Source organism: Salmo salar, chromosome 11, assembly GCF_965601325.2.
Source record: "Salmo salar chromosome 11, fSalSal1, whole genome shotgun sequence".
Classification (NCBI taxonomy): domain Eukaryota; kingdom Metazoa; phylum Chordata; class Actinopteri; order Salmoniformes; family Salmonidae; genus Salmo; species Salmo salar.
In genome coordinates, this window is record NC_138301.1 from 115,256,398 (window position 1) to 115,328,486 (window position 72,089).

Here is a 72,089-nt window from a genome sequence, read left to right on the forward strand (position 1 = left end):
CACCCCTGAGGAGCCCCCGTGTTGAGGATCAGCGTGTTGGATGTGTTGTTACCTATCTTTACCACCTGGGGCCAGCCCGTCAGGAAGTCCAGGATCCAGTTGCAGAGGGAGGTGTTTTATCCCAGGGTCCTTAGCTTATTGATGAGCTTGGAGGTCACTACGGTGTTGAACACTGAGCTGTAGTTAACCTCTTGACGGTCGCCTCGGATAGGGGGCGCTACAGCGATTTTTGAAAAAAATTGGTGCCCATTTTAAACGGCCTCCTACTCAAACTCAGAAGCTAGGATATGCATATAATTAATACTTGTGGATAGAAAACACCCTAAAGTTTCTAAAACTGTTTGAATGGTGTCTGTGAGTATAACAGAACTCATATGGCAGTCAAAACCCCGAGACCGATCGTAACAGGATGTGGAATTCTGAATTGCGTACTCAATTTCATCACTTTGCCTATAAATCACACCGTGAGCAATGGTTCATTGAGCACTTCCTATTGCTTCCACTAGATGTCCCCAGTCTTTACAAAGTGGTTTGAGTCTCCTACTGTGAAAACTGACTGAATGAGACGCTGTGGAAAGTGGTCACATGAGGAGGGCCATCACCATTATGACGCCGGCGCCCCTGGCTACCCTCCCCTTTCGAAACGTTTTGAAAGACAATGCAATCGTCCCCCTTGAATCTTATTGGAGCTCTGGTTGAAAAAGGCCCGAAAGATTTATGTTATACAACGTTTGACATGTTTGAACGAACCTAAATTTAAAAAAAATGCATTTTATTGAAAGAGGAGTCCCGCAGCCGACGGAAGTTTTGGAGCAGCCTTCAGAACACGCTGACAAGAACAAGCTATTGGGACGTAAAGGATTAACTTTTTCGAACGAAAATACATTTGTTGTGGACCTGGGATTCCTGGAAGTGCTTTCTGATGAAGATAATCAAAGGTAAGGGATTATTGACAATAGTATACAAGAGTAGATTTGATATGCGATTGTTCCAAGATGGCGCTGACCCGTAACGGTAGCCTATTTTTCTGAGTATCGCATCCCCTTTTATCGCAAAGTGTGATTACCCAGTAAAGTTATTTTTAAACATATGACTATTTTACAGCATTTTAAAGACAATACTCTCGTTAATCTAACCACACTGTCCGATTTCAAAAAGGCTTTACAGCGAAAGCAAAACATTAGATTATGTCAGCAGAGTACCCAGCCAGAAATAATCAGACACCCATTTTTCAAGCTAGCATATAATGTCACAAAAACCAAAACCACAGCTAAATGCAGCACTAACCTTTGATGATCTTCATCAGATGACAACCCTAGGACATTATGTTATACAATGCATGCATGTTTTGTTCAATCAAGTTCATATTTATATCAAAAACCAGCTTTTTTACATTAGCATGTGACGTTCAGAACTAGCATACCCCCCGCAAACATCCGGTGAATTTACTAAATTACTCACGATAAACGTTCACAAAAAATATAACAATTATTTTAAGAATTATAGATACAGAACTCCTCTATGCACTCGATATGTCCGATTTTAAAATAGCTTTTCGGTGAAAGCACATTTTGCAATATTCTCAGTAGATAACCCAGCCATCACGGCTAGCCATTTAGACACCGACCAAGTTTAGCCCTGACCAAACTCCGATTTACTATTACAAAAGTTTGATTACCTTTGTTGTCTTCGTCAGAATGCACTCCCAGGACTGCTACTTCAATAACAAATGTTGGTTTGGTCCAAAATAATCCATAGTTATATCCAAATAGCGGCGTTTTGTTCGTGCGTTCAAGACACTATCCGAAGTGTAAATAAGGGTCACGAGCATGGCGCAATTCGTGACAAAAGATTTCTAAATATTCCATTTCTGTACTTCGAAGCATGTCAACCGCTGTTTAAAATCAATTTTTATGCCATTTTTCTTGTAAAAAAGCGATAATATTCCGACCGGGAATCTGCGTTTAGGTAAACAGACGAAAGAAAACAAAGCATTCTGTCGACGCGGGCACGAGCCTGAGTCTCACAATACTGTAACCAGCCACTACCCAAACGCGCTACTTTGTTTCAGCCAGAGCCTGCAAAGCCACGATTCAGCTTTTTGCCGCCTTCTGAGAGCCCATGGGAGCCGTAGGAAGTGTCACGTAACAGCAGAGATCCTCTGTAATGGATAGAGATAATCAAGAAGGGCAAGAAATTGTCAGACAGGGCACTTCCTGCATGGAATCTTCTCAGGTTTTGGCCTGCCAAATGAGTTCTGTTATACTCACAGACACCATTCAAACAGTTTTAGAAACTTTGGAGTGTTTTCTATCCAAAGCTAATAATTATATGCATATTCTAGTTTCTGGGCAGGAGTAATAATCAGATTAAATCGGGTACGTTTTTATCCGGCTGTGAAAATACTGCCCCCTAGCCATAACAGGTTAAAGGTCTTACTCAGATAGGCTGCGGAGAGTGTGATCACATAGTCGTCCGGAACAGCTGATGCTCTCATGCATGTTTCAGTGTTACCTGCCTCGAAGAGAGCATAGAACTTATTTAGCTCGTCTGGTAGGCTCATGTCACTGGGAAGCTCTCGGCTGTGCTTCCCTTTTTTTGTCTGTAATAGTTTGCAAGCCTTGCAATATCCGACGAGTGTCAGAGCCGGTGTAGTACGATTCAATCTTAGTCCTGTATTCACGCTTTGCCTGTTAGATGGTTCATCGGAGGGCATAGTGGTATATCTTATAAGCTTCCGGGTTAGAGTCCCGCTCCTTGAAAGCAGCAGCTCTACCTTTTAGATTAGTGCAAATGTTGCCTATAATCCATGGCTTCTGGTTGGGGTATGTACGTACAGTCACTTTGGGGACGACGTCATTGATGCACATATTGATGAAGCCAGTGACTGATGTGGTGTACTCCTCAAAGCTGTCGGAAGAATCCCGGAACATATTCCAGTCTGTGCTAGCAAAACAGTCATGTAGTTTAGCATCTGCTTCATCTGACCACTTCATCTGAACATCAAAACACTTTGTTTAGATTATTTACATAATTTCAGCAATTGCGCTCTTCTCATATTAGTCTGTAGGCTACTGACCTATTCCTATCCTGGAAACTTTCAATTGGTCAGTAGCCTACAGAGTGGTATATGAAGAGTACCATCCTGCATCTCACATCTGCCTGTAGTTATTGAACTCTGCCTGTTGAACCCATGGGTTGTTGCAAACTCTGTCATATCCAGGACGGAGTGTCAAGATCTCCTCTCATCTTGTAACTTGACTGTATCTGTCCATAACCTTTAAGACATTACATAGATGGAAGGAACTTCATCCCCCACTGGAGACTTGAAGACAGAACCTCACCCAGAGAGCTTTGAATGTCAGTGTGTGGTTAGACAGACAAACAGGGATGGACTGGGAATGAAAAATGGCCCTGCACTTTTTGATCGGACCGGCCCACCAAAACCCCACCCCAGCGATACACCACCACCAACACAACCCACGCCACACTTTATGTAAACAAGATTACTGAACAATATAACGATAACTTTAGCAAAATAGATGTAAACAGAACAAGGGGAATGTTTTGCTCTTAGAAGGAGGCTGGCACAATGGTACTGGCAGCAAGGTGGCAAGATCTCTGGAACCATCTGACCAGTAATTAAATAATACAGGAAGAAATTTGATTGTGAAAAGACTGGTGACTAGGCAAGTCATAGAATAAAATTTAAATAAACATTTCCTACCTCCTTAAACTTGTTAGAGCTAGGGTCCTTTTTTCTCAATTTCCGCCTGACTGACGTGCCCAAAGTAAACTGCCTGTTGCTCAGGCCCTGAAGCCAGGATATGCATATAATTGGTACCATTGGAAAGAACATATTAACCTGTTGGGGCTAGGGGGCAGTATTGACACGGCTGGATAAAAAACGTACCCGATTTAATCTGGTTACTACTCCTGCCCAGTAACTAGAATATGCATATAATTATTGGCTTTGGATGGAAAACACCCTAAAGTTTCTAAAACTGTTTGAATGGTGTCTGTGAGTATAACAGAACTCATATGGCAGGTCAAAACCTGAGAAGATTTCATACAGGAAGTGGCCTGTCTGACAAGGTGTCGTTCTTCTTGTCTCTGTTAATTGAAGAGTGAGGATCTTAGCTGTCCCTTGACACTTCCTACGGCTGCCATAGGGTCTCAGAAGGCGGTAAAAAGCTGAATCGTGGCTTTGCAGGCTCTGGCTGAAACAAAGTAGCGCGTTTGGGTAGTGGCTGGTTACAGTACTGTGAGACTCAGGCTCGTGCCCGCGTCGACCGAAAGCTTTGTTTACTTTCCTCTGTTTAGCTAAATGGACATTCCCGGTCGGAATATTATCGCTTTTTTACGAGAAAAATGGCATAAAAATGGATTTTAAACAGTGGTTGACATGCTTCGAAGTACGGTAATGGAATATTTCGATTTTTTTTGTCACGAATTGCGCCATGCGCGCGACCCTTATTTACCATTTCAGATAGTGTCTGGGACGCACGAACAAAACGCCGCTATTCGGATATAACGATGGATTATTTTGGACCAAACCAACATTTGTTATTGAATTAGCAGTCCTGGGAGTGCATTCTGATGAAGACAACAAAAGGTAATCAAACTTTTATAATAGTAAATCTGATATTGGTGAGTGCTAAACTTGCCGGGTGTCTAAATAGCTAGCCCGTGATGGCTGGGCTATGTACTTAGAGTATTGCAAAATGTGCTTTCACCAAAAAGCTATTTTAAAATCGGACATATCGAGTGCATAGAGGAGTTCTGTATCTATAATTCTTAAAATAATTGTTATGCTTTTTGTGAACGTTTATCGTGAGTAATTTAGTAAATTGTTAGCGAATTCCCCGGAAGTTTGCGGGGGGTATGCTAGTTCTGAACGTCACATGCTAATGTAAAAATCTGGTTTTTGATATAAATATGAACTTGATTGAACAAAACATGCATGTATTGTATAACATAATGTCCTAGGGTTGTCATCTGATGAAGATCATCAAAGGTTAGTGCTGCATTTAGCTGTCTTCTGGGTTTTTGTGACATTATATGCTAGCTTGAAAAATGGGTGTCTGATTATTTCTGGCTTGGTACTCTGCTGACATAATCTAATGTTTTGCTTTCGTTGTAAAGCCTTTTTGAAATCGGACAGTGTGGTTAGATTAACGAGAGTCTTGTCTTTAAATAGCTGTAAAATAGTCATATGTTTGAGAAATTGAAGTAATAGGATTTTTAAGGTATTTGAAAATAGCGCCACTGGATTAGACTGGCTGTTGCGTAGGTGGGACGAATCCGTCCCGCCTAGCCCAGAGAGGTTAATGTAGGAGAATATAACACAATAGATATGGTAGGAGAAAATCCAAAAAACCAACTGGTATTTTTTTTATGAGAGCCTATGCTCTTCCAATGGAAAGTATAGGGAAATAATTCAATCTAGCTCCCAGTATGCAATTCCTATGGCTTCCACTGGGTTCCAGTAGTCTTTGTTCAAGGTTTCAGGCTTGTTTCTTCCAAAACGAGTAAGAAATATGAGGTTTACTACAGGGACACAGACTTGTAAATTTGTGCATGTGACGAAGAGGACACGCAACTGCTAATATCGTTTTCCTATTGAACATACTTCTTTCAGTATGAAATATTATAGTTTAATTACATTTTAGGGTATCTGAGGAGTAAATAGAAACATATTTTTACTTGAAAGTTTATGGGTAGATTTTCGGATTCTTATCTTGGCATGTTGAATGAGTGGATCATTCAAATAGTAGGCGCCATCGGCGCCAACCTATCAGACTTTTTGGGATATAAAGAAGGAGTTTATCTAACAAAACGACACTACATGATATAGCTGGGACCCTTTGGATGACAAATCAGAGGAAGATTTTCAAAAAGTAAGTGAATTCTTAATCGCTATTTGTGAATTTATGAAACCTGTGCCGGTGGAAAAATATTTTGATGTGGGGCGCCGTCCTCAAACCATCGCATGGCATGCTTTCACTGTAAAGCCTACTGTAAATCGGCAGTGCAGTTAGATTAACAAGACTTTAAGCGTTCAACTGATATAAGACATGAATGTTTAAATATCCATCATTTTTATGATTATTTATTTGAATTGCGCGCCCTCAAGTTTCACAGAATGTTGTCCCGCTAGCGGGACGCCTAGCCCAGAGAGGATTATTCATTTCTGTAGCATCTCACTTCTCTCAGCAATGCCATCTATAACCAGGTCACTATCCAGGGCTATTAAAACATCTCGCTCAGTAGCCATGAGCATAAAAGCCTCCAGGTGCTGTTGAGAGAGTGCTCCTGAGCCTACTCTTGATGATTTTCAGAGTAGCTACCTGGGTAACTGACAGGGTAAGTAGGAACTTGTAAGCAAGGCCCAGGATGTGGTATACGTTGGTCAATAGGTTGTACTGACTAAGAATATGGTAGCAACACACTGGACAGTCCTCGCAAGATGAACAGCTGTTGTTCACCATCTCCACCTCGTCTTCATTTCCTTGATCCTCCATAGTCCTGGTTGTGTATTCTTCAAATCCTGATTGTTTTAACCTAGTCCACTGTTCTGCCAGACTCATGAGCTCACTCTGTAAATTGGCCACTGTTTCTCTGTCAAATTTGATCAAACATTTGCTTAGTTCTTGAAGGGCTGTCTGGAAGGCCACTGGCACTGGATGTTAGCTGACTAAAGTTTTTAGGTTCCAGAAAATGCGTGTCGGCATACACAGTGCCATTACTCAGAAATCGCCATTGGATGCTATCTATACCTGTATCCAGAATTGAATTTCATTATGGACACCAATCCTGTATGCACTCTCTGCCCCAGTAAATGTCTCATTTTGTGCCATCTCTCCAGACATGGTTTTCTTCTTTCGAGCCCTTTTCGTTGGCAGAGTGGTCTCTAACTCAAGCTCTGTTTCCGCATCCCGTTCCTGCAACTTCCTGTTGACCCACTGAACAAATGTGTCTACAGCTGCCTTGACTTTTTCAACATCTCTTGCCATTCCTTTCAGCTGCTCCTCTGTAGACACAACCATACGATGCGCAGACAGAATGTCAATTCCACTTGTTTGAAGATATTTTGTGACTGCTGAGGTGACCTGAAATATTCTGAGGAATATCTGAGCTGTAAGTATTGTTCCATACTGCAGCAACCCCTCAATGTATCCTTGTGCCTTGACCCGTGCAGTAGTGTTGATGGTTTTCTGATCTTGTAAGGTTGAAAGAGTGAGAAGGACATAAACATACAGACCCTCGTCTGGATTTCTAAAAGCTCCAAAGACCTTCTTTAAGGCACTGTCTTTAGCCCACCAGCGTCTCTCCAATTGGAGCAAGACGTCTGTGTCTTGGGTCCTTGCTCTCCTTCTCCAGTACGATTCACGGAAGAACACAGCTACGTTGTTAGTGAGAGAAAAAAGTGACCCACTTGCCAAGACACTGTTGTGTCTGCCAAAACAAGGATCAAAATGTGTGCATAGTATCACACATGCACTTGACCGGTGGACTTTACAGAGAGCAGGGAAGAGAAGCCTTTACAGTGGCTTGCAAAAGTATTCACCCACCCTGGCATTTTTCCTATTTTGTTGCCTTACAATCTGTAATTAAAATAGATTTTTGGGGGGTTTGTATCGTTTGATTTAAACAACATGCCTACCACTTTGAAGATACAAACAAGAAATAAGGCAAAAAACTGAACAATTTCATAACTATCCCCCCCCCCAAAGTCAATACTTGGCAGAGCCACCTTTTGCAGCAATTACAGCTGCAAGTCTCCTGGGGTATGTCTCTATAAGCTTGGCACATCTAGCCACTGGGATTTTTGCTCATTCTTCAAGGCAAACCTGCTCCAGCTCGTTCAAGTTGGATGGGTTCTGCTGATGTACAGCAATCTTTAAGTCAGACCACAGATTCTCAATTGGATTGAGGTCTGGGCTTTGACTAGGCCATTCCAAGACATTTAAATGTTTCACCTTAAACCACTCGAGTGTTGAACAGGTGGACATCCTTTTCACCACCAGCATTAGCACCACCATGATCTCTGTCCTGCAGAGCGTAATGCTTTACTGATTATGGCCACGCTGTTACCTTCGCTGCTGATGTGAGCTGAATTGGAAATTATATTTAAAATCTTTAAACGTACATTAGTGCAGTTTCTGATTTGAAGTCCCAAAAATAATACTTTTCACTACCTCATTTCATCACTGCAATTCTTTTTCTAGACAGTATCTGAACAAATCTCTTCCTAATCTCCTTGGTCTTCAGACAGTAGACTACTGGGTTGATCAGAGAAGGTAACAGCGTGGCTATAATCAGTAAAGCATTACGCTCTGTCAGATTCAGCCTCACCCCTATCCTCGTCAACAACACAGAGACTAACTTGGGAGCGTAGTAACAGGACACCACAATGATGTGACAAATACAGGTTTTAAACACCTGCACTCTGCTCTCGTTGTTAGGCAGTCTCAGTACTGTGTAGATCAGATTCACGTATGACAGCAGAATGAATGTGAGCTGTGCACCAACCAACCACAGACCCAGGATGGTGGGAAGCATCAAATAGGGTTCAGGGTTGACACAGGCGGCTCTGACCATAGCAGGATAGTCACAGAACACATATCTAATGATGGGCTGGCAGTATGGAAGGCTGTCTGCCTGAGCTGTTACTACCCCCATGACCCCTAACCCTTTCAGCCAGGTAGCTGTGATCAACAGGAAGAGCCGCGGGTTAGTCAGGATGCTGTGGTACCTAAGAGGAGTGCTGATAGTGATGGTTCGGTCCAAAGCCATCAGGGACAGGGCCAGACACTCTTCGATGTCACCCAGTTGGTAGATGTACATGCTTGATATGCAGGAGTAGTAGGAGATGGTTTAGACCTCGGCCAGCAGGACAGAGATCATGGGGGTGCTGGTGCTGGTGGTGAACAGGATGTGGACAAAGATACAGTAGATGATATGCAATGTATATGCTATCTCTAGATATACTCAGGCAATTCACACAAGAAGGTACAACTTCGATGGCCCCACCTGCTTCATACTGCAAGAAAAAAACGACAGCTATCAGATTGTAATGTATCTCAAGGTAGTGGTAAAAGTGAAAACATACAGTTGAAGTCAGAAGTTTACGTACACCTTTGCTAAATACAATTAAACTCACTTTTTCACAATTCCTGACATTTAATCCTAGTAAAAATTCCCTTTCATAGGTCAGTTAGGATCACTTCTTCATTTTAACCTGTTATGGCTAGGGGGCAGTATTTTCACGGCTGGATAAAAAACATACCCGATTTAATCTGGGTACCACTCCTACCCAGTAACTAGAATATGCATATACGTATTACATATGGATAGAAAACACTCCAAAGTTTCTAAAACTGTTTGAATGGTGTCTGTGAGTATAACAGAACTCATTTGGCAGGCAAAAACCTGACAAGGTTTCAGGCAGGAAGTGGCCTGTCTGACAAGGTGTCGTTCTTCTTGTCTCTGTTTATTGAAGAGTGAGGATCTTAGCTGTCCCGTGACACTTCCTACGGCTGCCATAGGGTCTCAGAAGGCGGCAAAAAGCTGAATCGTGGCTTTGCAGGCTCTGGCTGAAACAAAGTAGCGCGTTTGGGTAGTGGCTGGATACAGTACTGTGAGACTCAGGCTCGTGCCCGCGTCGACCGAAAGCTTTGTTTACTTTCCTCTGTTTAGCTAAATGGACATTCCCGGTCGGAATATTATCGCTTTTTTACGAGAAAAATGGCATAAAAATGGATTTTAAACAGCGGTTGACATGCTTCGAAGTACGGTAATGGAATATTTAGATTTTTTTTGTCACGAATTGCGCCATGCGCGCGACCCTGATTTATCATTTCAGATAGTGTCTGGGACGCACGAACAAAACGCCGCTATTCGGATATAACGATGGATTATTTTGGACCAAACCAACATTTGTTATTGAAGTAGCAGTCCTGGGAGTGCATTCTGACGAAGACAACAAAAGGTAATGAAACTTTTATAATAGTAAAGCTGATATTGGTGAGTGCTAAACTTGCCGGGTGTCTAAAAAGCTAGCCAGTGATGCCTGGGCTATGTACTTAGAATATTGCAAAATGTGCTTTCACCAAAAAGCTATTTTAAAATCGGACATATCGAGTGCATAGAGGAGGTCTGTATCTATAATTCTTAAAATAATTGTTATGCTTTTTGTGAACGTTTATCGTGAGTAATTTAGTAAAATGTTAGCGAATTCCCCGGAAGTTTGGTTAGTGTTGCATTTAGCTGTCTTCTGGGTTTTTGTGACATTATATGCTAGCTTGAAAAATGGGTGTCTGATTATTTCTGGCTTGGTACTCTGCTGACATAATCTAATGTTTTGCTTTCGTTGTAAAGCCTTTTTGAAATCGGACAGTGTGGTTAGATAAAGGAGAGTCTTATCTTTAAAATGCTGTGAAATAGTCATATGTTTGAAAAATGGAAGTTTTTGTATTTTAGAGGAGTTTGTATTTCGCGCCACGCCCATCATTGGATATTGGAGCAGGTGTTCCGCTAGCGGAACGTCTAGATGTAAGAGGTTTAACGTACTTCGAAGCATGTCAACCGCTGTTTAAAATCAAGGCATTTTTATGCAATTTATCCCGTAAAAAAGCGATAATATTCCAACCGGGCGATGTTGTATTCATTGGCAAACGGCTGAAAGAACACAAAGATTGAGACGTCTCGTGGCACGCGCATCTCCAGTGTCACTGTTCCCAGCCTGACCACTCACAAAAACTCGCTGCTGTTTTTCGCCCAGAGACTGGCAGACGACCCCATTACAGCTTTCTCCCGGCGCCTTCTGAGAGCCCATTGGAAGCGTTACAAAATGTCATGTTACAACACAGATGCTGTATTTTCGATAGAGATGCCACAGAAAGAGCACCAAATGGTCAGACAGGCCACTTCCTGTAAAGGAATCTCTCAGGTTTTGACCTGCCATTTGAGTTCTGTTATACTCACAGACACCATTCAAACAGTTTTAGAAACTTTGGAGTGTTTTCTATCCAAAGCCAATAATTATATGCATATTCTAGTTACTGGGCAGGAGTAGTAACCAGATTAAATCGGGTACGTTTTTTATCCAGCCGTGAAAATACTGCCCCCTAGCCATAACAGGTTAACTTCTGACCAACTGGAATTGTGATACAGTGAATTATAAGTGAAATAATCTGTCTATAAACAATTGTTGGAAAAATGACTTGTGTCATGCACAAAGTAGATGTCCTAACCGACTTGCCAAAACTATAGTTTGTTAACATGAAATGTGTGGAGTGGTTGAAAAACGAGTTTTCATGACGCCAACCTAAGTATATGTAAACTTCCGACTTCAACTGTACATTTGGGCCTAACATCGTGGCCTAAAGACATAGGCCCCCACTTCATCTGAAGCATGATGTGGCTAACAACAGTTCCATCGTCACCTGCATGGCTACCTGTAAAGGTGATGACTCAGCCTCCCAGGTCTACCAACACTCTAATTAGGTCTCTGATGACCACCTGTTTGTTGAGCCTGAGTCTGAGGAGAGTGACAGGGACACTACACCTGGTGGGAATACTGCTCTGCCAACATACAGCTTGTTACTGTTCACTCATTAGGAGAGAGAGGGAGGGACAGAGAGAGAGAGACTCGTGTAAGCAACAAGCGAAAGCTATGGGTTTAGGCAAGCTAATTAAATACTACTGCTAAATGTACATTTGCTGAATCTTGCCAAAAGGCTGTTATCCATCTCTCTACATTGTCCCTAAAAAACCCAACAGTTAGTGGGGTTGTAATATGTTCAACACTGTGATATCAATCTTCTCATAGGATCTGATGTCTCTCAGTCAGAGTGAACAAATAGGCAGTCATCAGAGAGCCAATTACAATGTTGATACACCTGAGAAGAGTGTTTACATGTAGACAGCTTAGGCTGGGGAGAGTTATGACGTTTTAGGGTCAAAGGGCTAAAGAACAAGGTCAATACAAGTCGGCACTTTTGTTCCTACCTTGCATGCTGTCTACTGCAAAGCACTTGAAAATAAACTACTGGAAATGTAGGACTAGACAAGGCTGTCCCTTATCCCCCTTTTATTCACTATTGTGAAAAGCCACTGGTCATCTCAGTCCAGGTCAATGACAACATAAGGGAGGTGAAACGGAAGGACATCCAGGTCAATGAGAACATAAGGGAAGTGAAACAGAGGACATCCAGGCCAATGATAACATAAGGGAAGTGAAACAGAAGGACATCCAGGCCAATGACAACATAATGGAGGTGAAACGGAAGGACATCCAGGTCATTAAGAACATATCAGGAGCTGTTCCAGAAGGCTCAGGCAGTGGTCAGACAACAGTCCCACTTCAGAGTAATGAGTGAGTGATGCCAACCAGTCAGTGCCATGCTGGCATGTATCCAGTGGCTGATTTAGGCATAGGCGACATGGGCATCCACCCAGGGCGGCATCTTGCCGGGGGGCAGCATGGGATGCACAAGCAAAAAAATGTATTAATGATATATATATATATATATATATATATATATATATATATATATATATATATATACACTGCTCAAAAAAATAATGGGAACACTAATATAACACATCCTAGATCTGAATGAATGAAATAATCTTATTAAATACTTTTTTCTTTACATAGTTGAATGTGCTGACAACAAAATCACACAAAAATAATCAATGGAAATCCAATTTATCAACCCATGGAGGTCTGGATTTGGAGTCACACTCAAAATTAAAGTGGAAAACCACACTACAGGCTAATCCAACTTTGATGTAATGTCCTTATAACAAGTCAAAATGAGGCTCAGTAGTGTGTGTGGCCTCCACGTGCCTGTATGACCTCCCTACAACGCCTGGGCATGCTCTTGATGAGGTGGCGGATGGTCTCCTGAGGGATCTCCTCCCAGACCTGGACTAAAGCATCCGCCAACTCCTGGACAGTCTGTGGTGCAACGTGGCGTTGGTGGATGGAGCGAGACATGATGTCCCAGATGTGCTCAATTGGATTCAGGTCTGGGGAACGGGCGGGCCAGTCCATAGCATCAATGCCTTCCTCTTGCAGGAACTGCTGACACACTCCAGCCACATGAGGTCTAGCATTGTCTTGCATTAGGAGGAACCCAGGGCCAACCGCACCAGCATATGGTCTCACAAGGGGTCTGAGGATCTCATCTCGGTACCTAATGGCAGTCAGGCTACCTCTGGCGAGCACATGGAGGGCTGTGCGGTCCCCCAAAGAAATGCCACCCCACACCATGACTGACCCACCGCCAAACCGGTCATGCTGGAGGATGTTGCAGGCAGCAGAACGTTCTCCACGGCATCTCCAGACTGTCACGTCTGTCACGTGTGCTCAGTGTGAACCTGCTTTCATCTGTGAAGAGCACAGGGCGCCAGTGGCGAATTTGCCAATCTTGGTGTTCTCTGGCAAATGCCAAACGTCCTGCACGGTGTTGGGCTGTAAGCACAACCCCCACCTGTTGACGTCGGGCCCTCATACCACCCTCATGGAGTCTGTTTCTGACCGTTTGAGCAGACACATGCACATTTGTGGCCTGCTGGAGGTCATTTTGCAGGGCTCTGACAGTGCTCCTCCTGCTCCTCCTTGCACAAAGGCAGAGGTAGCGGTCCTGCTGCTGGGTTGTTGCCCTCCTACGGCCTCCTCCATGTCTCCTGATGTACTGGCCAGTCTCCTGGTAGCGCGTCCATGCTCTGGACACTACGCTGACAGACACAGCAAACCTTCTTTCCACAGCTCGCATTGATGTGCCATCCTGGATGAGCTGCACTACCTGAGCCACTTGTGTGGGTTGTAGACTCCGTCTCATGCTACCACTAGAGTGAAAGCACCGCCAGCATTCAAAAGTGACCAAAACATCAGCCAGGAAGCATAGGAACTGAGAAGTGGTCTGTGGTTACCACCTGCAGAACCACTCCTTTATTGAGGACGTCTTGCTAATTGCCTATAATTTCCACCTGTTGTCTATTCCATTTGCACAACAGCATGTGAAATGTATTGTCAATCAGTGTTGCTTCCTAAGTGGACAGTTTGATTTCACAGAAGTGTGATTGACTTGGAGTTACATTGTGCTGTTTAAGTGTTCCCTTTTAATGAAGCTCTCAACCTGATTCATTACAGCCTCGTCGATGAGAATGGGTGATTCTAGTTTGTGAGCTAAGCATGCTACTGCCTGGGAAGGTCCCCCACTCAGAAGTATGAGCTCCGGATTGGGCGTAGTAGGTTGACCTCAGGTCACTGGAAGCCCGAGGTAGGGGGAGCGGGGGAATCTGTCAATTAGAGCACCTCAAACTTTGTACAGTACTAATGCAATTAGGTGTGTAATTTAGTTTGTGTGTTTTCTGTTTGAAGTGCAATAGTGTAATAATCTTCTTTATAAGTGTGTAATCTATTTGTGTATTTATGTGATATAGGATTTGTGCAATTTAGTTTTATTTGTGTGTTTTTTGTTAGCAATAGGGTAATAGTGTAATAGTTTGATTCTCTTTATTATTTGTATTTATATACTACAATTTGTTTCTATTTGTCTTTGTTACTTCTTTTTGATATTTATGAGTCTTATTTTTGTATATATATTTATATTTATATAGTTTTAAATGTTATGATTATTTATTTGTGTTGTTCCAAATGTCAACAGATGGAGGACTGAAGAGATGCTTTTGTAATGGAGTCCTCTGATGTCTGAACTGGGAGGGACGTTTCCCTCAGTATTGAATTGATACAAGACACATCTGTTACTTTTTATCGTCTTTGATGTTATTGAATCCAATGGTTCATCAATAGAGGGAGGAGGCTGTGTATTCTTCAAACATCTCAGGGAACTCCTGTCTTATAAAGGGTACCATACAGGAAGGTAGAATATTTGTACATTGTTATATTAGCAGAACACTGCTTCTACAGTATTATGTGAAAGATGGTTTATTCTACATGAAACATTGCTTCTATAGTATTACATGAAGGATGGTTTATTCTACATGAAACTGTTAACCTGATAGTTATCAAATCAAATTGTACTTGTCACATGCGCCAAATACAACAGGTGTAGACCTTACAGTGAAATGCTTACTTACAAGCCTTTAACCAATAATGCAGCTTAAGAAAATAAAAACATAAAAAAGTAAGAGATAAGAAAAACAAATAATTAAAGAGCAGAAGTAAATAACAATAGCGGGGCTATATACAGGGGTTACAGGTACAGAATCATTGTGTGAGGGCACCGGTGTTGAGTTAATTGAGGTAATATGAACATGTAGATATAGTTAGAGTTATTAAAGTGGCTATGCATAGATATTAACAGAGAGTAGCAGCAGCGTTGAAGAGAGGTGGGTGGAGGGCAATACAAATAGTCTGGGTAGCCATTTGATTAGCTATTCAGGAGTTTTATGGCTTGGGGGTAGAAGCTGTTTAGAAGCTTCTTGGACCTAGACTTGGCGCTCCGCTACCGCTTACCGTGCAGTAGCAGAGAGAACAGTCTATCACTAGGATGGCTGGAGTCTTTGACAATTTTTAGGGCCTTCCTCGAACACCGCCTGGTATAGAGGTCCTGGATGGCAGGAAGATTGGCCCCGGTGATGTATTGGGCTGTACGCACTACCCTCTGTAGTGCCTTGCGGTCGGATGCCGAGCAGTTGCCATACCAGGCAGTGATGCAACCCATCAGGATGCTCTCAATGGTGCAGCTGTAAAACCTTTTGAGGATCTGAGGACCCATGCCAAATCTTTTCAGTCTCCTGAGGGGGAATAGGTTTTATCGTGCCCTCTTCACGACTGTCTTGGTGTGCTTGGACTATGTTAGTTTGTTGGTGATGTGGATGCCAAGGAGCTCGAAGCTCTCAACCTGCTTCATTACAGCCTCGTCGATGAGAATGGGTGCGTGCTTAGTCCTTTTCCTCTAGTCCACAATCATCTCCTTTGTCTTGATCACGTTGAGGGAGAGGTTGTTGTCCTTGCACCACACGGTCAGGTCTCTGACCTCCTTCCTATAGTCCGTCTCGTCAGTGATCAGGCCTACCACTGTTGTGTCAACAGCAAACTTAATATGGTGTTGGAGTCGTGCCAGGCCGTGCAGTCATGATTGAACAGGGAGTAAAGGAGGGGGCTGAGCACCACCCCCGAGGGGCCCCCATGTTGAGGATCAGCGTGGCGGATGTGTTGTTACCTACCCTTACCACCTGCGGGCAGCGAGGAGGTCATAGAGAGTATGATCACACAGTCGTCCGGAACAGCAGATGCTCTCATGCATGTTTCAGTGTTACTTGCCTTGAAGCGAGAAGTTATTTAGCTTGTCTGATAGGTTCATGTCACGGGGCAGCTCTCGGCGGTGCTTCCCTTTTTAGTCTGTAATAGTTTGCAAGCTCTGCCATATTGGACTAGCGTCAAAGCCGGTGTAGTACAATTCGATCTTGGTCTTGTATTGATGCTTTGCCTGTTTGATGGTTCGTCGGAGGGCATAGCAGGATTTCTTATAAGCTTCCGGGTTAGAGTCCCGCTCCTTGAAAGCGGCAGCTCTACCTTTTAGCTCAGTGCAAATGTTGCCTATAATCCATGGCTTCTGGTTTGATAAATTCCTTCTTTATATCCCCAAAATGTCAATTTATTTGGCGCGTTTGATTCAGAAATACACCGGTTCCAACTCGCCCAACATCACTACAAAGTATCTAATAAGTTACCTGTAAACTTGGTAAAAAATTTCAAACAACGTTCCTAATCCAACCTTAGGTATCCTAAAGCATATATAATCGATACAATTTAAGAAGGAATGTACTGTGTTCAATAGCGGATAAAAACAACGTGAAGCGCGCTCCAGGTTGTGCGCAACAAACAATAGAGTCCACTTGGCTTGACACTTAGAAAGAACAGACGTACTTCTTCATTTCTCAAAGGAAAAAGATCAACCATTTTCTAAAGACTGTTGACATCTAGTGGAAGCCATAGGAACTGCAACCAGGTTCCTCATAAATATAGTTTCCCATAGAAATCCAATTGAAAACACAGTGACCTCAATTAGTTTTTCCTGGATGGTTTGTCCTCGGGGTTTCGCCTGCCAAAGAAGTTCCGTTATACTCACACACATTATTTTAACAGTTTTAGAAACTAGAGTGTTTTCTATCCAAATCTACCAATTATATGCATATCCTAGCTAGTAACAGGCAGTTTATTTTGGGCACGCATTTCATCCGGACGTGAAAATAGTGCCTCCTAGCCCAAAGATATTTTAACAAACAGATTACCGACCATTTCGAATCCCACCGTACCTTCTCCGCTATGCAATCTGGTTTCCGAGCTGGTCATGGGTGCTCAAGGTCCTAAACGATATCATAACCGCCATCGATAAGAGACAATACTGTGCAGTTGTATTCATCGACCTGGCCTAGGCTTTCAACTCTGTCAATCACCACATTCTTATTGGCAGACTCAATAGCCTTGGTTTCTCAAATGACTGCCTCGAATAGTTCACCAACTACTTCTCTGATAGAGTTCAGTGTGTCAAAACGGAGGGCCTGTGTCCGGACCTCTGGAAGTCTCTATGGGGGTGCCACAGGGTTCAATTCTCGGGCCGACTCTCTTCTCGGTATACATCAATGATGTCGCTCTTGCTGCTGGTGTTTCTCATATCCACCTCTACGCAGACGACACCATTCTGTATACTTCTGGCCCTTCTTTGGACACTGTGTTAACTAACATCCAGACGAGCTTCAATGCCATACAACTCTCCTTCTGTGGCCTCCAACTGCTCTTAAATGCAAGTAAAACTAACTACATGCTCTTCAACCAATCGCTGCCCGCACCTGCCCGCGCGTCCAGCGTCACTACTCCGGACGGTTCTGACTTAGAATATGTGGACAACTACAAATACCTAGGTGTCTGGTTAGACTGTAAACTCTCCTTCCAGACTCACATTAAGCATCTCCAATCCAAAATTAAATCTAGAATCGGCTTCCTATTTCGCAACAAAGCATCCTTCACACATGCAGCCAAACATACCCTCGTAATACTGACAATCCTACAGATCCTCGATTTCGGTGATGTCATTTACAAAATAGCCTCCAACACTCTACTCAACAAACTGGATGCAGTCTATCACAGTGCCATCCGTTTTCTCGCCAAAGCCCCATATACTACCCACCGCTGTGACCTGTACGCTCTCATTGGCTGGCCCTCGCTTCATACTTGTCGCCAAACCCACTGGCTCCAGGTCATCTACAAGTCTTTGCTAGGTAAAGCCCCACCTTATCTCAGCTCACTGGTCACCATAGCACCACCCACCCTTAGCACGCGCTCCAGCAGGTATATTTCACTGGTCACCCCCAAAGCCAGTTCCTCCTTTGGCCGCCTTTCCTTCCAGTTCTCTGCTGCCAATGACTGGAACGAACTGCAAAAATCACTGAAGCTGGAGACTCACAGATAACTGCACCTGTACATAGCCCATCTGTAAATAGCCCATCTAACTGCCTCATCCCCATGCTGTATTTATTTATCTTGTTCCTTTGCACCCCGTATCTCTACTCGCACATTCATCTTTTGCACATCACTCCAGTGTTTAATTTCTTTATTGTAATTACTTCGCCACCATGGCCTATTTATTGCCTTACCTCCCTTATCTTACCTCATTTGCACACACTGTATATATTATTTTTCTACTGTATTATTGACTGTATGTTTGTTTATTCCACGTGTAACTCTGTGTTGTTGTATGTGTCAAACTGCTTTGCTTTATCTTGGCCAGTTCGCTGTTGTAAATGAGAACTTGTTCTCAACTTGCCTACCTGGTTAAATAAAGGTGAAATATTGTTTTTTAAATAAAATAAATATGAGCTTAGGGATGAGACACACAGGTCTGTCAGGTTGAAAACTACGACGTCCCTAAGTTGAAGATAACAGAGGTTATAACAACGTCGGTAAGAAAACAGTTGAAAGTGAACAGATTCATAGGACCAGCGTTATTGCTAAAATAGCATATCCAGTTAAGAAATGATACCGCATTTATGCGAAGAGTTATGTGACATTAGAATATTTGTGTTACTGGAGCTAACAACGTACTTGGCCGTGTGGAGGTTCCTGGCCAGGTAGATAACAGCCATGATGGAGTTAGCCATGATCATCACAGCATAGGCCAGACACCAAAACACATGATAGTATTTGATGGAAACCGTTGATGTAGAAATATCACTGGTGTATTGGATGTAGCACTGTAAGAGACTAGGACTGACTGCTTGTAAGCCATGGTCCAGGAATCTAGGGGGGTCCGTGGGCATGCGCCCCTGGGTAGTTTTCTTTTGTAAAAGCAGCTGTTAATTGGTCATTGTAATCCTGGGAGGCTTAGGTCTATGACCAAGATGGAATTAAAATAAAATACAAATCTCAAGTCAGGTGTAATGAGGATGCTTTGACTGTTGAATTAACTTGACTACTTGATTTGAAGTCCAAGATCATTGTCATATATCGCTTAATATAATCAGGTAAATGTTTTCACCTTCACAATCTTAAGCTAACGAGGTATGTTTTTTCCCTTTTCTTTAACGAGGGTAGGGCATAACCCCACAAACCCCCTGAATTCAAGCCCTGGTTATAGGATGTCTATGGTGAAGTCATCATGCAGGGTTTGGCTGACATACAGGTAGCTTCTCTAGCCAACAGGCATGGACACTCACCTGGGCCAAACACTCACCTGGGTGTCAACAGGTCACACAGGTCAACCCTAATACTGTAAGATATATTATAGTAGAATGGATCCCCCAAACAACTACCACGGGCTTCCCAGTCGAGCCTGGTTACTCTCTATGGTCTTTTTCCTTCTAGGGTGTTTTTCCTTCTAGGGTGTTTTTACTGGTTCTAATGTACTGCTTCTATTTCTGCTTGCTAAGCACTTTGTGAAATTGAGATGTAGAAGGGGCTTTATAAATAGATTTGATTTTTATTTGGGTTTTATCCAGACTTTTATTATGACTTTTTCTGTATGGCTTTAAAGGCATATCGCCAAAATAATATAAATATTTCATTTTGAAGAAAAACAATTTAAGTGAAGCAACAGTTTTCACTATGGCAGATACAGTATATCTTACACAGCATATCAGTCAAAAACAAGTCAAATAGAGATATAAGTAAATAGTAACACTTCATGTTGATTGGTTCGACACCACAGCTCTCTGGGCTCCTCTTTTACTAAGCAGCTTCTTGGCCGATTCCTTAAACTCCTCTGTCTTCAGAACATATATGATGGGGTTGAGCATGGGCGGCAGCACCGAGGTCAGAGAGAGGTTGATGATCCGGGCGTTGGTTGGTATGATTGAGTGAAGGAAGTATGTGAAATTAATAGGCAGGTAGAATATGGCCACGAGTATCAGGTGTGAGGTACACGTCTTCAAGGCTCTGACTCTGAGAGAGGGAGAAAGAGAGAGAGGGAGAGAGAAAATTAGAGAGGGAGAAAGAGGGAGAGAAGTAGAGAGAGGGAAAGCGAGGGAAGGAGAGAGAAGTAGAGAGAGGGAAAGTGAGAGAGAGACAGAGAGAGAGAGAGAGAGAGAGAGAGAGAGAGAGAGAGACAGAGACAAAGAGAGAGACAGAGAGAGAGAGAGAGAGAGAGACAGAGAGAAACAGAGAGAAACAGAGAGACAGAGAGACAGAGAGAGAGAGACAGACAGAGAGAGAAAATGACAAAAGTGTCAGTACAGTAAGTCATTATCTATCCAGTTCAATGGCGTTCTCAGTATTTCCAGCATTTATCACTATAACAACATACACTATATATACAAAGGTATGTGGACACCCCTTCAAATTAGTGGATTCGGCTATTTCAGCCACACCCAGGTGTATAAAATATTATAAAATCGAGCACACAGCCATGCAATCTCCATACACAAGCATTAGCGATAGAACGGCCTTAATGAAGAGATCAGTGACTTTCAATGTGGCACTGTCATAGGATGCTTCCTTCCAACAAGTCAGTTCGTAAAATGTCTGCCCTGCTAGAGCTGCCCCGGTCAACTGTAGGTGTTGTTATTGGAAATTGGAAATGTCTAGGAGCAACAACGGCTCAGCCACAAAGTGGTAGGCAACACATGCTCACAGAACGGGACCGCTGATTGCTGAAGTGTGTAGTGTGTAAAAATCTTCTGTCCTCACTACTTAGTTTCAATCTGCCTCTGGAAGCAATTAACTGTTCTTCGGGAGCTTCATGAAATGGGTTTCCATGGCTGATCAACCGCAAACAAGCCTAAAATCACTGTGCGCAATGCCAAGTGTCTCCTGGAGTGATGTAAAATTCGCAGACATTGGACTCTGGAGCAGTGGAAACACGTTTTCTGGAGTGATGAATCACGCGTCACCATCTGGCAGTCCGACGGACAAATCTTGGTTTGGCAGATGCCAGGAGTACGCCATCTACCCCAATGCCACGTGGCAACTGTAAACTTTGGAGGAGGACGAATAATGATCTGGGGCTGTTTTTCGTGGTTCGTGCTAGGCCTCTTAGTTCCAGTGAAGGGAAATGTTAACGCCACAGCATACAATGACATTCTGGATTCTGTGCTTCCAACTTTGTGACAACAGTTTGGAGAAGGCCCTTTCCTGTTTCAGCAACAATACCCCAGTGCACAAAGCGAGGTCCATACAGAAATGGTTTGTCAAAATCAGTGTGGAAGAACTTGACTAGCTTGCACAGAGCACCTTTGGGAGGAATTGAAACATCGACTGCAAGCCAGGCCTAATCGCCCAACATCAGAGTCCGACATCACTAACGCTCTTGTGGCTGAATGGAAGCAAGTCCCCGCAGCAATGTTCCAACATCTAGTGGAAAGCACTCCCAAATGAGTGGGGGCAGCAAAGAGGGGACCAACTCCATATTAATGCCCATGATTTTGGAATGAGATTTCTGACGAGCAGGTGTCCACATACTTTTGGTCCTGTAGTGAATATCTGAGACAGCACAACAATCAGTATCAGAGCTATATGTTTAGGTATATAAACAAAATATCTGTCTAAATCTCTGACTCTGATCAGTATGACTTCTCACCTGTCCTGGGGCAGTGTGATGGTGAACAGGGCGTGTGTGATACAGATGTATGATGATATGATGAAGACCATGGGGAAAAAGAGGACTAAACTGGGGTTGAGATAAGACATCACTATGTTAGGGACCACATCAGAACAGGGGGCCGCCAGACGGAACAGGGGACCGTGGTCACAGAAGTAGCTGTTGATCACCAGAGACCTACAATACAAAACATCTTCATTGTCCATATGTTACAGTGATCGACTGCTAATTTATTTTTCCAGCACCCGGTAACCGGTATACCTTTCGGCAACAGGTTCACCTCCTCAGCCACCTACCGACAGAAGGAGAGTCGGTTGATGAGGCACACAGCCAGCAACACCAGGAACACAGCAAACGCCCAGGCAGCACCCGTCAGCTGGAACATGGACCTGTAAGTCACCATCATATGGTACCTATATGGACAGTGGAAAGAAGTTGTTACCAAGGATTTTAGATGCAGTGTATTCATATATCAGGTTGAATTGTCAGTGAAAGCAGATACATTATTATCACACAAGGGGCAATTAAGAAAGCCTTTTGAATTGTATTTTATTGAATTATTTGATTTGATGTACTATCTCAAACCTGAGTGGGCAGCAGATGGCCACCAGTCTGTCGTAGGAGAGGATGGTGAGGTTGAAGGACTGCATGTTGAGGAAGAGGAAGATGAAGAAGAGGCTAGCGAGGCACTGGTTGTAGGAGATGAGCTGTCTACTGAACAGGAATGTTTCCAGGAGCTTGGGGACCAGGGCAGTGCTCCCACACACGTCTACGAAGGCCAGGTTGAACACAGCAATGTACTTGGGGCTGTAAGGTTAAGATCGTGACTTGATTATCTCCATGGGGAAATGTTTGTTTGTGCACTAGACACAGGACCTAGACAATTACAGAGAAAGTAAATATCATCAATCAGTAGACAAAAAGTGCAGATCCTCAATATCTGTCCACTGTCATCTGTAATGTGTAAGTTATCAACTATAGACCATCCAGCTGGACCTAATGGTGGTTTTCATTCAGAATCAACTATAGACCATCCAGCTGGACCTAATGGTGGTTTTCATTCAGAATCAACTATAGACCATCCAGCTGGACCTAATGGTGGTTTTCATTCAGAATCAACTATAGACCATCCAGCTGGACCTAATGGTGGTTTTCATTCAGAATCAACTATAGACCATCCAGCTGGACCTAATGGTGGTTTTCATTCAGAATCAACTATAGACCATCCAGCTGGACCTAATGGTGGTTTTCATTCAGAATCAACTATAAACCATCCAGCTGGACCTAATGGTGGTTTTCATTCAGAATCAACTATAGACCATCCAGCTGGACCTAATGGTGGTTTTCATTCAGAATCAACTATAGACCAGCCAGCTGGACCTAATGGTGGTTTTCATTCAGAATCAACTATAGACCATCCAGCTGGACCTAATGGTAGTTTTCATTCAGAATCAACTATAGACCATCCAGCTGGACCTAATGGTGGTTTTCATTCAGAATCAACTATAGACCAGCCAGCTGGACCTAATGGTGGTTTTCATTCAGAATCAACTATAGACCATCCAGCTGGACCTGATGGTGGTTTTCATTCAGAATCAACTATAGACCATCCAGCTGGACCTAATGGTGGTTTTCATTCAGAATCAACTATAGACCAGCCAGCTGGACCTAATGGTGGTTTTCATTCAGAATCAACTATAGACCATCCAGCTGGACCTAATGGTGGTTTTCATTCAGAATCAACTATAGACCAGCCAGCTGGACCTAATGGTGGTTTTCATTCAGAATCAACTATAGACCATCCAGCTGGACCTAATGGTGGTTTTCATTCAGAATCAACTATAGACCATCCAGCTGGACCTAATGGTGGTTTTCATTCAGAATCAACTATAGACCATCCAGCTGGACCTAATGGTGGTTTTCATTCAGAATCAACTATAGACCAGCCAGCTGGACCTGAATCCCGGCGTGGTTTTCATTCAGAATCAACTATAGACCATCCAGCTTGACCTAATGGTGGTTTTCATTCAGAATCAACTATAGACCATCCAGCTGGACCTAATGGTGGTTTTCATTCAGAATCCTTATTGAGAGGCAGGCCGGTAACCAGGAATACAGTTGAAATCCCGAGCTGATGGGGGGAATCTAAAAGGAGTGAACTAGCAGTCAGAGCCCCTGTGATGCTTCAGCTTGTGTTGTGTGTGGTGTGGTTCATCTGGTTGGGTTCTGGGACTGCAAAAATATAGTCCAATGAAGGTAGAATTATGCTGTATTATTACCACTGAGATAAAAGAGGACTGATTACCTGTGGAGACTGCTGTCCATGTAGATAACCATCATGACGAAGATGTTGCCCACCTAGACCCAATACACACACACACACACACACACACACACACACACACACACACACACACACACACACACACACACACACACACACACACACACACACACACACACACCACAGGAGAAACCATGACCCAAAAAGGAAATACAGTTAAGTTTATTTTTCACTCTTCATTTTTCACTCGTTGACTATGGGTGGCGCTATAGGCCCGCCAGCTGAAATGATACTTCACTATATCAGGTTTTCTTAATTTCAAAAAACATATGTGTGCTTTCGATAGGAAAGTGAAACCTTTTCTAGCTTATCAAGTGGATCAACTAGCTGACGATGGCGATACTTAATGACCTGGACCAGAGCTACTTAGTAAAAGCCTGGACTACAGCGAGTTTGTAGCAGCCTGGACCACAGCTAGTTAGTAACAGCCTGGACCACACCTAGTTTGTAACAGCCTGGACCAGAGCTAGCTTGTAACAGCCTGGACCACAGCTAGTTTGTAACAGCCTGGATCACAGCTAGTTTGTAACAGCATGGACCAGAGTTAGTTTGTAACAGCATGGACCAGAGGTCGTTTGTAACAGCCTGGATCACAGCTAGTTAGTAACAGCATGGACCAGAGTTAGTTTGTAACAGCATGGACCAGAGGTCGTTTGTAACAGCCTGGATCACAGCTAGTTAGTAACAGCCTGGACCAGAGCTAGTTTGTAACAGCATGGACCAGAGTTAGTTTGTAACAGCATGGACCAGAGTTAGTTTGTAACAGCATGGACCAGAGGTCGTTTGTAACAGACTGGATCACAGCTAGTTAGTAACAGCATGGACCAGAGTTAGTTTGTAACAGCGTAGACCAGACCTATGGACTGACCAGAGAGATGATGTATACGAAGCAGAGGAAGACGTAATAGTAGTTCATGTGGGGGATGTCGATGAAACCACTGATGAAGAAGTAAGGGGGTCGGATAAAGGTGTCAATGTTCCCTGTCTGGTTAGAGTCAGAGGTCAGGTAACTCATCCTGACTGGTGGTGTTATCAGTGATTCCTCCTGGCTCGAAATAATCTGTGGAAATATAAGATAAATACATCACTGTTTTTTAATTCACCTGTTGAGACATTGTAATGCGTCAAACATCATCAGTTCAAAGGTAAATATCCAAGTTCAATTGTCTATTTTTTATGTAATTATATATTTTTTTTAAATAAGAATAAAATTATTTTAACTGATAAAGTATAAAATAGAATCCATTTGACTTTTACCTCGGATACAGTTAAACAATTCTAATGAATAATCCAAGGAATAGCACTGTAAAGCTGATATTGGTTTCACGTTCCCTCCATTAGAATAACACTTACCTGTTGGTCCCACATACTGTATGGTCTAACATGGTACAAATCAAATCAAATCAAATCAAATTTATTTTTATATAGCCCTTCGTACATCAGCTGATATTCTCAAAGTGCTGTACAGAAACCCAGCCTAAAACCCCAAACAGCAAGCAAAGCATGTGAAAAAAGCACGGTGGCTAGGAAAAACTCCCTAGGAAAAACTCCCTAGAAAGGCCAAAAACCTAGGAAGAAACCTAGAGAGGAACCAGGCTATGAGGGGTGGCCAGTCCTCTTCTGGCTGTGCAGGGTGGATATTATAACAGAACATGGTCAAAATGTTAAAATGTTCATAAATGACCAGCATGGTCAAATAATAATAATCATAGTAGTTGTCGAGGGTGCAACAAGCACGTCCGGTGAACAGGTCAGGGTTCCATAGCCGCAGGCAGAACAGTTGAAACTGGAGCAGCAGCACGGCCAGGTGGACTGGGGACAGCAAGGAGTCATCATACCAGGTAGTCCTGAGGCATGGTCCTAGGGCTCAGGTCCTCCGAGAGAAAGACAGAAAGAGAGAAAGAGAGAATTAGAGAGAGCATATTTAAATACACACAGGACACCGGATAAGACAAGAGAAATACTCCAGATGTAACAGACTGACCCTAGCCCCCCGACACATAAACTACTGCAGCATAAATACTGGAGGCTGAGACAGGAGGGATCAGAAGACACTGTGGCCCCATCCGATGATACCCCCGGACAGGGCCAAACAGGCAGGATATAACCCCACCCACTTTGCCAAAGCACAGCCCCCACACCACTAGAGGGATGTCTCCAACCACCAACTTACCGTCCTAAGACAAGGCCGAGTATAGCCCACAACGATCTCCGCCATGGCACAACCCAAGGGGGGGGGGGGGGGGGGGGGCGCCAACCCAGACAGGAAGACCACGTCAGTGACTCAACCCACTCAAGTGACGCACCCCTCCCATGGACGGCATGGAAGAACACCAGTAGGCCAGTGACTCAGCCTCTGTAAAAGGGTTAGAGGCAGAGAATCCCAGTGGAAAGAGGGGAACCGGCAAGGCAGAGACAGCAAGGGCGGTTCGTTGCTCCAGCCTTTCCGTTCACCTTCACACTCCTGGGCCAGACTATACTTAATCATAGGACCTACTGAAGAGATAAGTCTTCAGTAAAGACTTAAAGGTTGAGACTGAGTCTGCGTCTCTCACATTGGTAGGCAGACCATTCCATAAAAATTGAGCTCTATAGGAGAAAGCCCTACCTCCAGCCGTTTGCTTAGAAATTCTAGGGACAATTAGGAGGCCTGCGTCTTGTGACCGTAGCGTACGTGTAGGTATGTACGGCAGGACCAAATCGGAAAGATAGGTAGGAGCAAGCCCATGTAATGCTTTGTAGGTTAGCAGTAAAACCTTGAAATCAGCCCTTGCCTTAACAGGAAGCCAGTGTAGGGAGGCTAACACTGGAATAATATGATCAAATTTTTTGGTTCTAGTCAGGATTCTAGCAGCCGTATTTAGCACTAACTGAAGTTTATTTAGTGCTTTATCCGGGTAGCCGGAAAGTAGAGCATTGCAGTAGTCCATCCTAGAAGTAACAAAAGCATGGATTAATTTTTCTGCGTCATTTTTGGACAGAAAATTTCTGATTTTTGCAATGTTACGTAGATGGAAAAAAGCTGTCCTTGAAACAGTCTTGATATGTTCTTCAAAAGAGAGATCAGGGTCCAGAGTAACGCCGAGGTCCTTCACAGTTTTATTTGAGACGACTGTACAACCATCCAGATTAATTGTCAGATTCAACAGAAGATCTCTTTGTTTCTTGGGACCTAGAACAAGCATCTCTGTTTTGTCCGAGTTTAACCTGTTGGGTCTAGGGGGCAGCATTTGCACGTCTGGATAAAAAAAATGTACCCGATTTAATCTGGTTACTAATCCTACCCAGTAACTAGAATATGCATATACTTATTATATATGGATAGAAAACACTCTAAAGTTTCCAAAACTGTTTGAATGGTGTCTGTGAGTATAACAGAACTCATTTGGCAGGCAAAACCCTGAGACATTTTCTGACAGGAAGTGGATACCTGATGTGTTGTATTGACTTTAAACCTCTCCCATTGAAAAACACAGGGGTTTAGGAATATTTTGGCACTTCCTATTGCTTCCACTAGATGTCACCAGCCTTTACAAAGTGTTTTGAGTCTTCTGGAGGGAGATCTGACCGAACAAGAGCCATGGAACGGTGATGTCCCATTAGACACCTGGCGCGCTACTTCATGTTGGGTACCCTCGTTCCAATACGTTATAAAAGGCTATGCATTCGTCCACCTTGAATATTATTCATGTTCTGGTTAAAAAAGGCCCTAATGATTTATGCTATACAACGTTTGACATGTTTGAACGAACGGAAATATATTTTTTCCCCTCGTTCATGACGAGAAGTCCGGCTGGCTTACATCATGTGCTAACGAGACGGAGATTTTTGGACATAAATGATGAGCTTTTTTGAACAAAACTACATTCGTTATGGACCTGTGATACCTGGAAGTGACATCTGATGAAGAGAATCAAAGGTAATGGATTATTTACATAGTATTTTCGATTTTAGATCTCCCCAACATGACGTCTAGTCTGTATCGCAACGCGTATTTTTCTGGGCACAGTGCTCAGATTATTGCAAAGTGTGATTTCCCAGTAAGGTTATTTTTAAATCTGGCAAGTTGATTGCGTTCAAAAGATGTAAATCTATAATTCTTTAAATGACAATATAATATTTTACCAATGTTTTCTAATTTTAATTATTTAATTTGTGACGCTGACTTGACTGCCAGTTATTGGAGGGAAACGATTTCCTCAACATCAATGCCATAGTAAAACGCTGTTTTTGTATATAAATATGAACTTGATAGAACTAAAAATGCATGCATTGTCTAACATAATGTCCTAGGAGTGTCATCTGATGGAGATTGTAAAAGGTTAGTGTATCATTTTAGCTGGTTTTATGGTTTTGGTGACCCTGTCTTTGACTTGACAAAACATTACACACAACTCTTGTAAATGTACTGTCCTAACATACTCTAAATTTATGCTTTCGCCGTAAAACCTTTTTGAAATCGTAAAACGTGGTTAGATTAAGGAGATGTTTATCTTTCAAATGGTGTAACATAGTTGTATTTTTGAAAAATTTGAATTTTGACATTTATTTGGATTCAAATTTGCCGCTCTTGAAATGCACCTGCTGTTGATGGAGTGCACCACAGGTGGCACGCTAGCGTCCCACCTAGCCCCAAGAGGTTAAAAGTAGAAAGTTTGCAGCCATCCACTTCTTTATGTCTGAAACACAGGCTTCTAGCGAGGGCAATTTTGGGGCTTCACCATGTTTCATTGAAATGTACAGCTGTGTGTCGTCTGCATAGCAGTGAAATTTAACATTATGTTTTCGAATGACATCCCCAAGAGGTAAAATATATAGTGAAAACAATAGTGGTCCTAAAACGGAACCTTGAGGAACACCGAAATTTACAATTGATTTGTCAGAGGACAAACCATTCACAGAGACAAACTGATATCTTTCCGACAGATAAGATCTAAACCAGGCCAGAACTTGTCCATGTAGACCAATTTGGGTTTCCAATCTCTCCAAAAGAATGTGGTGATCGATGGTATCAAAAGCGGCACTAAGATCTAGGAGCACGAGGACAGATGCAGAGCCTCGGTCTGACGTCATTAAAAGGTCATTTACCACCTTCACAAGTGCAGTCTCAGTGCTATGATGGGGTCTAAAACCAGACTGAAGCGTTTCGTATACATTGTTTGTCTTCAGGAAGGCAGTCAGTTGCTGTGCAACAGCTTTTTCTAAAATTTTGGAGAGGAATGGAAGATTCGATATAGGCCGATAGTTTTTTATAATTTCTGGATCAAGATTCGGCTTTTTCAAGAGAGGCTTTATTACTGCCACTTTTAGTGAGCTTGGTACACATCCGGTGGATAGAGAGCCGTTTATTATGTTCAACATAGGAGGGCCAAGCACAGGAAGCAGCTCTTTCAGTAGTTTAGTTGGAATAGGGTCCAGTATGCAGCTTGAGGGTTTGGAGGCCATGATTATTTTCATCATTGCGTCAAGAGATATAGTACTAAAACACTTTAGTATCTCCCTTGATCCTAGGTCCTGGCAGAGTTGTGCAGACTCAGGACAATGGAGCTTTGGAGGAATACCCAGATTTAAAGAGGAGTCTGTAATTTGCTTTCTAATGATCATGATCTTTTCCTCAAAGAAGTTCATAAATTTATTACTGCTGAAGTGAAAGCCATCCTCCATTTGCGAAGGCTGCTTTTTAGTTAGCTTTGCGACAGTATCAAAAAGAAATTTCGGATTGTTCTTATTTTCCTCAATTAAGTTGGAAAAATAGGATGATCGAGCAGCAGTAAGGGCTCTTCGATACTGCACGGTACTGTCTTTCCAAGCTAGTCGGAAGACTTCCAGTTTGGTGTGGCGCCATTTCCGTTCCAATTTTCTGGAAGCTTGCTTCAGAGCTCGTGTATTTTCTGTATACCAGGGAGCTAGTTTCTTATGACAGATGTTTTTAGTTTTTAGGGGTGCAACTGCATCTAGGGTATTGCGCAAGGTTAAATTGAGTTCCTCGGTTAGGTGGTTAACTGATTTTTGTCCTCTGACGTCCTTGGGTAGGCAGAGGCAGTCTGGAAGGGCATCAAGGAATCTTTGGGTTGTCTGAGAATTTATAGCACGACTTTTAATGCTCCTTGGTTGGGGTCTGAGCAGATTATTTGTTGCAATTGCAAACGTAATAAAATGGTGGTCCGATAGTCCAGGATTATGAGGAAAAACATTTAGATCCACAACATTTATTCCATGGGACAAAACTAGGTCCAGAGTATGACTGTGGCAGTGAGTAGGTCCAGAGACATGTTGGACAAAACCCACTGAGTCGATGATGGCTCCGAAAGCCTTTTGGAGTGGGTCTGTGGACTTTTCCATGTGAATGTTAAAGTCACCAAAAATTAGAATATTATCTGCTATGACTACAAGATCCGATAGGAATTCAGGGAACTCAGTGAGGAACACTGCATATGGCCCAGGAGGCCTATAAACAGTAGCTATAAAAAGTGAGTGAGTAGGCTGCATAGATTTCATGACTAGAAGCTCAAAAGACGAAAACGTCATTGTTGTTTTTTTTTTTGTAAATTGAAATTTTCTATCGTAAATGTTAGCAACACCTCCGCCTTTGCCGGATGCACGGGGGGTATGGTCACTAATGTAACCTGGGGGTGAGGCCTCATTTAACACAGTAAATTCATCAGGCTTAAGCCATGTTTCAGTCAGGCCAATCACATCAAGATTATTATCAGTGATTAGTTCATTGACTATAACTGCCTTGGAAGTGAGGGATCTAACATTAAGTAACCCAATTTTGAGATGTGAGGTATCACAATCTCTTTCAATAATGGCAGGAATGGAGGAGGTCTTTATACTAGTGAGATTGCTAAAGCGAACACCGCCATTTTTAATTTTGCCCAACCTAGATCGAGGCACAGACACGGTCTCAATGGGGAAAGCTGAGCTGACTACACTGACTGTGCTAGTGGCAGACTCCACTAAGCTGGCAGGCTGGCTAACAGCCTGCTGCCTGGCCTGCACCCTATTTCATTGTGGAGCTAGAGGAGTTAGAGCCCTGTCTATGTTCGTAGATAAGATGAGAGCACCCCTCCAGCTAGGATGGAGTCCGTCACTCCTCAACAGGCCAGGCTTGGTCCTGTTTGTGGGTGAGTCCCAGAAAGAGGGCCAATTATCTACAAATTCTATCTTTTGGGAGGGGCAGAAAACAGTTTTCAACCAGCGATTGAGTTGTGAGACTCTGCTGTAGAGCTCATCACTCCCCCTAACTGGGAGGGGGCCAGAGACAATTCATCGATGCCGACACATCTTTCTAGCTGATTTACACGCTGAAGCTATGTTGCGCTTGGTGACCTCTGACTGTTTCATCCTAACATCGTTGGTGCCGACGTGGATAACAATATCTCTATACTCTCTACACTCGCCAGTTTTAGCTTTAGCCAGCACCGTCTTTAGATTAGCCTTAACGTCGGTAGCCCTGCCCCCTGGTAAACAGTGTATGATCGCTGGATGATTAGTTTTAAGTCTAATACTGCGGGTAATGGAGTCGCCAATGACTAGGGTTTTCAATTTGTCAGAGCTAATGGTGGGAGCCGTCGGCGTCTCAGACCCCACAACGGGAGGAGTAGAGACCAGAGAAGTCTCGGCCTCCGACTCCGACTCGCTTAATGGGGAGAACCGGTTGAAAGTTTCTGTCGGCTGAATAAGCGACACCGGTTGAGCATTCCTACAGCGTTTCCCTCCAGAAGCCATGAGAAAGATGTCCGGCTGCGGGGACCGTGCGAGGGGGTTTATACTAACGTTACTATCTGTACTTACTGGTGGCACAGACGCTGTTTCATCCTTTCCTACACTGAAATTACCCTTGCCTAACGATCGCGTCTGAAGCTGGGCTTGCAGCACAGCTATCCTTGCCGTAAGGCGATCGTTCTCCTGTATATTATAAGTACAACGACTGCAATTAGAAGGCATCATGTTAATGTTACTTAGCTTCGGCTGTTTGAAGTCCTGACGAACCATGTCCAGATAAAACCTCTGGGGTGAAAAAGTTGAATGAAAAAAGTTGAGTGAGGGAAAAAGTAAAAATATACGGTAATGAAAAAGTAAAAAACCGTCAGGTATCAAAGTAAGATCGGCAACAAAAACGCACAGCAGCGTAAACAAGTCTGCAAGTTGTGACCGGAAACTACAACTACATACTGCAGAAACTAAGTCTTACCTGGTCTTACCACAGACTGGATCCAACTGTCTCTCTTCAGTAGTCTGGTGATGTGTGTTGGACTGAAGACCAATTTGTGGTGCTGGCTCTGAGTCCACCTCCACTGTTATACCTGCAGTCTCATGGTGAATCTGTAGTAGGGTGTCCCCTGTGGGCCACCGTACTTGTGTATGACATGCCTAGATTGAGTGAAGTAGACGTGTCAGAGATGAATACCCTTGCTGTTGTTGTTGTTGTATGGTTGTCATAGGACACATCTCAATGCCCTTCTGGAACTACCAACCACACAGGCTGAGAAGAGAGAGGAGGGAGGCGATAGAAAGAGGAGGAAAGAGAGAGGAAGGAGGAGAGAGAAAGAGGAGAAAGCAGAGAGAAAGAGAGGAGAAAGCAGAGAGGAAAATAGGAGAAAGCGGAGAGAAAGAAAGGAGAAAGGATAGAGAAAGATAGGAGAGAGGAAGAGAAGAGAGTTGACCATTCAGATCCCATCAGAGTTATATGTTTTATGTTTTGGTAATTGTAGTAATTTGAATAATTTAGCAGACACTCTCATCCAGTTGAGCTAATGAATTGAGCTAATGACAGTGGTGTAAAGTACTTAAGTGAAACTACTTTAAGGTGCTGCTTAAGTCGTTTTTGAGGGTATCTGTACGTTACTATTAATACTTTTTGGCTGCTTTTACTTTTTCTTCACTACATTCCTTAAGAAAATGTTGTACTTTTTACTCCATACATTTTACTCCAGGATCTGTTGTATCATAGAGGATGATTACTAGACCTCTATCTGTAGTATCATAGAGGATGATAACTAGACCTCTATCTATCTGTAGTATCATAGAGGATGATAACTAGACCTCTATCTATCTGTAGTATCATAGAGGATGATAACTAGACCTCTATCTATCTGTAGTATCATAGAGGATGATAACTAGACCTCTATCGATCTGTCAACACATGAGTCTCCTACTGAGGACACAGTCAGTCTAATGAGATAACTTATGAGGACCGGCTTGTCCACATAGCTTAGAAACGCTCTCTGCAGATAGAAGGAGAGAGAGAGCAACTCATGTGTAAGCAACAGGCCAAACCTAGCTAACAACAAACGTTCCCACAACTTTAGAGAATGCTCACTTACGAGTTTCATTACGTAATTAAGTAACATTTTCATAGGAATGTTCCCGTGTTGTGCAAGGAATTTTTTCAAGATACCAATCCCTTAATGTCAAATAGAACTTACCCAGAACATGATATGAATATTCTAGAAAAGTATCATGAGAATGTTTCAAAATACTTTTATAAAAAAATGTAAAATGACATTACACATCATGTCTTGTTACTGATACTGAGCTAATTAAGGCCCTGATTGTCGAACCACTGATCCATTCACTGGTCTTTTTCTGTTGACAAAGTTAGGGATACCCACACAGTGCTTTTAAGATAGTGTTTTCAACTTACATATTTGACACACATGATTACATTGTGCATGTTCAATTAATCAGTCATTGTTATTCAACATATTCTCATGTGCGATTATGAACTCACAATCTCTTGGTTTACGTTACTCCGATCTTCCTGCTACGCCACCACGTCCATTTAAGGTATCAATTATTCAGACTATTCTCTCATTATTTACTTATTTCAGAAAGAATAAGAAACCCCCACACTGCTCTTGATAGTATCTCTGCTCTTTATTAAGCTTTATGTATCGGCAAGGCCTTCGTCAGAGCTTTTTGAGTGTTTTTAATTTGGGGTTCTTCTTTTTGCTCATCTTATTCAACTGTTACCATTGTCGTGTCTTTGGGTCACCATTAAACTGAAGACATGTTTATCAATTAACTCCCTGTAATTATTATACCGCGATTAAACTGATTAATCGTTTAATTGTAATTAACTAGGAGATCGGGGCACCAAGGAAAATATTCAGATTACAAAGTTATAATTTTCCTAATATAACTTTCCTATATTTTAACATATTATATTATAGTATAGGCCGATTATCATCTGGTTTAAATGGTGTATTTTACCTCCCGTCCAGTCTCATTCCAAACATCGTAAATTGTTGTATCTGCACGAATCCAGCCTTTACTAAAGTCATCCATACATCAATTGTCTTAAAATCATTTATTTACTAAACTAAGTAATTCACAGAAAGCATACAAACAGTAATTATCGTCACAAAGAATTGGTAGAGTAATGTGCCCTAGTGGGCTAAACAGGCATGGCGGCCTGTTAAACAAAGGGTCATAAAAGGTCAGCTGAGGAGGCACACAGAGTTCATTAATATTAACAATTGATATGCTAATCCTTTGCACATGAACGCTCACTCATTCGGGAACAATTGCAATCAATATATATATTTACGCTCAGTGTGTCGCCGGGATCCTTGTTGGAGCGTCGTTCTGTTGGAGAGTTCTCTCTCTCTATCTCTCTCTCTCTCTCTCTCTCTCTCGGTTAGAATGGATCTTTCAAAGCGACATTCATTAATGTCGTTATAGAATGGATGTTTCGTTGGTCTTCGCGTTCAATGATATAATTTACTTAGCTGCAGACTAATAATTAATATCAAAGACTTGTTCTTATTCTGTCGGTATCGATAGTCTAAAAGTTAACCACGTGGTATAGTTCACTTTCAGTAGAGGAATTGGATGGTCAAACCTATTAGCCAACTCGCAATGGAGTGGAGGCCTGGTCTGCTCAATGTAAATCAGGGTGGGGGTTTTATAGGTGAACCTAGAACAGGCTTGTCAAATGACGCCTGGTCCTGTCTGTGTCCCTGGGGGGCGTGCCGATGACTGATTTAATCTTTGAACATAAATACATTCTATCACATTAACATCAGTACACAGCATCTCAATGTATCACAAATAGCTTTATCCTTATTAATACATTCTATACAACCATTTGGATGCAAGTCCCATAGCTGAGGCTATTATATAAACAGTTTTATGGTAATATGGCTATATTGTCTCTTCTGAGTATCACAAAATTGTACCAAGCGGACCAGTTCGTAGCTGGATTCTTCACCAATCTTCCATACCTTCTCCAGAACATAAATGTAGTTCAGTTCCCCAATTCTGTGAGTTGGAAGAATTTCCTGTGTCTCTCTATGAAACCCCTCTGTGTCTCAACTGGGCCATGTGGCAAGAGATTCTCCTCTAGAATTTTACAACCCCTTCACACAGGGCCTGGGTGGGGGGAGGTAGGTTGGGGGATGGTGCAAGGGGGAGGGGGTCAACTGTCCTCCCTGTACTCAAAGAGGGCAACGTCATGACACCATGTACCTGCAACAAAGATAGCTCAGATGTGTCTTTTAAATGACTATTTCTGCAAATGTTGGTGGGGCATATGAACCTGTTTTAATGATACTCCTGAATCTCTATGATCAATAAAATATTTTCTTGAGTGTACTTTTAACAGAGCTGGGATTTATTCAATGTGCATTCACCCTATTGCTTCCACCTATCAAGTTGTTTCAGAGTGCCTAGTGAGGAGGGGTTAGGGATTCTTCTGGACAGGACCTAAATACACTGGCCTAATAACCACATGCCCTAGAGATATGCCTTATTGGGACAGTGGTTAGAGTGATCATTGGTGCTGGTGGCCTGGGTTCGAGACCCAGGCCAGCAATATATGTTAACGTCATTATTTGGCAGCAGTTACAACACACTTTTCTGAGATAATTAAATGCAGTTTCTCATTTTACATTTGAGAACTTTACAGTCCAATATCAAACAACCACGAAGAGGTAGGCTCTCTCTCCCTCAGTTGTCTATGTACATCAACAACTAGCTAATGTTAGCCAGAGTGAGGTGAGCTCAACTCTAACGAGAAAACAGTAGATAAACACTTTTTCTGCTTCTAGTTGGCCCGTCAACATACCACTGATGAATGATAAACGATGGGGAGTAGTAGCCTGCTCGCCCTCTGCAGCTTGCCTGCCAATGCATGCTTGTCCCAACCCACATTTTGACAACTGAATGTGAACTTGCCTGCCTGCTCATTTGATCAATGCCAAATTCATTTGATTGACAACTAGAGATATGCTAACTGTTGATAACATGACTAGAATAGCTAAAAGTGATTCACATTTCTTGCTAGTTAAGCAAATGACACCTGTAGCCACCGAAATACGATATGGGGGAAAAACTCACTCACCCACTCATCCAAGGACAGGACATCCTCCCTAGCTAACATTAGCCCTTGTGTATTTAGCTTGCTAAATAAATAGCTACATAAATAGATAAGCTAGCCTATTAGCCAAATTACTCTATGTCATGGAATTTTGAGTCAAATATAACCTACTGTTAAAACCTCATATGAATGTTCATTTTCTAGTTTAAACTGGGAATTTTCTATATTTTTTACTGATATGATTGTCTGTTGGATTCCAATCGGCAAAGTAGTTAAAATGCTGTACGTTCGACTTTAAATTGTTGAAATAAGTAAGTTCCCATGAAACATTACAGTTTTTCTCGATTGTTTACACACATTTTCTGAAAGCATGCCTCATATTCTCAGAACTCTACACACAAATCAAAAAACACACACAATGGGCAAAACCCCTCAATTCTCCAGCAAAATGAAACTTTACATTCAAAACAATGTTATTTCTTATCAAAATGGTATTTTGTTTTCAAATGACACACAAAGCCATCATATGAATAGACATTCATAAGAACCAGTTGAACACTGATGTGCTCAATGTAAAACACTATGATGAATGGAAAACACTTCTTCTCCATTCATCATAATGACTTAGGCCTTTTTTTGGTTCAGTGTTGCCATTACTACAGACAGTACATACATAAGTGTGTTGTAAAATATTTGAGAATATTGTTTTTATACTCAGAACACAAAAATACACGGTAACAAATATATTTTATTTTTCTCACAAAAACAATGTACACAGTGTACATCCCATTCCCAACCAACACAAAGTTGCACATACAGTGGTCTACATACAAAATAGAAGAATTTAATGTATACAGTTACAGTAAAAGAAATAACAATTAAAAAATGTAAATAAAACTATGCTGCATCCTCTCTTCTGTTGCGGTCTGGCCACAGCACCTCATCCACATCACAAGCAATGTTTTCCCTGGTCAAGCAGCGGGGGAAATATCGCCTAGCATGGCGATTCCAGCCATGAAAAGCATCAGCTGCTATATCTTCACATGCGTCTTCCATAGCTTGGAGAAGAGGTATACGCGTTTGTGGATTTCGGTCATACACTTTCCATCTCTAGGCAGAAAAAAATTCCTCAGTAGGATTGAGGAATGGAGAATATGGAGGGAGATAAATAACTAAAAAGCATGGGTGGGCAGTGAACCAGTTACGAATCAGAGCAGCCCTGTGGAAACTTACATTGTCCCAAATGACAACGTACCTGAGCTGCTCTGGGCCATCTACCTGATCTGGTGGAATGAGTGTGTTGTGTAGGGTGTCCAGGAATGTGATCAGATGGGTGGTGTTGTAGGGGCCAAGGGTTATCATGGCGATGGATGACGCCGTGTGGGTAATCGCTGCACACATTGTGATGTTCCCTCCGCGCTGGCCAGGGACTTGAACAGTGGCACGCTGGCCGATGATATTCCTTCCCCTCTTTCGTCTTTTTGTGAGGTTGAATCCAACCTCATCAATGAAGATGAACTAGTGCTCCACTGCAGCCACCTCTAGCTCAAGGACTCTCTGAAACACACATGACAATATCAGAAATAGACATGGAGTGGTCACTATTGTGAAGCACAATCATTATGATTACAATACTGAAATGTGTATAATTTATACAGTGTTGAGAGTATGCATCAATTGTGGGATTGTATAGGACTCACTTGCACATAGTTATATCGCAATTCTTTGACTCTTTCTGAATTGCGTTCAAATGGCACCCTGTAGACCTGCTTCATCCTGAGATTATTTCTGCGCAAGACACGGTCCAGTGTTGATAAGCTTACCCTATCAATATTTTGAAATATCTCATTGTTTTCTATTATTTTTCTTTGTATTTGCCGTAATGTTATGGCGTTATTTTCTAGGACCATGTTCATGATTTCAGTTTCCTGTTCAGGACAAGAACACGTTCCCGACCACCTTGTGTTGGTAATCTTTCAGTTCTGCCAAACAAATAGTAAAATACTGTAAATACACAGTAGGAATACATTTCCCAAATACTTGAAACATACTTTATTTTTAAAGTCCTACAGAACAGTCCACAGGCAATACTGTACTACTGTACTCATTGAGTACTGTATTGATATGCAGTACTGCAATTTTCGAGTGAGAGTAGATTTCTTACCTATTCTCATTTCGGAATGTCCGGATGATGGATGCTACAGTGTACCTGCTCAAATTTGGCTATACTCTTTGCCCAGCCTCCCTCATTGTTAGACCATGGTTGACCACATGATCAACCAAAGTGGCTCGGATCTCATCAGAGATTACGGTCCTTGGCCTTCCTCGTCCTCGTCCTTGTCCTCCCCGTCCTCCTCCTCTTACTCTCACTCCTCTGGCTCTGCCTCTGTTTCCAATGTTGGCATCCTTTGCTCCAAAACAGAAGAGCTCACCTGTTGCCCTTTTATGCTAAAGCTCTGATTGCTAATTGTAAAACTGTGTGACGGGTGTTTGCCCATGTGATGAGTCAGTGTGCATATTTGAATGGCAGTGTGTTCATTGTGAAAACAAGAGATTTTCTGCATGCAAATTGTGCCAAATGCAAAGAATTGTGTGTAGTGTTTTGAAAAAAGTGTGTTTTAGAACTGCAATTTGAGTGTAAAGCAGGAATTGTGCTTGTAGTTTAGCAGAATTGGTTCAGGGGGATGGTGCATGAGTTACATGTTGTGGTCATTGTGTCTCAAGTACCAGTATTTGTGTGTAAACAATTGAGAAAAACTGTAATATCTTATATTATGAGGACATGGCAACCATGTCCTGTATATGTTCGGTAAACATGGTAACCATGTTCACACACACAACAGTCAGGTATTATCAGTACTGTAATGGCTTACAGATTGCAGTGACACTGATGACGCTATGACACTTACGATGGCTTGTTTTTACTGTCACTAAGCTTCAAATAAAATAAATATAGCTATTTCATTAACAACAATGCACAGTGACGTAGTGGTCTTCTCTCATATAAACATTACCCATATTTTATATTTCTCTTGTGTCTGTAACTTTAAATGTATTTTGTAAAAGGATCCTTTAAATGAGACCCAACTCTTTGGTCCTGAGTTGCTCAGACTGACTTCCCAGGATGCATCTCAAATGGCACCCTATTCCCAATATAGTGCACTACCTTTGGGTCCAATCCTAAAGTAGTGCACTATAAAGGGAATAGGGTGCCATTTAGGACAGAGACCCAGTCTCCTCTTGTCTTCCAGCTTCTCCACTGCATCCCCGTAGGCCTCAATAACCAGGTCCTAATTGAATGAATGCAACCATTCATTAATAATTGTAAATATGGCCGATGACGATGACACAATGGGAATTAACATTAACTACTATGCTGGTGGGGATTGTGACCTACCAAAGCTGTGTAGCATATTATAGCTATAATTTCCTTGACTTCATTATTATATCACTTTATTCAGAGGGACTGTGGATTCATTGATAAAGAGTCAGGTTACAATCAAGATCCTTTCTATAGATTAATCCTTTCCATCTAGCAGCAGAACAAACTTTAGTTGCACAACAACAGGTTATCTCCATCACTTCACTTCTCTGTCATTTACACATCTCTCACGTGAGTCTCTGGGAAGGGTACTTTCAGAATAAAGCCCCGAAATAAAAGTCTTGATAGACCTTACATACAGTAGTTCTGATGACTAAACTATCGCTGAATACCATGGCTACACTAGTACTATTGACAGTCTCTTCATGGTGTGCTTGGGGCTATGATCCTGGCCTAGCAGGAATAAGAAAGAACAAGATCCAGATCAATCTTTGCCGTGAAAAAATAAAAGTAAAATGTATTCCGAGAGGGCTTCATCCTTGTCCAAATTTCATCCTTGTCCAATCTTAATCAGTGTTTAGACAATTGGGTGTTTGTTCTGCTCTGTATCGGGTGGTTGCGGTGTGCATCGGGTGGTTGCGGTGTGCATCGGGTGATTGCGGTGTGCATCGGGTGGTTGCAGTGTGTATCGGCCATAGGGCCCAAAACAATTGGCCCAGCGTTGTCCGGGTTTGGCCGGGGTAGGCCGTCATTGTAAATAAGAATTTGTTCTTAATAACAGACATGTCTAGTTAAATAAAGGTTCAATAAAAAAATATATATATATTGGGGTTATACAATCAAATCAAGTTTATTTTTCTTTTGAACAGGACACATGTTGTGTACACAGTACAATCAAATTTTAACTTGCAGGTATAACTCTCGACATTGCAACAACAATAAAATAATGAAGTAGAATATTCAATGTAATAAAACCCTTTAGATACAGTAGATACAGGACAATATACAGATGTAGTAATGTAAAGTGCTAAAAGAAGAAGCCGGAAATATTTAAACCTTGGACTGTGGTTATTCAACAGAAATCCAGTCTGATCTTGCTTGTAGACAACACCACTCTTAAAGGCAATGTAAACTCTGCTGATGTGAGCTGAATTGGAAATGTATTTAAAACCTTTAAACACACATTAGTGCAGTTTCTGACTGAATCCTGGGCCAGGTCACAAAAATAATACTTTTCAAGACCTCATTTCATCACTGCAATTCTTTTTCTAGAAAGTATCTGAACCAATCTCTTCCTAATCTCCTTGGTCTTCAGACAGTAGACTACTGGGTTGATCAGAGAAGGTAACAGCGTGGCTATAATCAGTAAAGCATTACGCTCTGTCAGAGTCAGCCTCACCCCTATCCTCGTCAACAACACAGAGACTAACTTGGGAGCGTAGTAACAGGACACCACAATGATGTGACAAATACAGGTATTAAACACCTGCACTCTACTCTCGTTGTTAGGCAGTCTCAGTACTGTGTAGATCAGATTCACGTATGACAACAGAATGAATATGAACTGTGCACCAATCAACCACAGACCCAGGATGGTGGGAAGCATCCAATAGGGTTCAGGGTTGACACAGGCAGTTCGGACCATAGCAGGATAGTCACAGAACACATATCTAATGATGGGCTGGCAGTATGGAAGGCTGTCTGCCTGAGCTGCTACTAGCCCCATGACCCCTAACCCTATCAGCCAGGTAGCTGTGATCAACAGGAAGAGCCGCGGGTTAGTTAGGATGATGTGGTACCTAAGAGGAGTGCTGATAGCAATGGTTCGGTCCAAAGCCATCAGGGACAGGGCCAGAAACTCTTCGATGTCACCCAGGTGGTAGATGTACATGCTTGATATGCAGGAGTAGTAGGAGATGGTTTTGACCTTGGCCAGCAGGACAGAGATCATGGTGGTGCTTGTGCTGGTGGTGAACATGATATCCACCACGGCCAGGTTACAGATAAGGAGGTACATGGGCGTGTGCAGCCGTCTGTCCGTCGCGATGATGCAGATGTTGGTGCCGCTTCCCAGAAGCACAAGGAAATATGTGATGAAGATGAGGAAGCCCAGGAGCTTCTGGTGAGAGAGGTGGTCGAAGCCTGTGATGGTAAACTCCTCCACATTCTTCCCTGTGATATTCACTGAAGACATCCTACACAAGCATCAGCCTAGACAGACATAAAGATGATATATAAAGACAACAACTCTATAGTTAAACTAAGACACTAACACGTGGTGGCACAAGTTGCACAATCAAAGCCCTCCATTGAAGCTAGCTGAGTAGACAGAACTGTAAAACCACTAGGCTGTATACTGTGACTCTGTCAGCACTTATACATTAGGTGACCAACCCACGTGGTGAAAGGGAGGGGGAGGTGTTTCCCAAATAATAGGTCAGGACCCACTGGGAGGAGACAACCAATTGGTTTTGAATCATGGCCTAAGTTTTGGTCTTGGATATCATTATTTGGAAACCTATATAGTTTGACATAAGAAAACTAACAACACCATCACACTTCATAGTCAAAGCCCAGATCCAGAAGTCATCAGCCAATAAGATCACAGAGTGCAACACTGCTGACTTTCATCTCTCCTCTCTGATCAGGGAATGACTGTCTATAACCCATCAGTGAATTGCCAATAAGAAAAAGGCCAGCTGCACTGTGGACCTGGACGCCTGGATCTGAGTACCCCTCAGGATATAGCATCTCCTTAAAAGTGAGTGGTATCTTACCTCTTGGGAGGAAACACCTACAGACCACAGGTTTAATCATTAGACGCTATGCTATGCTACGCTACACTATGCTATGGAGCTATGTTTTCTCTGAGGAGTAAACACCTACAGACCACAGGTTTATTAATTAGATGGTATGCTATGCTATGCTACGCTACACTTTGCTATGGAGCTATATTATCTCTGAGGAGTAAACACCTACAGACCACAGGTTTAATAATTAGACGGTATGCTATGCTATGCTACGCTACACTATGCTATGGAGCTATATTTTCTCTGAGGAGTAAACACCTACAGACCACAGGTTTAATAATTAGACGCTATACTATGCTATGCTATGCTACGCTACGCTACACTATGCTATGGAGCTACGTTTTCTCTGGGGAGTAAACACCTACAGACCACATGTTTAATAATTAGACGGTATGCTATGCTATGCTACGCTACACTATGCTATGGAGCTATATTTTCTCCGAGGAGTAAACACCTACAGACCACAGGTTTAATAATTAGACGGTATGCTATGATATGCTACACTATGCTATGGAGCTATATTTTCTCTGAGGAGTAAACACCTACACACCACATTTTTAATCATTAGACAATACACTATGCTACGCTTTCTCTGAGGCTCATCACCTACAGTCCCCAGGTCCAGAGGTCTAATCATTAGACTAATGGTTTCCCTGAATCCCCACCTCTCTTATTAAGGTTAATAAACATCATCAGGGAGCAGTATAACCACTTTCTCATTGAATTGATAGTCCCACTGATCCATCCAAGTGGCTTCATGTGGACAAAGATACAGTAAATGATATGTAATGTATTCGCTATCTATAGATATACCCAGGCAATTCACACAAAAAGGTACAAATTCGATGGCCCCACCTGCTTCATGCTGCAAGACTAAACTACAACTATCAGATTATAATATATCTCAAGGTAGTGATAAAAGTGAAAACATACATTTGGACCTAACATCGTGGCCTAAAGACATAGGCCCCCAAATCATCTGTATCATGATGTAACCAACAACAGTTCCATCGTCACCTGCATGGCTACCTGTAAACAGGTGAGGTGATGACTCGGCCATCCCAGGTCTACCAACACTCTAATTAGGTCTCTGATGACCACCTGTTTGTTGAGCCTGAGTCTGAGGAGAGTGACAGGGACACTACACCTGGTGGGAATACTGTTCTGCCATCACACATCTCGTTACTGTACACTCATTAGGAGAGAGCGAGAGAGAGAGTAAGTCATGTGTAAGGAACAGGCCAAAGCTATGGGTTTAGGCAGCTAATTGTAAGTTACTGAAAAATATCAATTTGCTGAATCTTGCCAAAAGACTATCTATCTATCTCTCTACAGTGTCACTAAAAGACCCAACAGTTAGTGGGTTTGTAATATGTTCAACACTGTGATATAAATCTTCTCATAGGATCTGATGTCACTCTGTACAGAGTGAACAAGTAGGCTGTCATCAGAGAGCCAATTATAATGTTGATACACCTGAGAAGAGTGTTTACAGGTAGACAGCTTAGGCTGGGGAGAGTTAGGACGTGTTAGGGTCAAAGGGCTAAAGAACAAGGTCAATGCAAGTCAGCACTTTTGTTCCTACCTTGCATGCTGTCTGCTGCAAAGCACTTGAAAATAAACTACTGGAAATGTAGGACTAGACAAGGCTGTCCCTTCTCCCCTTTTATTAACTATTGTGAAAAGCCACTGGTCATCTTTGTGGGCTATACTCGGCCTTGTCTCAGGATGGTAAGTTGGTGGTTGAAGATATCCCTCTAGTGGGTTGGGGGCTGTGCTTTGGGAAATTGGGTGGAGTTATATCCTGCCTGTTTGGCCCTGTCCGGGGGTATCATCGGATGGGGCCACAGTGTCTCCTGAACCCTCCTGTCTCAGCCTCCAGTATTTATGCTGCAGTATTTTATGTGTCGGAGGCTAGGGTCACTCTGTTATATCTGGAGTATTTCTCCTGTCTTATCCGGTGTCCTGAGAGAATTTAAATATAGAGCATCTCTAATTCTCTCTTTCTTTCTTTCTCTCTCTCGGAGGACCTTAGCCCTAGGACCATGCCTCAGGACTACCTGGCATGATGACTCCTTGTTGTCCCAAGTCCACCTGGCCGTGCTGCTGCTCCAGTTTCAACTGTTCTGCCTGCGGCTATGGAACCCTGACCTGTTCACTGTGATGACTATTATTTGACCATGCTGGTCATTTATGAACATTTGAACATCTTGGCCAGGTTCTGTTATAATCTCCACCCAGCACAGCCAGAAGAAGACTGGCCACCCCTCATAGCCTGGTTCCTCTCTAGGTTTATTCCTAGGTTTGGCCTTTCTAGGGAGTTTTTCCTAGCCACCGTGCTTCTACACCTGCATTGCTTGCTGTTTGGGGTTTTAGGCTTGGTTTCTATACAGCACTTTGATATATCAGCTGATGTAAGAAGGGCTATATAAATACATTTTACTTGGTCATCTCAGTCCAGGTCAATGAGAACATATGGGAAGTGAAACAGAAGGACATCCAGGTCAATGAGAACATAAGGGAAGTGAAACAGAAGGACATCCAGGTCAATGACAACATAAGGGAAGTGAAACAGAAGGACATCCAGGTCAATGAGAACATAATGGAAATGAACAGAAGGACATCCAGGTCAATGAGAACATAAGGGAGGTGAAACAGAAGGACATCCAGGTCAATGACAACATATCAGGTGCTGTGCCAGAAGGCTGAGGCAGTGGTCAGACAACTGTCCCACTTCAGAGTAATGGAGGACACTGGAATCACGTCAATGATAACATGTCACCGTGTGGGACTGTGGGTCAATTAAACTTGTCGGAGTGGACGTCCTGATTCTAGTTTGTGAGCTAAGCAGGCTACTGCTTGGGAAGGTCCCCCACTCAGAAGTATGAGATGGGGAGTGGCCTCAGGTCTCCCCACTGGAAGCTCGAGGTAGGGGGAGCGGGGGAATCTATCAAATAGCGCACCTCTAACTTTGTTCAGTACTAATGCAATTAGTTGTGCAATTTAGTTTGTGTGTTTCTTGTTTGAAGTGCAATAGTGTAATAATCAGGTGCTCTTCTTTATAAGTCTATTTGTGTATTTGTGTGATATAAGATTTGTGCAATTTAGTTTTATTTGTGTGTTTTTTGTTAGTAATAGTGTAATAATTCGATTCTCTTTATTATTTGTATTTATATACTACAATTTGTTTCTATTTGTTTTTGTTACTTCTTTTTATATTTATGAGTCTTATTTTTGTATATATATTTATATAGTTTTAAATGTTATAATTATTTATTTGTGTTGTTCCAAATGTCAGCAGTTGGAGGACTGAAGAGATGCTTTTGAAATGGAGTCCTCTGATGTCTGAACTGGGAGAGACGTATCCCTCAGTATTAAATTGATTCAAGACACATCTACTTACGCTTGTTTTTTGTCCAATGGTACATCGAGGGAGGAGGCGACTCCAGTCAGGGAACTCCTGTCTTATACGGGGCACCATACATGAAGGTACAATATTTGTTCATTGTTATATTAGCAGAACACTGCTTCTACAGTATTATGTGAAAGATGGTTTATTCTATATAAAACTGTTAAACCTGAAAGTTATCAAATTGTATTTGTCACATGCGCCGATGTCACGGGTGTCATAAGGATTAGACCAATACGCAGCGGGAATGTGTATACTCATCTTCTTTTTAATAGGCAGAAAGAAGGAAAACTGAAACAAAACACACGTAAACAAAAACAACGACGATAACAGTCTTGTCAGGCACACAGCTAAACAAGAAACAACTACCCACAAATCCCATAGAAAAACACCCCTCTTAAATAGGACCTTCAATTAGAAGCAACTAGGAGCAGCTGCTTCCAATTGAAGGTCAACCCAACAAACACCACATAGAAATAGACATACTAGAACACCACATAGAAATAGACTAACAACAACATAGCCCAACAAACCCCGAAACACTCTAAACAAACATCCCTCTTAAAACAGAACATAGTCCAACAAACCCCGAAACACTCTAAACAAACACACCCTGCCACGTCCTGACCAAACTACAATACCAAATAACCCCATATACTGGTCAAGACGTGACAGCCGAATACAACAGGTGTAGACCTTACAGTGAAATGCTTACTTACAAGCCTTTAACCAATAATGCAGCTTAAGAAAATAAAAACATAAAAAAGTAAAAGATAAGAAAAATAAATAATTAAAGAGCAAAAGTAAATAACAATAGCAGGGCTATATACAGGGGTTACAGGTACAGAATCATTGTGCGAGGGAATTGAGATAAAATGTACATGTAGGTAAAGTTATTAAAGTGACTATGCATAGATAATGACAGAGTAGCAGCAGAGTAGAAGAGGGGTAGGGGGCGGGCAATACAAACAGTCTGGGTAGCCATTTGATTAGCTGTTCAGGAGTCTCATGGCTTGGGGGTAGAAGCTGTTTCGAAGCCTCTTGGACCTAGACTTGGTGCTCCGGTACCGCTTATTGTGCGGTAGCAGAGTGAACAGTCTATGACTAGGGCGGCTGGAGTCTTACAATTTTTATGGCCTTTCTCTCACACTGCCTGGTATAGAGGTCCTGGATGGCGGAAGATTGTCCCCGGTGATGTACTGTGCTGTACACACTACCCTCTGTAGTACCTTGCGGTCGGATGCCGAGCACTTGCCATACCAGGCGGTGATGCAACCAGGTCAGGATGCTCTTGATGGTGCAGCTGTAAAACCTTTTGAGGATCTGAGGACCAATGCCAAATATTTTCAGTCTCCGGAGGGGGAATAGGTTTTGTCGTGCCCTCTTCACGACTGTCTTGGAGTGCTTGGACTATGTTAGTTTGTTGGTGATGTGGATGCCAAGGAGCTTGAAGCTCTCAACCTGCTTCATTACAGCCTCGTCGATGAGAATGGGTGTGTGATTAGTCCTTTTCCTCTAGTCCACAATCATCTCCTTTGTCTTGATCACGTTGAGGGAGAGGTTGTTGTTCTTGCACCACACGGTCAGGTCTCTGACTTCCTTCCTATAGTCTGTCTCATCATTGTCAGTGATCAGGACTACCACTGTTGTGTCAACAGCAAACTTAATGATGGTGTTGGAGTCGTGCCAGGCCGTGCAGTCATGATTGAACAGAGAGTAAAGGCGGGGGCTGAGCACCACCCCCGAGGGGCCCCCATGTTGAGGATCAGCGTGGCGGCTGTGTTGTTACCTACCCTTACCTCCTGGGGGCAGCAAGGAGGTCATAGAGAGTATGATCACACAGTCGGCCGGAACAGCTGATGCTCTCATGCATGTTTCAGTGTTACTTGCCTTGAAGCGAGCATAGAAGTTATTTAGCTTGTCTGATAGGTTCATGTCACGGGGCAGCTCTCGGCGGTGCTTCCCTTCTTAGTCTGTAATAGTTTGCAAGCTCTGCCATATCGGACGAGCGTCAAAGCCGGTGTAGTACAATTTGATCTTAGTCTTGTATTGATGCTTTGCCTGTTTGATGGTTCGTCGGAGGGCATAGCAGGATTTCTTATAAGCTTCCGGGTTAGAGTCCCGCTCCTTGAAAGCGGCAGCTCTACCTTTTAGCTCAGTGTGAATGTTGCCTATAATCCATGGCTTCTGGTTTGATAAATTCCTTCTTTATATCCCCAAAATGTCAATTTATTTGGCGCGTTTGATTCAGAAATACACCGGTTCCAACTCGCCCAACATCACTACAAAGTATCTAATAAGTTACCTGTAAACTTGGTAAAAAATTTCAAACAACGTTCCTAATCCAACCTTAGGTATCCTAAAGCATATATAATCGATACAATTTAAGAAGGTTTGGTCCCAAATAATCCATAGTTATATCCAAATAGCGGCGTTTTGTTCGTGCGTTCAAGACACTATTCAAAGTGTAAATAAGGGTCACGCGCACGACGCATTTCGTGACAAAACATTTCTAAATATTCCATTACCGTACTTCGAAGCATGTCAACCGCTGTTTAAAATCAATTTTTATGCCATTTTTCTCGTAAAAAAGCGATAATATTCCGACCGGGAAACCCTGTTTACGTACAAAAGAGAGAGAAAATAAAAGCATGGGATGCCCTCGTGCACGAGCCTGAGTCTCACAGTACTGTGACTGGCCACTATCCAAACGCGCTAATGTTTTTCAGCCAGAGCCTGCAAAGCCACGATTCAGCTTTTTGCCGCCTTCTGAGAGCCTATGGGAGCCGTAGGAAGTGTCACGTAACAGCAGAGATCCCCTGTATTGGATAGAGATAATCAAGAAGGCAAAGAAATGGTCAGACAGGGTACTTCCTGTTCAGAATCTTCTCAGGTTTTGGCCTGCCAAATGAGTTCTGTTATACTCACAGACACCATTCAAACAGTTTTAAAACTTTGGAGTGTTTTCTATCCAAAGCTAATAATTATATGCATATTCTAGTTTCTGGGCAGGAGTAATAATCAGATTAAATTGGGTACGTTTTTTATCCGGCCGTGAAAATACTGCCCCCTAGCCATAACAGGTTAATTACGTAATGAAATGGGTAAGTGAGCGTTCGCTAACGTTGTGGCAACGTTTGTTGTTAGCTGGGTTTGGCCTATTGGTTACACATGAGTTGCTCTCTCTCTCCTTCTATCTGCAGAGAGTGTTTCTAAGCTATGTGGACAAGCCGGTCCTCATAAGTTATCTTATTAGACTGACTGTGTACTCAGTAGGAGACTCATGTGCCGACAGATAGATAGAGGTGTTGTTATCATCCTCTATGATACTACAGATAGATAGAGCTCATATTTATTTTATATATGGCATAGACCAGACACCAAAACACATGATAGTATTTGATGGAAACCGTTGATGAAGAAATATCACTGGCGTTTTGAATGTAGCACTGAATGTAGCACTCGTAAGCCATGGTCCAGGGATCTAGGGGGGGTCCGTGGGCATGCGCCCCTGGGTAGTTTTCTTTTGTAAAAGCAGCTGTTAATTGGTCATTGTAATCCTGGGTGGCTTAGGTCTATGACCAAGATGGAATTAAAATAAAATACAAATCTCAAGTCAGGTGTAATGAGGATGCTTTGACTGTTGAATTAACTTGACTACTTGATTTGAAGTCCAAGATCATTGTCATATATAGCTTAATATAATCAGGTAAATGTTTTCACCTTCACAATCTTAAGCTAACAAGAGGTATGTTTTTTCCCTTTTCTTTAACGAGGGTAGGGCATAACCCCACAAACCCCCTGAATTCAAGCCCTGGTTATAGGATGTCTATGGTGAAGTCATCATGCAGGGTTTGGCTGACATACAGGTAGCTTCTCTAGCCAACAGGCATGGACACTCACCTGGGCCAAACACTCACCTGGGTGTCAACAGGTCACACAGGTCAACCCTAATACTGTAAGAGATATTATAGTAGAATGCATCCCCCAAACAACTACCCCGGGCTTCCCAGTCGAGCCAGGTTACTCTCTATGGTCTTTTTCCTTCTAGGGTGTTTTTCCTTCTAGGGTGTTTTTCCTTCTAGGGTGTTTTTACTGGTTCTAATGTACTGCTTCTACTTCTGCTTGCTAAGCACTTTGTGAAATTGAAATGTAGAAGGGGCTTTATAAATAGATTTGATTTGTATTAGGGTTTTATGCAGCCTTTTTATTATGACATTTTCTGTATGGCTTTAAAGGCATATAGACAATAATATAAATGTTTAATTTAAGAAAAACATACTTTTTCATTTAGTTGAAACAACAATTATTCACTATGGCAGATACAGTATATCTTACACAGCATATCAGTCAAAAACAAGTCAAATAGAGATATAAATAAATAGTAACACTTCATGTTGATTGGACCGGCGCCACAGCTCTCTGGGCTCCTCTTTTACTAAGCAGCTTCTTGGCCGATTCCTTAAACTCCTCTGTCTTCAGAACATATATGATGGGGTTGAGCATGGGCGGCAGCACCGAGGTCAGAGAGAGGTTGATGATCCGGGCGTTGGTTGGTATGATTGAGTAAAGGAAGTATGTGAAATTAATAGGCAGGTAGAATATGGCTACGAGTATCAGGTGTGAGGTACACGTCTTCAAGGCTCTGACTCTGAGAGAGGGAAAAAGAGAGAGAGGGAGAGAGAAAATTAGAGAGGGAGAAAGAGAGGGAAAGTGAGGGAGGGAGAGAGAAGTAGAGAGAGGGAAAGTGAGAGAGAGAGAGAGAGAGAGGAGAGAGAGAGAGAGAGAGAGAGACAAAGAGAGAGAGAGACAGAGAGAGAAACAGAGAGAAACAGAAACACAGAGACAGAAAGACAGAGAGAGAGAGAGAGAGAGACAGACAGAGAGAGAAAAGGACAAAAGTGTCAGTACAGTAAGTCATTATCTATCCAGTTCAATGGCATTCTCAGTGTTTCCAGCATTTATCACTATAACAACATACACTATATATACAAAGGTATGTGGACACCCCTTCAAATTAGTGGATTCGGCTATTTCAGCCACACCCAGATGTATAAAAGTGTATAAAATCGAGCACACAGCCATGCAATCTCCATACACAAGCATTGGCGATAAAACGGCCTTAAAGAGATCAGTGACTTTCAATGTGGCACTGTCATAGGATGCTTCCTTCCAACAAGTCAGTTCGTAAAATGTCTGCCCTGCTAGAGCTGCCCCGGTCAACTGTAGGTGTTGTTATTGGAAATTGGAAATGTCTAGGAGCTCACAGAACGGGACCGCTGAAGTGTGTAGTGTGTAAAAATCTTCTGTCCTCACTACTTAGTTTCAATCTGCCTCTGGAAGCAAATAACTGTTCTTCGGGAGCTTCATGAAATGGGTTTCCATGGCTGATCAACCGCAAACAAGCCTAAAATCACTGTGCGCAATGCCAAGTGTCTCCTGGAGTGATGTAAAATTCGCAGACATTGGACTCTGGAGCAGTGGAAACACGTTTTCTGGAGTGATGAATCACACGTCACCATCTGGCAGTCCGACGGACAAATCTTGGTTTGGCAGATGCCAGGAGTACACTATCTACCCCAATGCCAAATGGCAATTGTAAAGTTTGGTGAAGGACGAATAATGGTCTGGGGCTGTTTTTCATGGTTCGTGCTAGGCCTCTTAGTTCCAGTGAAGGGAAATGTTAACGCTACAGCATACAATGACATTCTGGATTCTGTGCTTCCAACTTTGTGCCAACAGTTCGGAGAAGGCCCTTTCCTGTTTCAGCAACAATACCCCAGTGCACAAAGCGAGGTCCATACAGAAATGGTTTGTCAAAATCAGTGTGGAAGAACTTGACTAGCTTGCACAGAGCACCTTTGGGAGGAATTGAAACACCGACTGCAAGCCAGGCCTAATCGCCCAACATCAGAGTCCGACATCACTAAAGCTACTGTGGCTGAATGGAAGCAAGTCCCCGCAGCAATGTTCCAACATCTAGTGGAAAGCACTCTCAAACGAGTGGTGGCAGCAAAGAGGGGACCAACTCCATATTAATGCCCATGATTTTGGAATGAGATGTCTTACGAGCAGGTGTCCACATACTTTTGGTCCTATAGTGTATATCTGAGACAGCACAACAATCAGTATCAGAGCTATATGTTTAGGTATATGAACAAAATATCTGTCTAAATCTCTGACTCTGATCAGTATGACTTCTCACCTGTCCTGGGGCAGTGTGATGGTGAACAGGGCGTGTGTGATACAGATGTATGATGATATGATGAAGACCATCGGGGAAAAGAGGACAATAGAGATGAGATATGCCATCACTCTGTTAGGGACCACATCAGAACAGGGGGCCGCCAGACGGAACAGGGGACCGTGGTCACAGAAGTAGCTGTTGATCACCAGAGACCTACAATACAAAACATCTTCATTGTCCATATGTTACAGTGATCACCTGCTAATTTATTTTTCCAGCACCCGGCCCGGGATTCAAACCGGTAACCTTTCAGCAACAGGTTCACCTCCTCAGCCACCTACCGACAGAAGGAGAGTCGGGTGATGAGGCACACAGCCAGCAACACCAGGAACACAGCAAACCCCCAGGCAGCACCCGTCAGCTGTAACATGGACCTGTGAGTCACCATCATATGGTACCTATATGGACAGTGGAAAGAAGCTGTTAACAAGGATTTTAGATGCAGTGTATTCATATATCAGGTTGAATTGTCAGTGAAAGCAGATACATTATTATCACACAAGGGGCAATTAACCTCTATGGGCTAGGTGGGACGCTTGCGTCCCACCTACTCAACAGCCAGTGTAATCCCGTGGCGCGTTATTCAAATACCTTAGAAATGCAAAACCTTCATATGCAAAACCTTCATATGCAAAACTTTCACACTATTTTACACCATTTTAAAGACAAGACTCTCCTTTATCTAACCACACTGTCCGATTTCAAAAAGGCTTTACAACGAAAGCAAAACATTAGATTATGTCAGCAGAGTACCCAGCCAGAAATAATCAGACACCCATTTTTCAAGCTAGCATATAATGTCACATAAACCCAAACCACAGCTAAATGTAGCACTAACCTTTGATGATCTTCATCAGATGACAACCCTAGGACATTATGTTATACAATACATGCATGTTTTGTTCAATCAAGTTCATATTTATATCAAAAACCAGCTTTTTACATTAGCATGTGACTAGCATGTGACTAGCATTCCCACCGAACACTGCCGGTGAATTTACTAAATTACTCACGATAAACGTTCACAAAAAGCATAACAATTATTTTAAGAATTATAGATACAGAACTCCTCTATGCACTCGATATGTCCGATTTTAAAATAGCTTTTCGGTGAAAGCACATTTTGCAATATTCTCAGTAGACAGCCCGGCATCACAGGGCTAGCTATTTAGACACCCAGCAAGTTTAGCACTCATCAAAGTCAGATTTACTATAAGAAAAATGTTATTACCTTTGCTGTCTTCGTCAGAATGCACTCCCAGGACTTCTACTTCAATAACAAATGTTGGTTTGGTTCAAAATAATCCATCGTTATATCCAAACAGCGGCGTTTTGTTCGTGCGTTCAAGACACTATCCGAAAGGGTAAATAAGGGTGACGAGCATGGCCCAATTCGTGACAAAAAAAATCGAAATATTCCATTACCGTACTTCGAAGCATGTCAACCGCTGTTTAAAATCAATTTTTATGCCATTTTTCTCATAAAAAAGCGATAATATTCCGACCCGGAATCTGCGTTTAGGTAAACAGACAAAAGAAAAGAAAGCATTCGGTCGACGCGGGCACGCGCATAAGCCCATAGTACTCTGAGTGGCCACTTGCCAAAAGCGATAAAGTGTTTCAGCCAGAGCCTGCCTCGATATCGTTCAGCTTTTTCCCGGGCTCTGAGAGCCTATGGGAGCCGTAGGAAGTGTCACGTTATTGCAAAGATCCTCAGTCTTCAATAAAAAGAGCCCAGATGAAACACTACTTGTCAGACAGGCCACTTCCTGCCTGGAATCTTCTCAGGTTTTGGCCTGCCATTTGAGTTCTGTTATACTCACAGACACCATTCAAACAGTTTTCGAAACTTTAGGGTGTTTTCTATCCAAAGCCAATAATTATATGCATATTCTAGTTACTGGGCAGGAGTAGTAACCAGATTAAATCGGGTACGTTTTTTATCCGGCTGTGTCAATACTGCCCCCTAGCCCTAACAGGTTAAGAAGGCCTTTTGAATTGTATTTTATTGATTTGATGTACTATCTCATACCTGAGTGGGCAGCAGATGGCCACCAGTCTGTCGTAGGAGAGGATGGTGAGGTTGAAGGACTGCATGTTGAGGAAGAGGAAGATGAAGAAGAGGCTAGCGAGGCACTGGTTGTAGGAGATGAGCTGTCTGCTGAACAGGAACATATCCAGGAGCTTGGGGACCAGGGCAGTGCTCCCACACACGTCTACGAAGGCCAGGTTGAACACAGCAATGTACTTGGGGCTGTAAGATTAAGACCGTGACTTGATTATCTCCATGGGGAAATTTTTGTTTGTGCACTAGACACAGGACCTAGACAATTACAGAGAAAGTAAATATAATCAATCAGTAGACAAAAAGTGCAGATCCTCAATATCTGTCCACTGTCATCTGTAATGTGTAAGTTATCAACTATAGACCATCCAGCTGGACCTAATGGTGGTTTTCATTCAGAATCAACTATAGACCATCCAGCTGGACCTAATGGTAGTTTTCATTCAGAATCAACTATAGACCAGCCAGCTGGACCTAATGGTGGTTTTCATTCAGAATCAACTATAGACCAGCCAGCTGGACCTAATGGTGGTTTTCATTCAGAATCAACTATAGACCATCCAGCTGGACCTAATGGTGGTTTTCATTCAGAATCAACTATAGACCATCCAGTTGGACCTAATGGTAGTTTTCATTCAGAATCAACTATAGACCAGCCAGCTGGACCTAATGGTGGTTTTCATTCAGAATCAACTATAGACCATCCAGTTGGACCTAATGGTAGTTTTCATTCAGAATCAACTATAGACCATCCAGCTGGACCTAATGGTGGTTTTCATTCAGAATCAACTATAGACCAGCCAGCTGGACATAATGGTGGTTTTCATTCAGAATCAACTATAGACCATCCAGCTGGACCTAATGGTGGTTTTCATTCAGAATCAACTATAGACCATCCAGCTGGACCTAATGGTGGTTTTCATTCAGAATCAACTATAGACCATCCAGCTGGACCTAATGGTGGTTTTCATTCAGAATCAACTATAGACCATCCAGCTGGACCTAATGGTGGTTTTCATTCAGAATCAACTATAGACCATCCAGCTGGACCTAATGGTGGTTTTCATTCAGAATCAACTATAGACCATCCAGCTGGACCTAATGGTGGTTTTCATTCAGAATCAACTATAGACCAGCCAGCTGGACCTAATGGTGGTTTTCATTCAGAATCAACTATAGACCATCCAGCTGGACCTAATGGTGGTTTTCATTCAGAATCAACTATAGACCAGCCAGCTGGACCTAATGGTGGTTTTCATTCAGAATCAACTATAGACCATCCAGCTGGACCTAATGGTGGTTTTCATTCAGAATCAACTATAGACCATCCAGCTGGACCTAATGGTGGTTTTCATTCAGAATCAACTATAGACCATCCAGCTGGACCTAATGGTGGTTTTCATTCAGATGCCTTATTGAGAGGCAGGCCGGTAACCAGGAATACAGTTGAAATCCCGAGCTGATGGGGGGAATCTAAAAGGAGTGAACTAGCAGTCAGAGCCCCTGTGATGCTTCAGCTTGTGTTGTGTGTGTTGTGGTTCATCTGGTTGGGTTCTGGGACTGCAAAAATATAGTCCAATGAAGGTAGAATTATGCTGTATTATTACCACTGAGATAAAAGAGGACTGATTACCTGTGGAGACTGCTGTCCATGTAGATAACCATCATGACGAAGATGTTGCCCACCTAGACCCAATCCCCCCCCCCCCCCCCCCCACACACACACACACACACACACACACACACACACACACACACACACACACACACACACACACGCGATACCATGACCCAAAATGTAAATACAGGTAAGCTCATTTTTCACTCTTCATTTGTCACTCGTTGACAATGGGTGGCCTATAGGCCCCCCAGCTGAAAAAATACTGCACCATATCATGTTTTCTTAATTTCAAAAAACATATGTGTGCTTTCGATAGGAAAGTGAAACCTTTTCTAGCTTATCAAGTGGATCAACTAGCTGACGATGGCGATACTTAATGACCTGGACCAGAGCTACTTAGTAACAGCCTGGACTACAGCGAGTTTGTAACAGTCTGGACCAGAGCTAGTTTGTAACAACCTGGATCACAGCTAGTTTGTAACAGCCTGGACCACAGCTAGTTTGTAACAGCCTGGACCACAGCTAGTTAGTAACAGCATGGACCACAGCTAGTTAGTAACAGCGTAGACCAGAGTTAGTTAGTAACAGCATGGACCAGAGTTAGTTTGTAACAGCGTAGACCAGACCTATGGACTGACCAGAGAGATGATGTATACGAAGCAGAGGAAGACGTAATAGTAGTCCATGTGGGGGATGTCGATGAAACCACTGATGAAGAAGTAAGGGGGTCGGATAAAGGTGTCAATGTTCCCTGTCTGGTTAGGGTCAGAGGTCAGGTAACTCATCCTGACTGGTGGTGTTATCAGTGATTCCTCCTGGCTCGAAATAATCTGTGGAAATATAAGATAAATACATCACTGTTTTTTAATTCACCTGTTGAGACATTGCAATGCGTGAAACATCATCAGTTCAAAGGTAAATATCCAAGTTCAATTGTCTATTTTTTAGCAATTATATTAAAAACACTAAGAATACAGTTCTTTTAACTGACAACAAAGTATAAAATAGAATCCATTTGACTTTTACATCAGATACAGTTAAACAATTCTAATGAATAATCCAAGGAATAGCACTGTAAAGCTGATATTGGTTTCACGTTCCCTCCATTAGAATAACACTTACCTGTTGGTCCCACATACTGTATAGTCTAACATGGTACAACTACATACTGCAGAAACTAAGTCTTACCTGGTCTTACCACAGACTGGATCCAACTGTCTCTCTTCAGTAGTCTGGTGATGTGTGTTGGACTGAAGACCAATTTGTGGTGCTGGCTCTGAGTCCACCTCCACTGTTATACCTGCAGTCTCATGGTGAATCTGTAGTAGGGTGTCCCCTGTGGGCCACCGTACTTGTGTATGACATGGCTAGATTGAGTGAAGTAGACGTGTCAGAGATGAATACCCTTGCTGTTGTTGTTGTTGTATGGTTGTCATAGGACACATCTCAATGCCCTTCTCAAACTACCAACCACACAGTCTGCGAAGAGAGAGGAGGGAGGAGAGAGAACGAGGAGGAAAGAGGGAGGAAGGAGGAGAGAGAAAGAGGAGGAAGCAGAGAGGAAAATAGGAAAAAGCAGACAGAAAGAGAGGAGAAAGCAGAGAGAGAGGAGGAAAGAGAGAGGACTTTACTTTTACTAATTTTTTTTACTTTTTACTCTATATTTTTTACTCCAGGATGATTACTAATAACTAGATCTCTATTTATCTGTAGTATCATAGATGATGATAACTAGACCTCTATCTATCTGTAGTATCATAGAGGATGATAACTAGACCTCTATCTATCTGTAGTATCATAGAGGATGATAACTAGACCTCTATCTGTAGTATCATAGAGGATGATAACTAGACCTCTATCTATCTGTAGTATCATAGAGGATGATAACTAGACCTCTATATATCTGTAGTATCATAGAGGATGATAACTAGACCTCTATCGATCTGTCAACACATGAGTCTCCTACTGAGTACACAGTCAGTCTAATGAGATAACTTATGAGGACCGGCTTGTCCACATAGCTTAGAAACGCTCTCTGCAGATGAGAGAAGGAGAGAGAGAGATAGAAGGAGAGAGAGAGCAACTCATGTGTAAGCAACAGGCCAAACCCAGCTAACAACAAACGTTCCCACAATTTTAGAGAACGTTCCCTTAAGAGTCTCATTACGTAATTAAGTAACATTTTCATAGGAATGTTCCCGTGATGTGCAAGGAATCTTTTCTTGAGACCAATCCCTTAATGTCAAGTAGAACTTACCCAGAACATGATATGAATATTCTAGAAAAGTATCATGAGTTCTTTGCAAAAAACGTTTGTATTGTTTTTGTTGAAAATAACATTACACATCACGTCTTGTTGCTGTTGCTTAGCCAATTAAGGCCCTGATTGTTGAACCACTAATCCATTCACTGGTCTTTTTCTGTTGACAAAGTTAGGGATACCCACACAGTGCTTTTAAGATAGTGTTTTCAGATTACATATTTGACACACATGATTACATTGTGCATGTTTGGTTAATCAGTCATTATTATTCAACATGTCCTCACAATCTCTTAGTTTACGTTACTCTGACCTTCCTGCTACGCCACCATATCTGTTTATGGTATCAAGTATTTGGACTATTCTCTCATTATTGATTTTCTTTACTTATTTCAGAAAGAAGAAGAAACCCCCTGTCGTGTCTTTGGCTATGCCGGATTAAGTGATATGACATGTTATTCAAAAAAATCGTTTCTCTGTAATTAATATTACCTGATTAAGGTAATCATGTAAATGTAATTAACTAGAAAGTCAGGGCACCACGGAAGAACGTTTATAGAGCCGTTATCTTCCGAATAAACTCTTAAAATACTTAGTAATATTTTACATCGATAGCCGTCATCTTAATCATCTTATTTTCAGTCTCATAATGAAAGTTGTAAATTCTTGGTTATCTTCACGAACCCTGGCTAACAAGTTGAATTAGCAATACAAAATTGGGTTTAATTATTTATTTACTAAATACCTAAACTAATCACACAGAATTACATATACACAGAATACAAATGATGTCATACAGAAAACGTCCCTGGTGGACGGAGCTGACATTTGTTACACAAAGGAAGGGGGTTGGCTTAAATGAAAGAGAGGGAAGACTTAGGAACAAAGAAACAGCAGCTATGCTATCGTAAATACATTATCTTATGCATTCTAAATTACCGCCCATTTGGAAAAGGAAAATGCAATAAATATTTACTCTGAGCTGCGCTTCGGTAGATTGGTCGTAGATGCTGGTCGGGTTGGCCAACAGATCTTCCTGTCCTCGGAAGAATGTCAACGGTGGTAAAGTGGATACGTGGTGGTATCTTCGTCTGTGGTTGTTAGACTGGATCCGTCGTCCGTCCTTTCCTAGCCCACGTCTACAGCGGCCGCTGCTAACTCAACGGCTAGGAAGTATCACTTCTGTAGTGAATAAGCTCAAAGTTCATACCATTCGCCACCAAAGCTCGCGCTTAGTTCTGTACTTGACATGTGTGTCCTTATAACGCAGAGGCTGCAGACCTCACGTAGTGGAACAATGGTTATCTTTTCGTCAAAGGCTTATATAGTGGAGAGGGGGAAGGATGTGTTTCATCGTTTATAACCCCTGTCTCTTCACAGGGGCGGGCCACTGATCAAGCAGGGCACTTTCCTTATGAAAACCCAATTCTCTCATTTGGAAGCTAAAATTACATTTAATCTCCTAACAAACAATTTCAATATCAAACATTTCAATTGCATAACAATTCCATGTTACTCTGATAACTAGAGGGTGTATACTTTCCCAGGTACAGTTTATGTCGTCCTGTCATCAGTCATAATGTCTCGGATGACAACCGAACTGACATCCACACTCATTACGTTCCAAAGCATATTTCCAACTGGTTTTATTACCAAAATATGGTTCCTTTTCCCCATTTGTTTGATGTTCCCAGACTCTCTATATTTAACACAGGCTATTCAACAGTCCTTCAGTAGGGTCAGAAAGAGAGGGGAAGGGAGAAAGGTATTTATGGGGGGGTCATAAACCTTACCCACAGGCCAACGTCATGACACCCCACACTGCTCTTACTAGTATCACTGCTCTTTATTAAGCTTTATGTATCGGCAAGGCCTTCGTCAGAGCTTTGAGTGTTTTTAATTTGGGGTTCATCTTTTTTCTCAACTTATTCAACTGTTACCATGTACCTGCAAAAAATATAGCTCAGATGTGTCTTTTAAATGACTATTTCAGCAAATGTTGGTGGGGAATATGAACCTGTTTTAATGATACTCCCGAATCTCTATGATCAATAAAATATTTTCTTGAGTGTACTTTTAACAGAGTTGGGATTTATTCAATGTGCATTCACCCTTTTACTTCCACCTATCAAGTTGTTTCAGAGTGCCTAGTGAGGAGGGGTTAGGGATTCTTCTGGACAGGACCTAAATGTACTGGCCTAATAACCACATGCCCTAGAGATATGCCTTATACGGACAGTGGTTAGAGCGATCATTGGTGCTGGTGGCCTGGGTACGTGACACGCTAGGGGAGTCACCCTACTGTCACATATGTTAAAAAGATCGGACCCTTTTTTTCAATTTTCACCTAAAATGACACACCCCAATCTAACTGCCTGTAGCTCAAGACCTGAAGCAAGGATATGCATATTCTTGACACCATTTGAAAGGAAAAGCTTTGAATTTTGTGGAAATTTGAAATTAATGTAGGAGAATGAAACACATTAGATCTGGTAAAAGATAAACAATACAAAAAACATGCGTTTTTATGTTCCATGATCTTTGAAATGCAAGAGAAAGGCCATAAAGTCACATAGGAGTTTAGGCCACCAGATGGCAGCAGTTTGTGTGCAAAGATTCAGAACGTAGAACCCAATTCCTACATTTGAATATAAAAATGCATTTTACTAAAAAAAACTATGCTACATTAAATCTTTGGGACCCTCAGGATGACAAATCAGAGCAAGATTACTGAACGTAAGTAAATTATTTACCTTCAGAGGTAGAGGTTAATGTTATAATATAGCAGCAGTTACACCACACTTATCTGAGCTAATTAAAATTCATTTCTCTTTTTACATTTGGTAACTTTACTGTCCTATATCAAACAACCAAGGGGTAGGCTCTCTCTCCCTCAGTTGTCTATGTACATCAACAACTAGTTCATGTTATCCAGAGTTAGGTGAGCTCAATAGATAAACACTATCAAACTTCTTCAGCTAGTTGGCTGTCAACATACCACTGATCAATGATAAACGATGGGGAGTAGTAGCCTGCTCGCCCTTCTGCAGCTTGCCTGCCAATGCATGCTTGTCCCAACCAACATTTTGACAACTGAATGGGAACTTGCCTGCCTGTTCACTTGGTAGTTTATGCTGGTAACAGGTATCACCAGCCAGCTTGAGGCCATACCGCACCAGGAGTATGGAGTTGAGAGTGTGCAGTGACATTGTATTTCTTAACATTGACTTGACCACACTCATTTGGCTGAACAGCCGTTCAACCTCCGCATTTCAGTGTGGCAAGGAGAGGGCAGCGAGTGCAGCTTTGCACAGTTCTTGAAATGGATTTGACACGGAAGAGTCCGTGTAGTTATCGACTTCACTCCAAAACTCGACTATTTTCATTTGAGTCCCACCTAAACAGATGGATGTTTCTCCATTGGGAAACAATTTTATCAATTGTTTGGGGCTGGTATCCCAGTAGCTCAGTTACTTTAATAATTTCAGTGGTACCTTCATTGTTTGCCTAACACTGAATAAGGCCATGTTTTGCAAGGCTTCAAGGTTGTCTGGGAGCCTTGCTTGCAGCTTGCTTGCTTAAAGCAACAATGTAGTTGATGCACTGTCTCCGAATGACCTTTTTGTCCTCTGGCGCAAGACTGAGTTGGTACACCGTGCTCTCGAAAAGGTACTGAAGGTATGGTGATGGACTGAGATGTCCGTCAATGGCATCCTTCAGGACATCAATCTTTGCCATAGGGTTGACTACTCTGCTGCAAATTGATGTTAACCTCTCTAGGGCAGGCGGGATGAATTCGTCCCACCTACGTAACAGCCAGTTGAATCCTGTGGCGCGATTTTCAAAACCTTTGAAATGCTATTACTTCGATTTCTCAAACATATGACTATTTTACAGCTATTTAAAGACAAGACTCTCGTTAATCTAACCACACTGTCCGATTTCAAAAAGGCTTTACAACGAAAGCAAAACATTAGATTATGTCAGCAGAGTACCAAGCCAGAAATAATCAGACACCCATTTTTCAAGCTAGCATATAATGTCACAAAAACCCAGAAGACAGCTAAATGCAGCACTAACCTTTGATGATCTTCATCAGATGACAACCCTAGGACATTATGTTATACAATACATGCATGTTTTGTTCAATCAAGTTCATATTTATATCAAAAAACAGCTTTTTACATTAGCATGTGACGTTCAGAACTAGCATACCCCCCGCAAACTTCCGGCGAATTCACTAACAATTTACTAAATTACTCACGATAAACGTTCACAAAAAGCATAACAATTATTTTAAGAATTATAGATACAGAACTCCTCTATGCACTCGATATGTCCGATTTTAAAATAGCTTTTTGGTGAAAGCACATTTTGCAATATTCTAAGTACATAGCCCAGCCATCACGGGCTAGCTATTTAGACACCCGGCAAGTTTAGCACTCACCAATATCAGATTTACTATTACAAAAGTTTGATTACCTTTTGTTGTCTTCGTCAGAATGCACTCCCAGGACTGCTACTTCAATAACAAATGTTGGTTTGGTCCAAAATAATCCATCGTTATATCCGAATAGCGGCGTTTTGTTCGTGCGTTCCAGAAACTATCCGAAATGGTAAATCAGGGTCGTGCGCATGGCGCAATTCGTGACAAAAAAAAATCGAAATATTCCATTACCGTACTTCGAAGCATGTCAACCGCTGTTTAAAATCCATTTTTATGCCATTTTTCTCGTAAAAAAAGCGATAATATTCCGACCGGGAATGTCCATTTAGCTAAACAGAGGAAAGAAAACAAAGCTTTCGGTCGACGCGGGCACGAGCCTTAGTCTCACAGTACTGTAACCAGCCACTACCCAAACGCGCTACTTTGTTTCAGCCAGAGCCTGCAAAGCCACAATTCAGCATTTTGCCGCCTTCTGAGAGCTTATGGCAGCCGTGGGAAGTGTCACGGTACAGCTAAGATCCTCACTCTTCAATAAACAGAGACAAGAAGAACGACACCTTGTCAGACAGGCCACTTCCTGCATGAAATCTTCTCAGGTTTTTGCCTGCCATATGAGTTCTGTTATACTCACAGACACCATTCAAACAGTTTTAGAAACTTTAGGGTGTTTTCTATCCAAAGCCAATAATTGTATGCATATTCTAGTTACTGGGCAGGAGTAGTAACCAGATTATATCGGGTACGTTTTTTATCCAGCCGTGTCAATACTGCCCCCTAGCCCTAACAGGTTAACTTCTTCTGGGCAGGTGGGACGGTAGCGTCCCACCTGGCCAACATCCGGTGAAATTGCAGAGTGCGAAATTCAAACAACAGAATTATAAATATTTAACTTTCATAAAATCACAAGTGTAATACATCAAAATAAAGATTAACTTCTTGTTAATCCAGCCGCTGTGTCAAATTTCAAAAAGGCTTTATGGCGAAAGCACACCTTGCGATTATCTGAGGACAGCGACCCGCATACAAAACCATGAAAAACATATTTCAACCAGGCAGGTGCGACACGAAAGTCAGAAATAGCGATATAATAAATGCCTTACCTTTGATTGTCTTCTTCTGTTGGCACTCCAAAAGGTCCTAGTTACATCACAAATGGTCATTTTGTTCGATAATGTCCTTCTTTATATCCATAAAAACTCAGTTTAGCTGGCGCGCTTCAGTCAATAATCTACCCAGTTTCCCTCCATCAAAATGCATACAAAATGAATCCCAAACGTTACTAATAAACTTTTCCAAATAAGTCAAACAATGTTTATAATCAAACCTTAGGTACCCTAATACGTAAATAAACAATACAATTTAAGACGGAGAATCGTTATTGTCTTTACCAGTCAAGGTTGTCGTAGGAAGGAGCGGACCAAAGTGCAGCGTGTGTGTCGTTCCACATTTTATTTTCACTGTGAAACGATGCAATACATATAAATAACTGAATAACAAAACAACAAACCATGACGCAGAGGTGAAACATACACTAACTCAAAGACAAATCTCCCACAAACCCAGGTGGGAAAAACCCCTACTTAAGTATGATCTCCAATTACAGACAACGAGGACCAGCTGCCTCTAATTGAAGATCCTCCCAAACAAAACCCAACATAGAAATACAAAACTAGAGCATAATAACATAGAAAACTAGACTAGAAAACTAGAAAACCCTCCTGTCACGCCCTGACCTACTCTACCATAGAAAATAACAGCTTTCTATGGTCAGGACGTGACATTACCAGAGAAAAATACCAAAGAGCGCGCTCTCATTCACGCGCTTGGAAAGACTACAGCCAAAATGGGAGCCACCTAGAAAAACTACAATTTCTGGCTCATTTTTCCAAAAACCAGCCTTAAACTCTTTCTAAAGACTGTTGATATGTAGTGGAAGCCCTAGGAAGTGCAATCTGGGAGGACTTCGCCTTATAATAAAAGTGACAGCCATTGAAAATAGTGGTAGGCTGAATTTTTTTGAGGGGGTGGTTTGTCCTCGGGGTGTCACCTGCTGTATTAGTTCTGTTATACTCACAGACATTATTATAACAGTTGTAAAAACTTTAGAGTGTTTTCTATCCATATCTACCAATTAAATGCATATCCTAGCTTCTGGGCCTGAGTAACAGGCACGCTTTTCATCCGGACGTGAAAATACTGCCCCCGACCCAAGAGAGGTTAAGAGGTGTACCAGATTGTCCAAAAGCTTGACAGGATCTGTTTGCTCTCCCTCAAATGACTTCACTGCAACTTGTACGTCGGACAGGATTGATTTCAAGAATGTCAGGTAGACATAGTTGGTCTTGTCCATGTACATGGCGTAGAGCACATCCGCCACGTAGCAAGGCTCACTGGCCTTGGTCAACTCAAAGTGGATTTTCAGTTCTTCCCACTGGCTCCATATACAAGTTATCGCAGGCTCAATCGATAGCCAACGTGTGGCACACACTTTGGTGATCTGCAGAGGTTTCTGGCCACAATTAATGGTGGCATACACTGCTTTGTACGCCTTGCGCCGTTTTGGGAAATTCCCTGATTAAGTACTCAACACTCCTAGGGATGGTTTCTTTGGATGCTGCACAGACAGCCAATTGTAAAGAATGGCATTCACAGCAGATGAGTACCAAATTTGGCAATGCACATTCTTCCTTTAAAATCATGTGCACCCCGTTGTGCACCCCAGTCATCACGGACGCATTATCAGTGCCAATACCCTGAAGATTCTCTTTTTTAAAGTTACACTTCTCAAGAAACTCAACTACCGCCTTTGCTATTGATCTGGCATCGCCCCCCAGCAATTCAATCAGCCTGAGAAATGTGGACACAACGGCTCTTTTTAGCACTGAAATACCGAATCACCACACCCAGGTATTTCGAGACACTGACATCAGTGGACTCATCCAAAAGGACACTGAACTTCTTATCCCCCACATCTGATGATACCCTTTTCAGAAAATAAGGAGCCAGTACTCCCCTAATCATTTCTGTGCACTTGGTGCGGTGCATTTGGAAGATTGTTGCTGCCACAGAATCTGAAAAGGCAGCTTTGCAAGCCATACCAAAATGGTCGCATGCTAGCAGCGAACAATGCTCTGCAGTGGCCATTGCCATAGTAGCTTCTGTGCTTTTGCAGTAATCCACTTTTTTAATCAACTGTGGTAATGTAGACTGCATTGTGGGGTTGTGCGGTTTTGATTTATTTATATGCTTTGCTGTAGCACAATGTTTTTTGATGTCATACAGTTTTGCAAGCATATCTGATTTGCAGTACGCACAGTATGCCCGACAATCATCCCCAATTACTGGCTTCAACCACCCTTTAACCCCTGTGCGGCCTCCGTCCCAAATTATATCGTTTTATAGATACACCTCTCCTGAATCGAACCACGTTGTCCGATTTCAAAAAGGCTTTACAGCAAAAGCAAAACATTAGATTATGTTAGAGGAGTATATCGTAAAAGTAGCCACATAGCCATTTTCCGACCAACCACATGCATCACAAATAACCAAAAAACAGCTAAATGCAGCACTAACCTTTGACAATCTTCATCAGATGACACACCTAGGACATCATGTTACATAATACATGCATTCTTTTGTTCGATAAAGTTCATATTTATATATAAAAACAGCATTTTACATCGGTGCGTAACGTTGACTAACTATTTTCCCTCAAATGCATCCGATGAAACAGAGCTACAATTTACTAAATTACTATTCGAAAACATTTTTAAAATGTAATATTGTCATTCTAAGATTTATAGATGAATATCTCTTGAAAGCACCTGTAATGCCAGATTTAAAATTAACTTTACTGGGTAATCACACTTTGCGATGAAAGGGGATGCGATACTCTGAAAAATAGGCTAACGTTACAGTTCAGCGCCATCTTGGAACAATCGCATAGCACATCTAGTCTTGTATACTATTGTCAATAATCCCTTACCTTTGGTTGTCTTCATCAGAAAGCACTTCCAGGAATCCCAGGTCCACAACAAATGTATTTTCGTTCGAAAAAAATACTCCTTTATGTTCCAAGAGCTTGTTCTTGTTAGCGCGTCTGAAGGCTGCTCCAAAACTTCCGTCGGCCACGGGACAGCCATTTCGAGAAAATGCATTTTTTTCCCATTTAGGTTCGTTCAAACATGTCAAACGTTGTATAACATATATCTTCAGGGCGTTTTTCAACAAGAGAGCCAATAAGATTCGAGGGGGACGATTGCATTGTGTTTCAAAACGTTTCGAAAGGGGAGGGTAACCAGGGGCGCCGGCGTCATAATGGTGATGGCTCTCTCCGTGTGAACACGTTCCACAGCGTCTCATTCATTCAATTTTAACAGTAGAAGGCTCAAACCAATTTGTGAAGACTGGGGACATCTAGTGGAAGCAATAGGAAGTGCTCAATGAACCATAGCTCACGGTGTGATTAATAGGCAACGTGATGAAGTTGAGTTCGCAATTCAGAATTCCACTTCCTGTTTCCATCTGTCTCGGGGTTTTGACTGCCATATGAGTTCTGTTATACTCACAGACACCATTCAAACAGTTTTAGAAACTTTAGGGTGTTTTCTATCCACAAGTATTAATTATATGCATATCCTAGCTTCTGAGTTTGAGTAGGAGGCCGTTTAAAATGGGCACGAATTTTTTTCAAAAATCGCTTTAGCGCCCCCTATCCTAGGGGAACGCCAAGAGGTTAAATTCAGGTACAGACTCCCACTCTTTTCTGTACTTCTGGCTGTACAATTTTGATTGAGACATCTTGATTGATGTTGTAAGTTCTGTTCAAGACCAAACATTTGTGACCAACTATACTGCTCAAAAAAATAAAGGGAACACTTAAACAACACATCCTAGATCTGAATGAAAGAAATAATCTTATTAAATACTTTTTTCTTTACATAGTTGAATGTGCTGACAACAAAATCACACAAAAATAATCAATGGAAATCCAATTTATCAACCCATGGAGGTCTGGATTTGGAGTCACACTCAAAATTAAAGTGGAAAACCACACTACAGGCTGATCCAACTTTGATGTAATGTCCTTAAAACAAGTCAAAATGAGGCTCAGTAGTGTGTGTGGCCTCCATGTGCCTGTATGACCTCCCTACAATGCCTGGGCATGCTCCTGATGAGGTGGCGGATGGTCTCCTGAGGGATCGCCTCCCAGATCTGGACTAAAGCATCCGCCAACTTCTGGACAGTCTGTAGTGCAACGTGGCGTTGGTGGATGGAGCGAGACATGATGTCCCAGATGTGCACAATTGGATTCAGGTCTGGGGAACGGGCGGGCCAGTCCATAGCATCAATGCCTTCCTCTTGCAGGAACTGCTGACACACTCCAGCCACATGAGGTCTAGCATTGTCTTGCATTAGGAGGAACCCAGGGCCAACCGCACCAGCATATGGTCTCACAAGGGGTCTGAGGATCTCATCTCGGTACCTAATGGCAGTCAGGCTACCTCTGGCGAGCACATGGAGGGCTGTGCGGCCCCCCAAAGAAATGCCACCCCACACCATGACTGACCCACCGCCAAACCGGTCATGCTGGAGGATGTTGCAGGCAGCAGAACGTTCTCCACGGCGTCTCCAGACTCTGTCACGTCTGTCACGTGCTCAGTGTGAACCTGCTTTCATCTGTGAAGAGCACAGGGCGCCAGTGGCGAATCTGCCAATCTTGGTGTTCTCTGGCAAATGCCAAACGTTCTGCATGGAGTTGGGCTGTAAGCACAACCCCCACCTGTGGACGTCGGGCCCTCATACCACCCTCATGGAGTCTGTTTCTGACCGTTTGAGCAGACACATGCACATTTGTGGCCTGCTGGAGGTCATTTTGCAGGGCTCTGGCAGTGCTTCTCCTGCTCCTCCTTGCACAAAGGCGGAGGTAGCGGTCCTGCTGCTGGGTTGTTGCCCTCCTACGGCCTCCTCCACATCTCCTGATGTACTGGCCTGTCTCCTGGTAGCGCCTCCATGCTCTGGACACTACGCTGACAGACACAGCAAACCTTCTTGCCACAGCTCGCATTGATGTGCCATCCTGGATGAGCTGCACTACCTGAGCCACTTGTGTGGGTTGTAGACTCCGTCTCATGCTACCACTAGAGTGAAAGCACCGCCAGCATTCAAAAGTGACCAAAACATCAGCCAGGAAGCATAGGAACTGAGAAGTGGTCTGTGGTCCCCACCTGCAGAACCACTCCTTTATTGGGGTGTCTTGCTAATTGCCTATAATTTCCACCTGCTGTCTATTCCATTTGCACAACAGCATGTGAAATGTATTGTCAATCAGTGTTGCTTCCTATGTGGACAGTTTGATTTCACAGAAGTGTGACTGACTTGGAGTTACATTGTGTTGTTTAAGTATTCCCTTTATTGTTTTGAGCAGTGTATATTCATTGGGTTTGTCTCGTCGAACGCATACTACTGCTGCTGCAGTCAGCCAACAATGATTTGCAATTTGCTGAAATTGCTGCTGGCCTGCTGCGGACATCACTCACAATGCACTTTTGCAGCCAGGCACGTGTGTTGTGACTGAGTGTGTGACAGAGAAAATCGTTTTTGTGTCATTTAAAGGGAAAATGTGTGCATTTTAGCGTTTGAGTCACTTTTCAAAAGTTGCTAAAAGTAGCTAAATTTGTTGCTAGTTGCTGTTTGAAAAAAAGTTGCCAGGGTACTCTGAAAAGTTGCTAAATCTAGCACCAAAATTGCTAAGTTGGAATCACTGTCCCCGTAGGCCTCAATAACCAGGTCCTGATTAAATGAATGCAACCAGTGATTAATAATGGTCCTTATGGGTGATGACGATGACACAATGGGAATAGACATGAACTACTATGCTGGTGGGGATTGTGACCTACCAAAGCTGTGTAACATATTATAGCTATAATTTCCTTGACTTCATTATTATATCACTTTATTCAGAGGGCCTGTGGATTCATTGATAAAGAGTCAGGTTACAATCAAGCTCCTTTCTATAGATTAATCCTTTCCATCTAGCAGCAGCACAAACTTTAAGTGCACAACAACAGGTCAGCTCCATCACTTCACTTCTCTGTCATTTACACATCTCTCACGTGAATCTCTTCTCACGCGCAGGTGAGTATGGGAAGGGTACTTTCAGAATAAAGCCCCGAAATAAAAGTCTTGATAGACCTTACATACAGTAGGTCTGATGACTAAACTATCGCTGAATACCATGGCTACACTAGTACTATTGACAGTCTCTTCATGGTGTGCTTGGGGCTATGATCCTGGCCTAGCAGGAATAAGAAAGAACAAGATCCAGATCAATCTTTGCCGTGAAAAAATAAAAGTAAAATGTATTCCGAGAGGGCTTCATCCTTGTCCAAATTTCATCCTTGTCCAATTTTTATCACTGCTTAGACAATTGGGTGTTTGTTCAATTGGGTGTTTGTTGTGGTGTGTATCAGGTGGTTGTGGTATGTAACGTTGTTGTGGTGTGTATCAGGTGGTTGTGGTATGTATCGGGTGGTTGTGGCGTGTATCAGTGTTGTGGTGTGCATCAGGTGGGTGTATTTATACATAAAAAAATATCAGACAGAAAGATTGTTATTGGGTCTGGAGTAAGGAGCAGACTGGGAGAGAGTCAATACTTCATTCATATTGTTCATCACAATATAAGGGCTCTCAAGTGGCACAGCGTTCTAAGGCACTGCATCTCACTGCAAGAGGCGTCACTGCAGTCCCTGGTTTGATTCCAGGCTGTATCACATCCGGACGTGATTGGAAGTCCCATAGGGCGGTGCACAATCGGCCCAGCGTGGGTCCAGTGTAGGCCATCATTGTAAATAAGAATTTGTTCTTAACTGACTTGCCTAGCTAAATAAAGGTTAAAAGATTTTTTTTATATATATATATATATATATATATATATATATATATAATATATATATATATATATATATATATATATATAATCAAATCAGGTTTATTTGTCATTTTCAAAGGACACATGTTGTGTACACCATACAATGAAATTCTAACTTGCATGTATAACTCTCGACATTGCATCAACAATAAAATAAGTAAGTTGAATATTCAATGTAATAAAATAAAACCATTTAGTTAAGATAGATACAGGACAATATACAGGTGTAGTAATGTAAAGTGCTAACTGAAGAAGCCGGAACTATTTAAACCTTGGACTGTGGTTATTCAACAGAAATCCAGTCTGATCTTGCTTGTAGACAATGCAACTCTTAAAGGCAATGTAAACTCTGCTGATGTGAGCTGATTTGGAAATGATCTTTAAAATCTTTAAAGCGCACATTAGTGCAGTTTCTGATTTCAAGTTACAAAAATGATACTTTTCGCTACCTCATTTCATCACTGCAGTTCTTTTTCTAGACAGTATCTGAACCAATCTCTTCCTAATCTCCTTGGTCTTCAGACAGTAGACTACTGGGTTGATCAGAGAAGGTAACAGCGTGGCTATAATCAGTAAAGCATTACGCTCTGTCAGATTCAGCCTCACCCCTATCCTCGTCAACAACACAGAGACTAACTTGGGAGCGTAGTAACTGGACACCTCAATGATGTGACAAATACAGGAATTAAACACCTGCACTCTGCTCTCGTTGTTAGGCAGTCTCAGTACTGTGTAGATCAGATTCGCGAATGACAGCAGAATTAATGTGAACTGTGCACCAATCAACCACAGACCCAGGATGGTGGGAAGCATCCAATAGGGTTCAGGGTTGCTCTGACTATAGCACAGGTGGCACTGACTATAGCAGGATTGTCACAGAACACATATCTAATGATGGGCTGGCATTATGGAAGTCTGTCTGCCTGAGCTGCTACTACCCCCATGACCCCTAACCCTATCAGCCAGGTAGCTGTGCTCAACAGGAAGAGCCTTGGGTTAGTCAGAATGCTGTGCTACCTAAGAGGGGTGCTGATAGCGATGGTTCGGTCCAAAGCCATCAGGGACAGGGCCAGGAACTCTTCGATGCCATCCAGGTGGTAGATGTACATGCGTGATATTCAGGAGTCGTAGGAGATGGATTTGACCTTGGCCAGCAGGACAGAGATCATGGTGGTGCTGGTGCTGGTGGTGAACATGATGTCCACCACGGCTGTCTTAATCATTAGACGCTAT

At 42.4% G+C, this 72,089-nt stretch overlaps 3 protein-coding genes and 2 pseudogenes across 3 annotated transcripts; all 5 read right to left on the reverse strand.

Moving 5' to 3' along the window:
• Window positions 1-8,202: 8,202 nt before the first annotated feature.
• On the reverse strand, window positions 8,203-19,143 carry LOC106595320 (olfactory receptor 10G7-like; annotated as a pseudogene).
• A 1,020-nt stretch (window positions 19,144-20,163) lies between these two features.
• LOC106595428 (olfactory receptor 1f45-like) lies at window positions 20,164-25,471 on the reverse strand. Its single transcript, XM_082957581.1, has 6 exons — window positions 25,289-25,471; window positions 24,382-24,434; window positions 22,662-22,883; window positions 22,373-22,489; window positions 22,056-22,253; window positions 20,164-20,422 (listed from the first exon to the last, which is right to left on the reverse strand). Exons 1-6 carry the CDS (start codon window positions 25,433-25,435, stop codon window positions 20,164-20,166), a joined length of 996 nt encoding a protein of 331 aa, XP_082813707.1. The 5' UTR covers window positions 25,436-25,471.
• A 15,752-nt stretch (window positions 25,472-41,223) lies between these two features.
• On the reverse strand, window positions 41,224-42,261 carry LOC106563645 (olfactory receptor 10G7-like). The gene has a single exon (XM_014129401.3). The coding sequence runs from the start codon at window positions 42,259-42,261 to the stop codon at window positions 41,311-41,313; it is 951 nt and encodes a 316-aa protein (XP_013984876.3). The 3' UTR covers window positions 41,224-41,310.
• Window positions 42,262-50,622: 8,361 nt separating this feature from the next.
• Window positions 50,623-57,042, reverse strand: LOC106563644 (olfactory receptor 52E4-like). The gene is made up of 6 exons (XM_045713323.2): window positions 56,858-57,042; window positions 56,232-56,284; window positions 54,566-54,787; window positions 52,815-52,931; window positions 52,492-52,686; window positions 50,623-50,937 (listed from the first exon to the last, which is right to left on the reverse strand). The coding sequence occupies exons 1-6, from the start codon at window positions 57,002-57,004 to the stop codon at window positions 50,679-50,681; spliced, it is 993 nt and encodes a 330-aa protein (XP_045569279.1). The 5' UTR covers window positions 57,005-57,042; the 3' UTR covers window positions 50,623-50,678.
• A 14,264-nt stretch (window positions 57,043-71,306) lies between these two features.
• Window positions 71,307-72,079, reverse strand: LOC145858912 (olfactory receptor OR51C1-like; annotated as a pseudogene).
• Window positions 72,080-72,089: the final 10 nt, after the last annotated feature.

Coding starts and splice junctions, on each gene's coding strand:
- LOC106595428 (XM_082957581.1), bottom strand. CDS start 25,435: ATGAGTTACCTGACCTCTGACTCTAACCAGACAGGGAACATTGACACC. Junction 22,254..22,372: donor AACCGACTCTCCTTCTGTCG/GTAGGTGGCTGA, acceptor TTTGTATTGTAG/GTCTCTGGTGATCAACAGCT. Junction 20,423..22,055: donor ATCACACTGCCCCAGGACAG/GTGAGAAGTCAT, acceptor TCCCTCTCTCAG/AGTCAGAGCCTTGAAGACGT.
- LOC106563644 (XM_045713323.2), bottom strand. CDS start 57,004: ATGAGTTACCTGACCTCTGACCCTAACCAGACAGGGAACATTGACACC. Junction 56,285..56,857: donor TCGTATACATCATCTCTCTG/GTCAGTCCATAG, acceptor GATTGGGTCTAG/GTGGGCAACATCTTCGTCAT. Junction 52,932..54,565: donor GCCATCTGCTGCCCACTCAG/GTATGAGATAGT, acceptor CTGTCCATATAG/GTACCATATGATGGTGACTC.
- LOC106563645 (XM_014129401.3), bottom strand. CDS start 42,261: ATGTCTTCAGTGAATATCACAGGGAAGAATGTGGAGGAGTTTACCATC.